Here is a 72,089-nt window from a genome sequence, read left to right as displayed (position 1 = left end):
CCCAGGACGAGACCTATCAGGGCAAGAACCCCCGGGACCATGCCAGGATGGGGTTGTTCCCAGATATCTGTCCACAGGAGCTGAGTGCCAGGAAGGAGAATGCCTGTCAGAGTCTGGGAACCAGAAGGTAGGCGCGGAGCCTGGAAAGTAGGTCACACCATGAGTCAGGCTGGAGAAGCTGAGCAGGAAATCAGCCATGGAATGAGCAAAGGTGGGTGACCAGGGAGTCAAGGAAGAAACAAGGGATTGATAGACTGGCAAGAGGACAGCACAGGAACTCAACGCCATGATTCCCGGCTGCCACAAGTCCTCAGTGTTGCTGCTGTTCTACCAGCCAGGGCCTAAGCAGGTAACAGATGCTCAGTTGGATGCATTTTATGTGATTTCACCAAATGAGCCACATGGACAAAATTATCTAATTGGTTTCATATGCTGTGTTCATTATTCACTGAACAAATAGGCATTGAGTTCCCATGATGTGCCAAGCACTGTGCTGCATGCAGGGGCCACAAACACGGGGAAAACCTGGCTGGATTCACCCAGTCATGGCTGTGTATGTAAATCATTCTGGAACCAACAGGCTATGGAGAAAACCATGTTATACATATTTTTAAAGGGTGCCTTTTTTTAATTGCTCAAAAATATACTCAGAGAAGTAAAGAGACAAGTTTGGCAGCAAAACTGTCAGCTTCTACGTAGCAGAGCTCATTGAAATGTACAACATCACATGGTCTGTGGACACCAGGGGGTGAGAAGCAGTGGGAGTAAGATCATTCCTGCCCCCCGCCCCCCAATCCAATTATTTGAGGAGTAAAAAAAGAACCAATCTCAGGGAGCAGAAGCTGGAAAATGGCATTTTCTCCACTGAGTCATTTAAATAAAGGCATACGTGGAGTGAAGAACGGTTCGGGTGTTACCATTCATCCAGAAAGACATTCATTTGTTTATTCAAATAAAAAAAATGTAAGCATCACTTAGAGCTGAGGGGAGCCTCAAGTCTCATTGTTATTGGTTTATCCATTATCTTGAAGGCAGAACAACCAACAGTCAAGAGCACAGACTCAGGAGAGAGGCTGCCCAGATCCACATCCCAAATTCACAGCTCCACTAGCTTGGGGGACTTGGGCAAGTTCCTTCAACTTTTTGTAATTCCCTCAGGCATAACAGGTGAATTATAATATAGTCAACCTCTTATGGTTGTTGGAAGGATTAAATGAGTTAATATATGTAACGTGCTTAGGATATACTTTGTCATGTATTCAGTGCTCCAAGGTGCTAGCTACTCCTATTTACCGAGTACCACGTGTGCCGGGAACAGAACTATGAACAAGGGAGACATAGTCCCTGTCAAGAAACTTTCTAGTGAGAGAGGTAGACAAATAAATGGATAAATTAAACAGTTAGAAGGGATAGAGGAGAGCAGGAGAGGACTCTATAGTTATCTAGGGTAGTTAGGGAAGATCTCTAAGGTGATATTTATGTTAAGACCTGAAGGATGAGAAGACCAGGGTGAGGACAAAAGGGTAGAGTGTATGGTCCAAAAGGAACCAGTTTGGTGGGTTCCAGGAACTGACGAAGGTCAAAGTGACTAGACCACATGAGTGAAGGGAAGAGAGGGCTGTGTTGCCAAGGTCCTACCAGAGCTGGGTGACACGTTTGGAAACTTTGAAGTCATGTGTGTTCTAAGGAGAGTCACACTAGATTTCCAATCCAACAACTGGTTTTAAAACCCTCTATCCAGTCAGTCAGTCAGTCTGGCTGCTACTACCACCTGAGCCCAAGATCATCTCTTGCCTAGAAGACTTTCAAAATGACCCCCTTTCTTGTGCTCTTGTTCCCCTACAAGGAGATAAATCTCCATTCAACAGCAAGAAAGACTTCGTAAAATATGAGCAACCTCAGTTTAAAACCCTCCAGTGGTTTCCCTTTGCACTTAAAATGAAACGCATACTCCTTTCCAAGGTCTCTGAGGCCCCACAGGATCTGGCCCTTGCTTTCCTCACCTAAATCTTCCCTCACGTGCTTCCCTTTGTTTACTAAAGCTCAATCACATTCTGTTACTTGAAAAACGCAAACTTACTCTCACCTCAATCTGTTGTTCTTCCTGTACTCGCTGCCTGGAATATTCTTTCGCCAGATACTCCTCATGGCATGCTCTTTCTCATTCACGTAGATGCCCCGGTGGAATCACCTGACCGCTGAGCCACACATGGCCTCCCACCCCCACCTCCAATCACTCTCTACATTGTACTCTGATTTTTTTTCCTTCACTGAATTTAGAACTAGCTGAGATAATCTTGTTTAGGTAATTTTTCATCTGTCTACAGCCACTAGAATGTCAGCTTCAAGGAGACAGTATTTTGTATGTCATGTTGGCATACAGATTGTATTATCACTTTGAAGATCCCTAATGCAAATATGTCTAGGCATCCCCAAATCCTACACATTTAGGTCTAGTGCTACCAAAAAGCTAACATGAACGTCTAACGGTGATTTACCCAGGGTATAGACTCATGGTCCCTGGTGTCTAGAGATAATCCCAGTAGCTATACCAATTAGTCTGTCAATGAGTCGTGAAGCCCTCCATTAACCACCTCCAATGAGAAATATACTTTTTATTGATATAAAAATGTAAGACACTTCCCAGTCTTAGAAACTCATAGTCATGGTAAAGACATAAAACAGAAGCTTACGAATGTGATGTATTAAAAGCATAAATCTAGAGATGCATCTGACAATAGCAAACTGACAGTTTGAGCCAATTCTTACCATCGAAAGTATCTTTCTCTGTACAGAATTCTAGGCCAAAGATTACTTGGTGTCAGGACTTTTGAAGATATTATTTCACAATATTATTAATACTACAGTTGTTGTGTAGACGGCTCCTATAAATCTATTGCCCTTTTGTACAAAACTGACATTTCTCTTACTGCTTTAAGATCTTTTCATCTTCGTTATTCTGTGTTTTTCCACAATGTGAAATATTATCGTGAACATCTTTTTATCATTTGCTATTAATTGTGACTCTTTTATATGAAAATTAGTGCTTTTATTAGAGCAGAAAAATCATATCATTGTCTCTTTATAATCATCTCTTTTCTATTACCTTCTCTTGGGGCTCTGATTAGAGTTACGTTAAATCTCATTCCATTTTTCCTATCTCTTAATTTTTCTTTTTTTCCACTCTACATCTCCCTGAGTTTAATTCTATATAATTATTTTTATATCTCTTCTTTAATTTACTTACTTTTCTCTTATGCTGGCCTTATCTGCCATCTAACCCATCCATGAAGTCTCCTGTGTCAATAGTTTTCATTTCTAAAAGTTATATTTGGTTCTTATTTGGATTTATCTGATAATTTTATTATAATCTTTTATTTCATGCTAATTTTTGTGAGTCCAAATTTTATTTCCATAAGCAATCTATACAAAATTATTTTAGGGGTGCTTGCGCGGCTCAGTTAACCATCCGTCTCTTTGTTTTGGCTCAGGTCATGATCTCACAGCTCATGGGATCGAGCCCCACATTGGGCTCTGTACTGATAGCCTGGATCCTGCTTGGGATTCTCTCTCTCCCTCTCTCTTTCTGCCCCTTCTCTGCTCACTCTCTATCCCTCTCTCTCTCTCTCTCAAAATAAATAAATAAACACTTTAAAAAATTATTTTATATTCTGCATCTGAAATCTTCAATGTCTGAATTGCTTTGGGTCTAAAAAATTGTCCTTTCTAATAACTCTTACTCATGGTGGCTTGTTTCCCTATGTGTTTGGTGATTCTGAAACATATGTTCTTTACTTGGTCTTATTATATGGTAATTAAGAGCACTTACTCTTAATGATTTCGTTTTCACAGCATTTTGTTGTTATTTTTGCTGTTGTTCAGAACCATTTGCTTATGCTGAGAATCAGTCAGTGTTACTGACCTGGAACCCTTTCCCTCCATTTGGAGTCCAAAGCATTCTGTCTTAACTCTCCCATCATTCTGCTGGCCCAAAGCTTAGTATTCCAATGTTGGCATTTGCCCTTTGAGTAAGCCCACATGACATTTTCTTACCATTCATTGTCCACCTTTAACTGGTTTTTTGGTCGGTTTGTTTGTTTATTAGGTTATTTTTGGAGGGTGTTGGGAGAAATTAAGCCATGAGTCTGTCTCATTTTGTGTGTTCCCTGTGTAGACCATTGACAGGTTTTGTTCTAAACTATCTTTTCAAGGACTTTTGCAAAGCAAACAGCCTTGGAAGCTATAGGTGCTCTCTCCATCTAAGGCAGAGAGAAGATTTATCCAGAATATTAAACCTAATTTCTCCCTCCAGGGCGAAAGCCAAGCAAGTTTGCTAATAGCCCTTTTAAAAGATTGGGTTTTCCTAATCTGTGCATTCCTCAACTATGATATAACCCCACTGCACACTGAGCATCCACCTGGGCTTCTCCACCACACCATGAGGCTTGCAGGATGAGGGAACTTAGCAGAACACGAGGCTCATACTGCCTGCTGTGTTGTAAGTAGTAATGTCCATTGTCTCTGATCCAGGTATCTCATGTCTTCTACCAGCGTCCATGAAACTGTGACAGGCAACTTGTCAGCTTGAAAGCAGGGTAAAGTCTCAGACTCTTCACAATTCTTGACAGTGTGAAAGACATGGTGAAGTTTCCTCTTTTTCCTGTGAAGCTAGCCATTTATTAAAAGGTATGACTAGATTGTAGCGAAGGCCCCTTTAATATTTCATCTAGCAGCTTGCCAGAAGTAAAAATGGGATATCTTATTTATATTCATGACTTCCATGGCCAACAATAAAATTGTGTTCAATGAAATACTCCATGAATGAAGGCAAACCCTAAAATCATAAAATGATAGCAAAACCATAGCATGACAGATTTAATTAAACAACTCATTAATTATGGAACATTCACTCTTGTCAGCATTTGTTTTACAGGAAAACAGCATTATGCTTACATTTAATTTATGATATTCAACTATATGTGTCTGGTCAAAGAGAAAATTCAACTTAGGCAATGTGAGTAATTTTACTAACTGTTCAAGTTCAGAGTCCCTACTCCAGAGTGAGCTTGAGAAGGGAGACATTTCAATCTTTAGCTCCTCAATTGGTCCCATTCACAAAGGCCAACTCTCTACCATGAGTGGGATATTTATAGATCAAGGGACAAATTTTTCATAAAACAACAGGCCTTCACCTAACATTCGAGGCCCAGGGGAAGACTACAAATGGAGACCTGTAAACCATATGTCTAACACTTAAGAGTTACAAATCAAGTTAAGAAAGAGTTAAGTAAAAAAAATTTCTAACCTCCGAACTTTGCAAATTATACCTTCATATTGACAAAAGTTAAAACATAAACGTGAATAAAGCTATGGCTTTTATGACTGAAAGTTGGCAAAACATCAAAGACAACAGAACTTAATTATTATTATGCACGTAGGGGTATCCTGTTTATGGGCTGGTGATGTCTGGATGAGTAATAAAGCAAAGGCATACACAACTCATAAAGTATTATGTATTTATCCCATAAAAATTTATTATTCTTTCCTTTGTTTCAGTGAAATCACTAATTATATTGTTACAAACAAGATTTTCAAAAAAATGTTTTGTTTTAGTATATATTGTTCTAGTACAAAGTAAAATATAAATATATACAAAGTAAAATAAATAAATAAATATATACAAAGTATATAAAAATATAAATTAAAGTATGCAAAAAAGGTCAAAGTTATTTGTGTCTACCTTTATAAAAATTATCCTATTATTTTCAAAGTTACCCATTAAAATTAAAAGGCAAAATATAAATTATAATTCATCTTTATGTAAACTCTGCACCAAAATATTTAAATGGAGCTGAAAAGATTTGAACACTTAATTAAATCATTACTTTTTTAAATAGAAAGACTACTCACATTTCAAGCATTCAGTGTTACCTAGCTGCCTATGTAAATCTCATTTGATGCACATTATATCTACGCCTACATTTTACAATGTTAAGATCAAAAGAAATGCTTCAGAATGCCAACATGTTTCTCAGCTACTATGCCCAATTGGTGCAAATACCACACTAATTCTGAAATATCTCCAGAACCATAACTTGGGACAGGAAGGGAAGCAATACTGTGGACACGCAGCACTACTGAGAAACAATACTTCTTTGTTCAAGATTCCCTTGCATCCCTGCATAATCCCAACCAGTATGTCCCTTACCAAGCACTCCCTTAGCTGACTCCAAGCCTGGGGGTGAAGGATTGGGAGGGGGTGGAATCTTCTCTTCCTTCTCCTAACCGCTCTGAGTCTGGCTTGTGTTCTCACTTTCCTGGCCAGCTCCAGGGGTTGAACCACAAAATGCAGATTGTGTAATTTCAGTAATTCTGCATATAAGCTAAATGCTCCAGTGTTTACATTGACGACTGGCCTTGCACAATATAAAGATGAACCGTAAGATGCATACTAATAATTTCACATTTTAAATGTATTTACTCGGGGCAACATTAAAGGGCAAACTAAAAACACCACTGCAGGTCAAGAGAGAGGGACACACCGGCGGAAGGAAACAATATCTTCATATGTATCTTTCACAGCCCTTCTTCCTGCTTTTTTGTAAAGGGGGCATTTTTACTTTGCTCTTGGCCCTGCAAATTATGCAGCCAGCCCTGGTTATGGATCATGCTGGACCCACACTGAGCTTTGGATCCCAAGTGATAGAAGCTGTCATGCATTTGTAATGTCTTTATTTACCTTATTTGTTCTTTACTCTGTGATTTTTAGGGAGGTGGTCTAAAATACATGCCTCAGATCAGGTTCTTCCTCATGCCCAGGACCAAGGGCAGGGCTAAGTAAGGCCCCTAAACCCAGACCAATTTTTACTGCTGGACACAGCAAGCAACTTTTTCCAAGGCTGGAGGAAAATCGGCCTGTGGTGGTGATACTATGAGAAAGTAAAAGGATGCACAACTCGAGACAAAATGAGATTTTACTATTTTCATTTTTCCTCTGCCTTAGAATCTAATCTCTCATAAGATGGGCTCCACCTACAGAAACTGTTTTGACTCCATTGAACTCTGGTAGAAGTTTTGGAACAAGTATGTGTGTATAAACACAACCACTGAAGTTTCCTATAAAATGTTTTTTCTGCTTCTTTTTTTAAACTCTGTTTTGGACATTAGTAAGACTGGCTCTTCTCGAAGGATGTATATAATGTCTGTATTCATATCCCTCATGGCACATAGCACAGTGACTTATATGAAGCATAATATAAACTCAATGAATCAACTTTAAGTTTATTTATCTGCTGATTAGAATATTAATATATTCAATCATGAGAGTTTTAAGTTTTAGAACACATTACCTCTAACAAGACTAGCTCAAATATTTCTGAAGAATTGAAGAAGGTACATATCGCACGCGTTTGTGAATTTTATCTTTACCTGCACCCCATATCACCCTCCCACCCGCAAAACTTCCCTGAAAAAAGTTACAAGTAGAAAAACAGCCCACTAAAAAGGCAATTGAGTCTTCAGGTTACAAGGCTCCACAGGCAATTATTGAGGCCTGGAAATTAAATTTGACACCCCTAGCTCTCAATGTGTCCTTCACACCTAAGGCATCGCTGAAGTTAAATAACAGTCCAATAGGGATATATTGTTGGTTGCATTTTTTAAAATATGCCATTGTTCTTTTCTTAATTTCTCTGGCAATATTTTTTTTAAAAAGCCATCTATCATTTCCTTTTCAAATTACTTGAAAACATACTCTCTCGCTTCCCCTACGTACGTTTCAGGCACGCTGGCCCATAGGATTAAATTTGCGTGTACCTTTTTAGGATTCCAAGGGAATGTGTGAAAGGACCTGGCCCTATTCTTCTGGACATCTGTTCAAATTCCAGGCAGCAGGGACAAAGGGGCTCCTTTTTTGAATGGTTGCTTGGCAACACCTTATTTCCAAATACGCCAATCCCTGGGTAGATACAGAGCTGTGTCCTACATCCAAACATCATTCAATACCCTACCCACCAGAGGAGTGTTCCACTAGTTCAAAGTCAAGTTCCTGATTCAGCCTGCCTCAAGACCCTGTTGTGCACTGGCCATTGTTGTCAAAAGGACCTGACTTCCCCCTCTGAATTCCCATCAGAGAAATAATGGAAGGCGTTTGACTGTTTGGCTATTTGCACTCCAACGTCTCACGAGCTCTTAAGGGAAATGGGAGCAAATGATGGATGACATATTAAAGGAGACGGATGATGAGTAAATGAGAATGTCAGCTAGGTTTTCATACTCTACAGGGCATGGTAAATGTAGTGTTTTGTTTGCATTTTTTTAAAGCATATCCATCTGTTGAGGTTCAGAAATTGATGCATGAACCTCTAGGCACTATGTTCATGTTTTTGAGGTCAGGTTGATGAAATTGAACGGGACTTCAGATTTAGTGTTAAGAGCCATGAGGGCCAAACTTACACTCTTTAAATCTGTCACGTTTAGCAACTATCAGCAGAAAAATGAACTTTCAGTTGTCTCATTGAGACAATTAACTTGTTTTCACTGCCCTTCCTCCAACCCGCCAAATCCTATCTACTCTTCAGTCTTCTCCCCAAAATCTTCCCAGAATGCTGCAGAGCAATCTTCCCCCTTCTACACTTCCATCATTTGTTTTCTACAACGCTTAATAGAAATTCATCTTTGATGTCTTGCTTCGACTCTTATTTTACTTAGATTGCTTGACACTTTTAACCATTTAACCTTTTATATATTCGTGCTTTGTTTCTTCGATCAAATTCTTAGCTCTTCAAGTTCTACCACAATACTTCAGTAACTTACCATTATCTGACATTAACATATTTTATATTTATTTGTTCATAACCTTTCTCGCTAGAATGCCAGTTCTAAATTGGCAATGACTTTATCTTTTTCTCTGTATCTTCAGAAACATCAAAAACAGTGCCTAGCAAACAAAGGAGACCCAATGGATGTGTTTAAAATGGGAGAATGAATAAACGAATGGATGGATAATTTATTTTAACCTTTACTTTAAAATCTAACATTTTTAGCATTTGCTTTAACAAAGTTAATCAAAACCTTCTTGGTGGCTCAAAGTCTGGGCTTTGTAGTCAGACAGGTATGGATTCAAAACCACCCTTCTTCTTTAAAATAGGGTTAATATCAACTTCATAAAGCATTAAATAGGACATAGTCAATAGAATTCCTGACATGCCATAGCTGTTCGACAGTCCATTGTACAAACCTATATTGATCACTTCCAGTGTTGAGAACACAACATTGGGGGGGGGGGAAAAAACACTAGTGTTCTATTAATGCTGCTATTATAATTAGCTACTGTCTGGAGACCAGTTTATTCTTGAATTTCTGACTGTGATTTTCAGGTAGGTCATTCCGACATGGGTCTAAAATCCCATGTTAGAATTAGCAGAAAGACCAGGACTAGAAGAGATGCATTTCGTGACACCGATTAGATGAACTGGAACACTGGCGGGAGATTACAATATTAAGGAAAAAATCTGGACCAGATGGCATATTGGAAGGACAGGACAGGTAGATGAAGCAGCAGCGATGTGTCCAGTTCAGAATAACAGAATGCCCACGTTCCTGAGCAGATCTGGTGGTAGAATTAAGTAAGAAATATGGGGAATGAATATGTTAAGGGAAAGTATCAGGAAAAGCAGAAGACCAATAGAGGAAGAAAAATAAAGATCATGAGACAGAAGAATTTAAACGCTCGTGACCTCAGATTGATACATACGTACATACATACATACCTGTAACCTGAGAATACCAATATGATCCCCTCAACAGGTGACTCTGACACAGACAGGAACTTCCTCATCTGATACAATTGGTATTTCTCAATCAAAAAAAAAAAAAAGAGGAAATCAAAGTAAAAAAAATTACTTTAATTTTATTTTAGAATTTTACTATAACTAAAAGATATAAATGCACTGGTCTTTGAAATAGGATTAAGAGCTTTTATTTGAGTATGAATCTATTGTTATTGCCCAGCTTCTTTCTTGTATAGACCACATAACACATTTATAATATATGGGCTATAATTTCAAGTTTGGCTTTCTTCAAAGTGGAACAAGAATTTAAGACAATTGTAAGTTAAGGCATAAAAATTTTTCAAGTTTTTTTAAAACTTTCTCTCTGGGGCACTGGGGTGGCGTGGTCGGTTAAGCATCTGATTCTTGGTTCTGGTTCAGGTCATGATCTCGCAGTTTTGTGGGTTCAGGCCCTGCATCCAGTTCTGCACTGGCAGCATGGAGATCCCTTAGGATTCTCTGTCTCCTCTCTCTCTGCCCCTCACCAAGCACACTGTCTCTGTCACTCTCAAAATAAATAAATTTTTAAAAATTAAAAAAAACAAAAATAGAAACAAAGTTTCTTTCCAAAACCGTATTTCACATACATCAACTGGATAGAGATATTTTGGCCCCCGTTTTCATCAAGTCTTTCTGAAATATTCAATCCAAATTTTACAGAAGCAATAATCTCAATCTTTTGCATTGTACTTCATTGGGTTGCATAAAAGTTCATTAAATTGCATAATCACCATAACAAGTGTAACTTGTATAAAATCATTTTTGAAAAGAAACAAGACTAAGCTCTGGTCACTATTTGGCAGGAGTGGTGGGAGCTCCTTGAGGTTGGTTGTGTGCTCGTGAGTAGCCTACTAGCTGTGAGCTTGGTCTATTGTTGACATTAGTCATCTTGCTTAGCAGAAAGAGAAAGAGCGTCAGTTTATCTAATAAGTTAGTTAAAGGGAGGTTTATTAACAAGTCCTCTATTCCACCTGGTGTCATGTAAATTGGTCCTACACCAACTCAAATTGAATAAAAAGAAACAGCAAACAAGAAAGTGTATCAAATTTAAGAGCTACTAATTATCACCTTGCCTCAGGTGTGCCCAAATGTCTTAGCTCAGCCCTATATGAAGCTAAGCGCCAGGGGAAAGACTAAGGTCAAATGCACCATGGAAGGACATTGAGAGCTGAAGTAACATCTTTATTCTGGGCTCAGGGCTTAACATATTTATTCTGAAGAAAGATCTAGTTTCAGGAAGGCTGTGTGAAGTAGATAATGAATAATACTCTGCCAACAGGAGCAAATGTAGACAGGGGTAAGAAATTATGAGTAGGACCGCAAACCGACCTATGGCTTTCATTGAGTTTTGTGGGTTTATGTGGCATATTCTCCCTGAGAGTCTCATTGTTTGTCACTTGCTTGGAAATAACACAACGGACGCGCCATTAGGCAAAACAAATACAACTGTGATGAATTGTGTATGAATTGTAATGAGTTGTGAATGCAATGAAAAATTACTAAAAAATGTTTGGCTACCTCTATACCTGAAAAACAAATTATAGTTTGGAGAGACTGAGTCTTTTAATAGATAACTGTCTCAATATTCTTGGAGATAGTTGAATTGGTGACTACCCCACTTCCCTCCCTAGGACTATCGATTTCTCTCACCAACAGTAATTCTAGTGAAATTAGCTAAACACTTGCATTGTTACACTCAGCAACAAACTCCAGCTCTCTAACCAATCAGGTGATGAGCATGGATGAGACAAAATGAAAGGAATTTACAAAATGGAAAAATCAATGTTCTCAATTCTCCCTCTTTCAGTGAAAACATACTGGTCCATCCTAAAAACCTAAGTAGGGTATTGTTTTCTTCATTTCCCTTCTCTTAGGAATTGTAGCTTGCTTGGTATTCATCATCAGGGGATATAATATATATTATTCCTTCTAAGTAAATGGATAGGTGGGTGAAAAGCAAGATTTGAGAATCTAAAACCTCAACAAACCTCAGGACAAATTCATCCTTTTATAGCCTTGGACAAATAATCATCTGAACCAGATTTTCACGTGTTCCATCCATCAAGAACTCACCTCAGGGAACACAGTTTTCAAGTCAAGCACCCAGTGTCAGTAATTCACTTCTGAAAGTCAGACAAAATCAAGGGCAGACTCACTCCAATAAACACACTCTGAGTGCCAACAAGTCAGCAATAGTCTCACCCAAATAAGCATGCTTCCATAGGCAATGTCAATCCACTTAGGTCTCTGGAAGTCCAACAAATTCTGAACCCCATGTTTCTCAGAAACCTATATGAGATAAGCAGTCTGCTGAGTGGTGCTCTCATTGTCCTGTGACCCAGTGGTGACATAAGCATAATAATAACAATAACCCTTTTGACATACATTATTATTTCACTTGAAGCTAACAACCTATGTAGTAAGTATTATTCCTTTGGGATTTACTGATGCACGTAAGTAATTTTTTCTTTCACTTAAGCCTTACAAATGCATTGTTAAGTAAGTACAGTCTTTCGTTTTACAGTTAAATATATAAAGCTCAGAAAGATTAGAGGCAGGACTGAAACCTAGGCCTTCTAACAGTCAAGTCACGATCTTTTCTCTCCAGCAGGGTAATGGTGAGAGAAACTCCCATCAAAAGAACCAGGTAAGCAAGAGCTGGAAATTTGGCCTTCTGTATTTCTCTGGGTTTTCTCACACAAAGCTTGCTAAAAATTTCAATATCCATCCACACCCAAGAAAATAACAAATTCGCTTTCGTTACACTTGTAACATTGAAGATGATTTTCAACAATTAATACAAGGGGTGCCTGGGTGGCTCAGTTGGTTGAGCGTCTCTTGGTTGACCGACTCTTGGTTTCATCTCAGGTCATGATCTCACAGTTCATGGGTTCGAGCCTCTCATCGGGCTCCACGCTGACAGTGCAGGGACTAGTTGGGATTCTCTTTCTCTCCCTCTCCCTCTGCCTTCCTCTGCTCACACACACACACACACACACACTCTCTCTCAAAATAAATAAATAAATAAATATGTTCTTAGACTTCTGTGCTCTTATAGTCTGAAATAAAGTAAAATAATGAACCCTGATGGAGAGCATTAGAGAAAAGTACTTGCTTTTGCAATTTTTCGAATTTATGCTGGGCTTACCAGCAATGAATTTCTGTGGAGACCATCTTCTGTGGTATTGAAGGAAGCAATACATCTTCTTTCATTTAAAATTTTTCAGTTCTGATTTGGTTGATCTTTTTCATCTTTTACCCTGAAAAATTTTAACTTTATAGCAAAGGAGAGAAAATGAAATAATGGATGGCATGGAGCCATCACCCAGCTGCAGCAGTTACCAAATCACGGCCAGCTTTCTCCTGCATTTCACCCAGTTCCCTGCCCCCGCAGCGTTCTGAGACAAATAAGCATCATGCTATTTCTTTTATAAATATTTTAGCAAGTCCTCCCAGAAAGTAATGACTCTTTTCACACATACACATGATCACATCTTAAAAAAAACTAATGGTTCTTTAATATCAAATATACAACCATTGGCTCAACAAGAATGCGAATAGTAAGATCAAAACTATGATTGATCGTCCAAAATATGAAATAGGCTTAACTTTTCGGCAGCTCTGTTCCTCTTCAAACTGTATCTCACTTGGAACGTCCAGTAAACCTGTGCTCGAAAGCCATTTAGACAGCTCTTCTCCTGCTTGTGCCAGAGGCTCTGGGCATGGTTCGGTTCTTATGTTTCCTTTTCCTTTCAGTTTCTAGGGGTGGCTTTTTTAATTTAATTTTATTGCGAAACTATGTGAGATATTATATGGTTTCAGTATCAGATCTACAAAACAAGGTAGATGGTGAGAAGTTGAGTTTCTGTCCCTGTGACTTCACCTTATTTTCCACCTCCCCCTTCACTAATCATTTTTAAAAGGTTTACATTTCCCTTTGTGTTTTTATTTTTTTTTATTTATTTTTATTTTTATTTTTTTTAGCAGTTTTTTTTTTTTTAACATTTATTTATTTTTGAGACAGAGAGAGACAGAGCATGAACGGGGGAGGGGCAGAGAGAGAGGGAGACACAGAATCGGAAGCAGGCTCCAGGCTCTAAGCCATCAGCCCAGAGCCTGACGCGGGGCTCGAACTCACGGACCGAGAGATCGTGACCTGAGCCGAAGTCGGAAGCTCAACCGACTGAGCCACCCAGGCGCCCCTCCCTTTGTGTTTTTAAATGTAAGAGCATTGACCCATTTGCCTCCATTTTTTCTAAATGGTGTATACTTTATGTACTTTTCTCTATTCTGCATATTTTACTTAGTAATATTTCTTAGTGATCCCCAACAGTAATATATTGAGGTATGGCCTATCCAGCTTACAGCACAATACTCTTCATGTGGATGTCCCATTATTTTTCAAGATGTCTCCTGTTGCTATAGTGCCTAGGGTTTTACTTTTTAACTAAAAATTTGTTTTGAAAATCAAATTCAAAAAACAAATTCTACAACTTTAGCATGTTTTTTCAAAGTTCTCAATAAGGCATATTTTCTCTGCAATCATCCAAAATGTATATACATAAAACAACATATAAATAAATAATAAATAAATGTAAATATATATATATATATAATAGAAATTAAAGAGGCATATATAAACATTTATATTACCATTGCTGAAAAGACATAGAAAGACTTCAAAATTTGCTATCAATTTATTGGAAAGAGTAAGAGCATCTCAACATTTCCTTCCCAAGCTGCTTTTCTTTCTCCAAAAACCTTCTGATTTGGGGTCTAAGTGAATTCCAACATGGAAAAATTTTTAAATATGATTAAAGCCTTTTGGGAAACCAACACGTTTACTGCTGTTTGCACACTTCGGATTGTTCTTACTGTCATCTCCGGGCTTAAATCTAGAAGAAACTATTACTGTAACAACTGTAGGACTTTGAGCCCAGGATGTCTGGCTTTGCCATATGTTTTCCTAACATTTACCTCTGCTCTCCTTCTCACTCTTATATAATTATATTCATAAACAATAAGTAAGCAAACGTAGTACCTAGCAAACATGCCTATTGTACATGAATTTCTAAATGAATATCCAATGAATTGTAATGAGAGCCCTATCCATGTTCCTAGCTTCTTATATGTATTGTTTTGGCACTAACTACTTCTATTCCTTGCTCTTAACAGAAATAAATATATCATTATTGACAATACAGGGATAGAATTTAAAATTGAGTCCAACGTAGGACTTTTTTTAACTGTTTATTTTGAAACGATGATATATTCACAGAAAGTTACGAGAACATTTTACAGGGAGTTCTCACGTACCCTTCAACCTGGTTTCCTTCAATAGTAACTTCTTACCAAATTAGCACAGTATCACAACCAAGAAAATGACAATGACACAATCTAAGGAGCTTATTCAAATTTTACAAGTTTTATACGCCTTCACGCACTAATTTGTGGGTGTGGGTGCACAGTAGCTGTGCATTTATTTATTCTGTGCAGTTTTATCAGTGTATAGAATCATGTAACCATCACCACAAATCAAGACACAGTACAGTTCTATCTCCAGAGATCCCTCATCTTAACCCTTTGCAGCCAACCTCCAGACCCTTCTCCCATTCCTGACCTCTGTCAACCATTTAATCTCTTTTCTGGCTCTACAATTCTTGTTATTTCAGGAGTGCTGTGTAAATGGGACCATACGATACAACGTTTTGAACTTAGCTTTTTAAACTCACCCTAGTTTCCTTAGGATGGATCCCAGTTTTTGCCTGTATTAATAATTTTATTGCTACATAGCCTTCCTGATATAGAGGCATCATCGCTTAACTACCTACCTGTGAAGGAATTGGGGTTGTTTTCAGTTTGGGGCTATTACCAGTAGAGCTTCTGTGAACATTCATGCACAAGTTTTTGCATTAACATTAGTTTTCAGTTCTCTGGGATAAATGCCCAAGGCTGTAATGGCTGAACTGTATGGCAAGTGCATACAGAGTTTCTAAAGAAATTGCCAAACTATTTTCCAGAGCTGTGCCATTTTCATTTCCATCGGCAATGTGTGAGCAACCCACTCACCCATGCATTCTTATGAACATTTGGTGTGGTCACTATTTTTATTTTAACCACTGACAGGTATGTAAGGATATCTCATGGTTTTAATTTTCATTTCCCTAGTAGCTAAATGATGCTGAATATCTTTTCATGTACTTATCTACCACCTGTATGTCCTTTTTTGTGTGAAGTGTCTGTTCATGTCCTTTGCTCATTCTCCGATGGAATGTTTATGCTATTACTGAGTTTTGAGAGCTCTTTACATAATCTAGATACAATACCTTTGTTGGATATGTGGTTTACAAAGATTTTCCCCCAAATGTGTAGCTTGTTTTTCTCATCCTCTTCACTGGGTCTTTTACAGAGTTAAAGTTTTAATTTTGATGAGATCCAATTTCCCAGTTTTTTCTTTTTATGGATTGTGCTTTTAGTCAAGTCTAAAAACCCTTCACTTAACCCTAGATCCCAAAGATTCTCTACTATGTTTTTTTTTTCCTAAAAGTTGCATAGTTTCAAATTTTACAACTAAAGTCTCCACGACTTTTTATTTAACCCTTATAGAAGATATCAGTAAAAACTCAGAAATATATGCCTGGAGCTAGAAAGTGGGAATTGAAGTGATATATTCTCCAGAGATTTGGTGCTTTTTCTAATAACCAGAAATGAAGGTGTCATATCATAAACTTTTTTATGAACTAACCAAACTTTCACCTTGTTAACTATTTGCTAGTCACAGTTCTAATAGCAACTAGACATAAAGAAAAATACTTAAAAGGATTACTAGTCAAATAGTTAAGCTTGCCACAATCTTGTCTAACCTGATGATTGAAAATACTAATGGTTAAAAAAAAAAGAAAATACTTCTTCAAAAATTGTTTTTCAATTCCTTATTTTTGATGTCATATCAAGCAGCTCTCATTCCAAATCACAACTCTATGTATGCCATCTTGATTCTGGAGACTAACACCAAAGTTTAATTATAATCTTGTTATATACAGGAGATATTCACAACAGGCAAAGGTCAATGACATGGACCTTCTGTGAAGTCTCTTTGACTTCTCTTGTTTAAACAATAATTCATATATATGAACTGCCCCCTTGAGAAAACACTAATGATCCCTCACAAGGCAGGATCCCACCGGGGAAAGGGGTGAGGCACTCAGGGAAAGTGTACAAACTCAAGTTTTACCCTGATGACAAGTTTAGACAATTGGGAAGCATTGAGAGGAGAAATCTGGGTCAGCCCCAAGTGCCTTGTGAAACCGGGGTGAATGCCAGTTAACCACATGCATTTGTAGCTGATGTTTCTCTGGTGACATTTCATCCTGAAAGAATGGAAAACAAGGCAAAGAAGCCCAAAGCAGAGATAAGATAATATTTCTCTTGAAAAACAAAGAGCACCAGCAAATGAAGAGAAATCCTATTTTTCATTTAGGTGGGAGAATGGCGCTTAGTAAGATCTTTTCTGACTCATGTTTGAGAACACTTAGGAGATTTGCCCTTTCTTAGGAAAGGACATAAATATTTTTGGAACATGAAGCTTCATGTTTAAAATAATAACAATAACAACAACAATAAGAAAAAGGCCATTTTGTTTCAGAAGTGTATTTAACCCTTCGCTATGTTTTAAAATGCATGAGGCCACATCTCAGGAATGCAGGTTACGATTTTGATTGCTCAGTCTCATTAGCAAAAGACATCTCTCCAGCGATTAAATCCAGCCTAAAGGAAACTACTATGAAATACCACCAGGTTGGGCTTTGATCCAAATAAAGGAAAAATAAGAAAACAAAATGTTAAAACCCTGTGAAGTGCTTTGAAGATGGCTTTTCATTTCTATTATTTCTATTATTTCATTTCTATTATGAATAAGGCCAATCTCAAAATGTTGTATTATTTTTATGGACCTGTAGCCCTGAATTAGGGATAGGAGATGGTTTACTTGGGTCACTAGTATATGTGTGATTAGATCAGCATAGAAATGAATGCTACCCACTCTTTTGAATGCATGTTATCTATACATTTCAGCCAATAAGCATCACATGTTCAAGTGTTTTTCTACCACTTTCTTACTCCTCGAGGACAGTGCTTATTCCAACAAAATGCCCCAAATGATCTTTGTGGTAGATTCCATTTTCCAAAGTGGGCAAAACAGTATCTTCTATCCCATATCCTTTTCTGACAACTGAATATTGATATCAAGAGATGGAGTCTATGCTCCCTCCTTTTGAAACTGGATGCAGTGTGCTATGGGGTGCCTGGGTGGCTCAGGCGGTTAAGCGACTGACTTTGGCTCAGGTCATCATCTCATGGTTCATGATTTTGAGTCCTGTGTCAGACTCTGTGCAGACAGCTCAGAGACTGGAGCCTGCTTCAGATGCTGTGTCTCCCTCTCTCTCTGCTCCTCTCCCACTCATGCTCTGTCTCTCTCTCTCTCTCTCAAAAATAAACACTTAAAAAAATAATAATTCTCCCTCTTTCAGCAGCCATGCTTATCATCTGGCTGTCCTGAGGCTACCATGATGTGAGGCAATCCAAACTAACTTGTCTGGGCATACCATGTGGAGAAGCTCTAAGAATCCATGAAAAGAGATCAAGCCACTGTCCCCCCCGCCCCCCACCCCGCCAGCTTCTTAGCATCCCTTTCCCCCACTTTCTGGCTGTAGTCAATATCTGCCTGTGATCATGTGAGATACCCTGAGCCAGAACCACCCCATCAAGCCATCAAGCCCTTCCCAAATTTCTGGCCCATAGAAACCACCAGATATATATATATAGATATATATATATAGATATATATATATATATTTAAGCTAAATACTAAGTTTTGGGGTGTTTGCTGACTTGTTAATTTAATCGAATAGCTTGTTAACTTGGTTAATGAGAAATATTGAGCCAGCATATAGATAGAAAAAGATTATGAGGGGCACCTGGGTGGCTCAGTCAGCTAAGCGTCTAACTTTGGCTCAGTTCTGATCTCACCATTCAGGAGTTCAAGCCCTGCATCAGGCCCTGTGTTGACAGCTTGGAGCCTGGAGCCTGCTTGCTTCAGATTCTGTGTCTCCCTCTCTCTCTGACCCTGTCCCGCTCACACTCTGTGTCTCTTTCTCTCTCAGAAACTAAATAAACATTAAAAGGAAAAGAAAAAGATTATGAGTAATGAGGATTTAATCAAAGATGTCAGGTCACTTCTCAGATCTTTTATTAGTCTTGTCTTTCTTTACTTTCCTAATGTGGCTATACTATTTCTCTGTGAGAGGAAAAAGAATTCATTTTATAATTTTGCCTCATAGGATTTTCTTCTCCCTCTTCAACTACATGAAGTGTTTCATTCTTGAAGCCTATCTCCAGCCCCTGGTCATCTTAGCCCTCTGGGGTTCATTCCACACTTCTCTACATGTCTCACTACAGCATTTACTTATCATCTAGAGTCTATCTTGTGTGTGTACATGTACATCCACATCTCCTCATCAAGTACATTATAAATTTTTCAGTGTCAAGAACCACATTTCACAGTTTTTAGACCTTCGTATCCATTGAAATGTACATTGCGTTTTACAAAATTCCATGATTTATTTATCAGATACACTATTTTGATAGCTGTGATATTGTGACTTATAAAAAGAATTCTCTATTTGATCTTCCTTCCCATTCCTGGCACAAAGCTCCTAAAACCTTGGAATTTCCTACGCTGAGAGACAGAAAGGTGTCTTTTGTTATGTTAATGAGGTGACTTTTGGAAAGTACCTAAGGACGGATGCTGGTTGCCCCTGGATACAACCCTGTGTTTGGAAGATTGGAATTTTCAGTCCCACCCACTGGGCTCCCTGAAAGAGAGAAGAGCGGGAGATTGAGTTCAATCACCCATGGTCAAGCCTATGTAATGAGACCTACATAAAAACCCAAAAGTACAGGAACCCAGAGGGCTTCTGTGTTGATGAACGTGTGGAGGTTTTGAAAGAGTTGAGCACTTTGGAGAAGGTATAGAAGCTCTGCCCGCTTCCCACACAACTCGTCCTCTACATTTCTTCCATCTGGCTGTTCTTGAGTTTTATCCTTTTATAATAAAAGTATATAAATAAAGTAGAATAATAATAGGTAAAATTTTCCCTAGGTTCTGTTGAAATTTCTACCAAATTAATCGAACCGCCAAAGAAGGGGCATGGGAACCTCTGGTCTACAGCTGATGGGTCAAGTGACAACCTGGACTTATACTTGGCATCTAACAGGGAGAGGGGAGGGGGGCAGTCCTGTAGACTGAGCCTCCAACCTGTGAGATCTGACGCTATCTCCAGGTATACAGTGGCAGAATTTAGTTGAGTTGTAGGATACCCCATTGCTGTTGGAGATTTGGTTAGTGGTATGGAAAAACACACACACATGAGAATTGGTGTTAGAATCATAATCACTGATCACTTTTTCCAGGCATCATAATGGGTGATCACCAGTCAACTTGACCTAGTCATTTGAAGAGACAGATTTCTATACATAAACCTATGTATTTATAAAGGCAAAATAACTTATTGAAAAGTTACAATTAAAAAAAACCTGACAATGTAAGTGATGTCATTTTGGAGAAAAAATAGTATTTAAATAAGCTAATGCCTATTTTTTCTCTGATATGCAAATAATTATAAGCAAAATAATCAATATAATTGGCATGTACAATCACAGTCTACTGTACAACTGATTAAGAAACTTAGTCTTTAATTATAAAAGACCTGTTGAGGTTATAAAGGCTCTCACTAGTAAAATAGGTCTTATCTTCAAAGACTTTATCTCACTTAGGTTATGGATGACATAAAAATTAAGATTCAGCTCAAATCAATCGGATAAAAAATGAAGTTATTTTAACTTGAATCAATACAAAAAATTCACACATTTTTTTTTCATGTAACTTTTTTGACCATTCAAGCTAATCAAAGAAAACATGCCGGGGTTTGCTGTGTAAGATTTAGCTTCAGCTCAATGTAATTAAGTTTGAAAAAACAAGTACCCAAACCGGTTATTTACTAATCTTTAGGAAAAGAGTACCAGCTGATTGCCTGAATGTTTCACTTTCAACTAGCTGATTTTGGATGGTTTGCTCCAGTCTAAGACTAAGCCTCATAAAAGCACATTCGAGAAAGTCCTCAGCTGACATGCTCAGACATTGTTTTGATGTGCAGTAAGCAGCAGCAGCCACCAGGCAGGGAAATGATTTTCATGAATGGGGTCTCTCCCCTCAGGACCCCTCACAGCACTGTGAGCCAGGAGTAAGCCAAAGGGGGTGTGAGGACCCCAGCTCCCAGATGGAAAGTAAAAGTCAGTGACTGGGATAATGGAAGGTCCTCAGGGCAAAGGCTTAGTCACTCTCAATGTCAACAGTCTGGGAGCCAAAAACAAAGTCATATGAGAGAATAAAAAAGGAAGTGAGTAGTAATAGAAAGTTATAACAGCCCCACCAGTATGATCTTTTCTTCCACTGGAATCCGTGTGATATTTAACTAGGCTGGTTAATATAACTATTTATAGAGTCTGTATAAAGAATTGTGTGAGTTTACATACACACATATAAATAAATACACAGTCACAATCACTTAGAATAAATAGAAATTCAAAACAAGAACCAGAAGATTCATACTTTCATCTCGTGTTTGTATAGTCTTTCATTAATTGGAGTGTTGGCAATTGATGTTGAAAAAGTCATATGACCACCCAAGACTAGAAATAAAATGTAAATGATCTTTTTCCTCTCAGTGCATTTATCAAGTATCAGCTTGTAATCACCAATCCCATCTGCTACTTACTAAAGACCTCGAGAGTTGCGTCAAAGGTCAAAACAGTGGCAAGTCATTGATTTTTATCAATGCTCAACAAATGGGCCTCAGAGATGTGTAGATTGCCATACACAATCTGAAAGGGTGGCTCATACTTTCCAAACCCCTGTAAGTGGAAGAACTGAAATATGCCCTGAAATAGGATGTCTAAATGGTCTACTGCTTACCTTCTAGAAAAGGACCTCGTGGAGCTCCTAGTCCACATTCATTAAAAGGAACTAACTTGAAGTGGATCGAATTGAATGATATTGAACACATCAACAAGAAAGGGTGAAAAACACATCCACCTGTCTACCAGCAAATTACTGCAGGTTGCAATGTCAACACAGAATTAGTACTGAAAACCAGCAGCAAAGCAACATTCTTAAGACAGATGAGAGTCAACAGGAATATTGTCTGCCCAAAAATGCTTTACTCAAAATTGTATCAGTCAGGATCCTTTCAATTCCAAATACCAAGAAAAAAAAAAAAACAACTTGAATCAACCTAACTTAAGACCCAATCCCTATTCTCGCAAAATGTGGGATGGACATCGGTGGTTTACGATTCACCGTAACTGGAAAGCCCAGCCCTCCTGATTCACAGAGCCATATCCCTGGCATCAAGGGGGAAAAGCATAATGCCACAAAAGGAAGGGATCGTGTGGCTAACATATACATCAAACACATACATGTACACCCCTTGAGCAGTACAGTTGAATCTAATTTCAAATATAGCTGGATTGACTTGAAAGTACTCACAATGGCAGAGCAGTCTCTCCATGTCTTTGTTCTTCTTTCTGTTGCTGACTTTCTTCTTTCCCACTGCCTAAGAGCTTCTTCCATGGGGCCAAAAATGATTTCCCAAGCACCTCATTCTTCCGCATACCTGATTTAGCAACCCCAACAGAAAGAACAGTTCTCTCTCTCCATCTTATATTGATTCTAAGAAGGAACTTGGAACTTAATGTCTCAAGCACAGAAGCTCTGACCTAATCACTATGGATTGCCAGGGAGATGAAGCCCCATTACGTGATGATTTGGCCACATGCCCATCCCTGGCATCAAGTGGGAGAAGCATGGCTTCCCAAAAAGGGGGCAGGGGTGTGGATTTAAACACAAACACACACACACACACACACACACACACAGACGCACACGCACACGCACACTCACGCACACACACGGTGCGCCTGGGTGATTCAGTCGGTGAAGCATCTGACTTCAGCTCAGGACATGATCTCAGTTTGTGGGTTTGAGCCCCGCATCGGGCTCTGTCCTGACAGCTCAGAGCCTGGAGCCTGCTTCAGATTTGTGTCTCCCTCACTGTCTGCCCCTCCTCCCCCCCCCCCTTCTTTCTTAAAAATAAGTAAACATTAAAAAATAATAAATAAACACACACACAGCATTTGTTCACTACAATTCGTCCTTTACATCTTTAAAATAATTATTATCCTCAGGTTTTTCTGGTAAGATTAAAAAGGAAATCAAACTGCTAGGAAGTATATTATTAATTTAAGGATCCTTTAGTATGAACTAATGTATTAAATATTTTATCCTTGACAGGAGATGGGGAAATAGGACAGCACTGGGCACAGGTAATAGAAAACAATTAAGGCCAAGAATGGGAGCAGGAGGTGAGTAAGGCAGATTACAGTGGTACCAAGGATAAACTTGACCTTTTTATGGTTTTGCCCCTAGCAAAGTTTCAACTAAGGGAAGACAATTCAACCATCTTAGCAGTATAAGCAATGAGTTGCAAACTTTTTCTGCAGCAAAATAAACAAAAAAGTGTTGGGACATGTAGATTAATAATCAAAAGAAAAAGGCCAAAACTGAATGGCTTACAGGCTATGCATGTCCTGAACTTCTAAAATCCTATCCAGATGTGGAAACATCCCGATTCGTCAAAAACAGCATAACTAATTATTTTTTTGCCTTCTCCTCAAGACTCCTTGAAAATCACCTTTAGAATCTTAGGGCAATTATTTTGTCCAGCAAATAAAGCATACAGTAGTGCCCGCTTTTAACTGGGTTCTCAAGGCCTCCTGCTTAGCAAGCAATTTACAAATGAATGGATGCCAAGTTTACAGGTGGTTCCTGGAATGAAGGGCTCTCGGGCAGCTTCTAAGCAGGACTGCATTCAAGCTGCTCTTCCAAATTAGCTTTTATTTAAAAGCAAACAACTACAAACCTTGAAGAAAAGATTCTGCAGCCTCTTCTACACTCATAACCACAAAGTCAATAGAAGAGACACAGTGAAGGGAAAGAATAAGGAAACTACCTGTGCCACTAGGGTGACTGCAAGGGACGAGTGTGGGCAAATGTGGACAGTATACAGTAGAACACTGGACTTTGGAGGGAAGCAGGCCTAATTTAAACCTCACTTTCACTGAGTATTAGTTGTGCCCTCTTAAGCAATATACAGTAGTGCCCCCTTATCCGAAGGGGACATGTTCCAAGACCCCAGTGGATCCAAGAACTTCGGATATATGGTACCAAACCATATATACTATGTTTTTGCTTCTACATACATACCTATGCTAAGGTCTAATTTCTAAGTTGGGTACAGTAAGAAAGTCACACTAACTAATAATACAATAGAACAATTATAATAATATACTGTAATAAATGTTATCATAGATCTCAGCAACCTCAACATACAATTTTTCTTGTTCCCGTATGAAGTCAAGAACTTTCATCTTTCACTTAAAGGAAGCAATTTATGGACTTCTCTTTAGATCTTCAAATTGCCAGCCTGACTCCTTTTGCACTTTGGGTCCATAATTAAGTCAAATAAAGGGTACTTGAACACAAGCACTGTGATAGCGTGCTAATCAATCTGATAACTCCAAGACGGCTACTAAGGGACTACTGGGTATAGGTAGTCTATATTACGAGGCTATGCTAGACAGAGGGATGATTCACATCCTGGAAGAGACAGAGTGGGATTGCGTAAGGTTTCATCACACTACTCAGAACAGCAAGCAATTTAAAACCAATGTATTGTTTATTTCTGGAATTTTCCATTTAATATATTTGGACCACAGTTGACCTCGAATAACTGAAACCATGGAGAAGGGGCAACTGCTGTACTTAATTTTTTTTCAGTCCTAATTGGTAAATGGGGCTAAAACCTTCCTCATAAGATTTGCAAGATAAGGAATTAAATTTGATAACATGTAAAACAGTTCCTGACATGTAGTAGATACTCATGAAAAGGACATGCACCATTACTGATAAAATTGTCCCCAAGGTCTCCCTGGGACTTTGGTGGGCTGTAGGGCAAGCCAGAAACTGGGGGGAAACCATCATCACATATAGTCCAACGAGCAGAGACCCAAAAAGCAGGTTTATAATTCCTTATTAATGAATGCCAGGCCCAAACCAGTTCGAGTAAATGGGACTTTCTTGTGAATTTCATTCGCCACCATCGCCTCCTCACAACCAGCAGCTTTTCTGTTGGCCTCTGTCTGTGCTTTAAGAAAGCCAACTTCAGTGTGTGTGTTGTACTGACAAGACTTATCTCCCTCCCCACAAAAGCATTATCTAGATATTATAAATAACAAACTACTTGCAGTCTAACAGAGTGGCAAGGAAGCATTTAAAACTAGTTACTGGTGCTATTTACGTTGAAGAGGACTTAAAACCTTCTATTTTTTTTAATGCATTCAGAATTGTGGGCTTACAGCTCAGACAATCTTTCATTTCTGTTCCACAAGCCTATTACCTAAGCCTAATATTTTCAGGGCAGGAAAAAAAAAACACAGAAAACAAACAAACAAACAAAACCCACCCCCCCCAACCCCCCCCCCCTCCACACACACACACAAGCAGACACCTACAATTAAGCAATCATCATCTTTTAATTTTGTCAACTCTGGGGTTCTAATCCATTTATCTCTGTTTTTTTTTTTTTTCCCACTATCCTCCAAAACCTTTCTTAAAAAGTATTTGTTTGATTGAATATGCGAAAGCTAACAGGGCCTCTGGCACCCACAGTTTCAATAGTGTAATTATGTGAGGTGTAGATGTTAACTAGGTTAGTGAAGAAAGATCATTAAACTTCCGGTTTCATCTCCTCAATGTTTTAGAATCCAAGAAAACAATGCCTAGGCAAATCAGCTTCTCCCCACCCCCATCCCCAAGTACAAGGTCAGTTTGACACTCTGAATGGTTAAATCATCCTTGGCAAAGAGTCTGAACTTGGCAGAAGCTCCATAATGAGAAATCCAGATGACTGGTATCATTTGTAATGTGAGTGCCCAGAACTTAATCCAGCGCTAGTTTGTTTTTGTAAGGAATAGCAATGACTTAAAAGAAGTCATTAGGGATGTTTAAGATTTTAACTACTTGACACTAGCTGTGGTCTTCACCTTTGATGGCAGCTTTTTAGCATTAAATAAGCAGTGTATGCCTTCTCCAGTCAGTTTACTTCTAATCCTCAGCACAGAAAGGATTCCATCAGCTTCTTGCTCTGGTTGGGAAAACTGCAGAACTTTCCCTAAAGTGTAGGCTGACATTCATTGAGGAAAGCAGGCAAGCAAACAATTGAGGCTCACTCTACTCTTATCTCTTTTGGATTTTCAACAATCACTTAAATGAAGCTGCAGAAATATTACCGTTTTTCAAAAGACTAAGATAAACACCTGATTGAAATTTCAGTCTCCCAAGCAATTTGTCTGCTGGGTCAATATACGCTAAAATTAATATTGTCAGAGCTCTCCTAACCAGCCTTTATGTAATAACTCACTGTGTGACCCCGTTCCAGGGATAAAGCTTGAGCTTTTATACAACATCCTATACTCGTTTGCATAAACACTTGCCATTTGCGGGGAAAGGGGACGGTCAAACCAGCATTTTTTTCTGACATGATCATTATATGAAAATTGTCTGGTGAATTCAAAGAAAATAGTGCCCTGAGGTGCCTGGGTGGCTCAGTCAGTTAAGTATCCAACTCTTGATTTCAGCTCAGGTCGTGATCTCACTGGTCCTGAGTTTCAGCCCCATGTTGGGCCCTGCACTGATAGTGCAGAGTCTGCTTGGAATTCTCTCTCTCTCTCTCTCTGTCTCTCTCTCTCTGCCCCTCCCCTGCTTGCTTTCTCTCTCTCCCTCAAAAATAAATAAATATGGGGCACCTGAGTGGCTCAGTCGGTTAAGCGTCCGACTTCGGCTCAGGTCATGATCTCGCGGTCCGTGAGTTCCAGCCCCGCGTCGGGCTCTGGGCTGATGGCTCAGAGCCTGGAGCCTGCTTCCGATTCTGTGTCTCCCTCTCTCTCTGCCCCTCCCCCGTTCATGCTCTGTCTCTCTCTGTCTCAAAAAAAAAATAAAACATTTAAAAAATGTTAAAAATATAAATAAATAAATAAACTTAAAAAAATCTTATCAAAGAAAATGGTGCCCTCAATAATTTCAAGTGGACCTAATTTTCCTAAATGCCTTTTTTTTTTAATTTTTAAGAAGGCTGCACACCCAATATGGGACTTGAACTCACAACCCTGTGATCGAGAGTTGCATGCTCTACCCACTGATCCAGTCATGCACCCCTCAAGTAGACCCAATTTTAATTAAATTTCTTCACTGTCTTTACTTTCCAAACTTTCTCAACAAGAAACAGAGAAATATAAAATTATACAAAGTGATAAATTTTGTAGCATATTAAGAATCTTTCATAAATAGAATATGACTTTGCTTTTTATTTTCTTTTGGGTACCAAACAGAGTATCGAAAGACCAAGGAATCCTGGTCTTAATCTGGCCACTGTAAGGGAAGATGAAACTTTTCCTCTATCCTGTTAGATTCAGTCCCTGAGGCCTATGAATTAAACTCGCAAGAGACAGATGAACAGGAAAAAAGACATATCTTTCTTTATTAATGTTAATATTTGCACATGTCTTAACTTCACAGAAAAGATGTGAAAACCCACAGAAGTGATTAGACTTAGAAGTTTGCATACCATTTTAATAAAGGGGCAACAAGTGGAGAAGTGACCAGACAAAAGAAAGCAGGCCTTTGGGGTTCCAGCGGCAGTAAATTGTGAAAAGGTAAATGTATGGGGAGACTCATGAAAAATAAGAGTTATTTTAGTGACATTTATTTGTGCAGATTCATTTCAGTGCTGACTTTCCATCTTCATGGCCATAAAACTCCTCTGGAAAGGGGATTCATGGCAGTTCTCACTTCTCATGAGTTTCTGCTTTTAGTCAGATAAGGGAAACTCCAAGAAGCCTTTTTTATAGATCAGATGCTCAGTTGCCTTTGGTTCAAAATAATCCATATGCCAAAGTGACACATTTCAGGGTGGCATATCTTGAGAGCCTTCACTGCTAATTCCCTCAGAGGTATTTGTTAGTCAAGCCATTTCTCTGGGACTCAGTTTCTGCACAAGTGAAGTAAAGTTTGGACTAGATTTCTAAATTTCGTTCACTCTCTGAGATTCCATGGTTCTTTTATTTCTGTATACTCATTGTGGGTTTCATTGCAAAGGCTGCATACTTAAGTTACAAGCTGTGTAACTTACAGTCACTTGTCTCAAAAAAAAAAAAAAAAGAAGGGAGAAAGAAAAAAAGACATCTGACACCAAATAGCATGGAATACTTTCCCTAAATTTACTTGTGTATTCAAGAATGTATTGGGCACATGATATTGATAAAGGCTGTGAGGTAGATAAGAAAAATGCAGTCAGTTTGGGAGAAGAGACAACTTCATATGTTTTTTCATGGCAGTGATCTAGGAAGGGTAAATAGAACACTGCCTGAAAACAAATGAAAAGATCCAAGGGTTTCTCAGGATCTAATGTGTTGATTCTATTACCCTGATATGCTGCTTTGTCCCACTGTATGCTGACCTTCTGGGGAGGGTGGTGAGTTAAACTGAGTCACACTTTCTATCCACACCCAAGAACCGCATCCTATGATCAATTCCTGCACAATACCTCAGCTAGTTTGATCTTGAACTACCTAATAATCGCAAGTGGACCCAAGAGAGTCCCTTGAAAGAATGGGTCTGTGGTGACTCTCCAGTCTCTTGTAGGCAAGATTATGGGAGAGAAAATTGCAAGACTTAGCTTCAGGAGAGATATACAGATCTAAAAAGCAGAGACGTGGGTCCTTGGTGGATTACTTTGGTTTTCCTAATCAGGGGCAATGAATTTGTAAGATGAGGACCAGTGTGATTCTTCAACCAAAATTTCAACTGAATCGAGGATGCTCTTTCATGAAAGAGCAAGGAAACTTATTTTCAAAGTCCTGGCAACCCATCAGAGAGGGAAAATTAGCTGTAATGTCCTGTTGTACAGGCATTCCCGGCTCTATTTATACTCCACAATGACAGAAAACGCATCTGTCTAGTGTTGGAAAGACACTAGAAAACTTAATTATCTGAATCCCCTCTCCGGTGGTTGAAGAAGGGCGTATCCTCAAATTACTACTCCCTGAACTCCAACCAAGACCTGGTCAGAAGGCAGTAGGTCTGTTCAGGGAGCCAACAGGAAGCTCTCCCCGACTTGAGCCAGTTGGATAGGGATGAAGCTTGCTTCAGCTGGAAGTCATTTGTACTTTTCCTCAGACTAATCAGAATCGGTGGCTTATGAGAGCACACCGAAGGTGATCTTACTCTGATCTGCTGTAGGTGCAGAAGCCCAGCTGCTCAAATATTTAAGGGAAGTACCTGGAGTTGTCTGCTTTGCTTTGATGGAGAACAGGGTCAAAAAGAAAGAACTGCCCACAGAACGGAAAAATGAGAATTTGAGGTGTGGTACATTTACAAAAGGTCATCAGTGCTTTCCAAAATTCCACTAGGAAATGTGGGTAAGGATGGGTGGGGGCTCTAACCACATCCGAAAATTTCCTTTGGGCTACCTAGTCAAACAGGTCTCACCCAAGTTGTGTCTACACAGCAAATAAATTCAGAGGAAGGGGAAAAAAGCAGACTCATTCAGACAACAGTTATCCAAGTACAAGCAGTAATGCTGGATCATCAAAAGTCTAGAAATTACCAGATATTCAAAATAAGTATTCATTTGACAAAACACATTTCTGAAAGGAGGGGGCCTGTTTTGCTAAATGTCTCTCAGGGAGGGGTATTCTTGCTAGTTTTTATAATTTTCCAGAAGTTAGAAGTTTGCTGACTAGGGATGATCCATCCCTGGAAATTCTATCTCTAATGGTTCTGTTTAACAGTCCAACACCCAAGAAATTCTATACTCTCTCATGCCAACTCAATACAATGTTTTTGCTACTTTAGTAATTTTTTTTTAATTATAGGGTTTCAGGGTTGTGCGAGGTATATGTGTTAGGTAAAATATACCTGCCGTTGATGAATTTGAGTTACTCCCTAATCGTGAAGAATTCTGTAACAGGCACAGAGGACGACAGCGGTAAAAGAAGGTAGCCAGAAAAATTATCTGGAAGAAACGAAGCTTTGCCTCTGTTGTCTTTAAAACAAAGTGCTCCAAATATTCCTCCGCGCTGCTCATTGAAAAAGAAAAAATCAGTGTAAACCAGTCTTTGTCAGGCTTTTGAGTATATTCAGTCAGGCCATGACAGACCCCCTCTGACCTGTGCCTGTGCCTCCCTGGGTCTGTCCACTCACACGTGTTCCAGGCCAGCTTGCGTCCCGGCAGAGAAGCCGGAGTCCCTCACGCAGCACAGTTTAAACAGTGCAGCGTCCACCTAAGAGTTCAGCAAGAAGGGATCGCCTTAGCCAACAGTCAGGACTGTTGCTGTGACTAGAAGGAACGAGAGGAAAGGATGAGGAGCAAGGTGGAAGAGGAAGAGAAGGAGACACAGGAAAAGAAGAGAAGGAAGAGGGAGAGGAAGAGGGTGGTGACAGCGGAGAAGAGGAAAGGAGGGAAGGAAGGAGGAGAAAGGACAAGAAAAATTATGGAGGAGGAGGACAGGGGAGAGAAGAGAGAGGAAGGGGCTAAAGGTGGAGGAAGAGAAAAAGTTGGACTGGCCGGGAGGGAAGAGGGAGAAGAATCCAGAATTAAACACACACACATACACACACACACACACACACACACACACACACAACTCTGGATGAAACCCTGCTTTGTCTTTATATGCTTATTTGTTTTAACCTTGGTGATACAAAAGCAGGAAAAAAAGAAAAAGGGTATTCCTTCAGGGGAAAAAAAGATAGAAAATAGTTTCTGTCTTCTGAAACGTGAGTGAATTTACCTTCAGGACAGCTAATTCTATCACTTTCTATGGGAAGGCTGGGCTACTTCGTGCGCAGGGAAAACACAGACACGTTGGGGGCAAAACCCAAGTACTTGGATGGGACCTGGATCCAGAAGTTTCAGCCCAGGAAGCCTGTTATCTTTTGTCATGCAAACTGACTGCTGTTTTGGTAGAGATTTCTTCCCAGATCCTGTTTCTTCTTAAGGAGAAACTCCTTCCTTCCCCATGTAACAGATGAACATATAGATTACTTGCTGCCTGTACTTTAAGGCCAGTTTTTGTGATCTTGGATGTGCTTGTGTTACTGTGTAGCAAATATTAAGTACCACTATGCTGTAGTTGTAGATTTGTGTTTATGGGGCCATGACATTAGGGCCGCACCGGTAATCCTAATAATTCTAGTAATGCTTTCTTCACCGTAACACGAATGAGGGCTCATTTCCGGGACACTTTTGAGCCTGGTCTTACATGATGTCCTGCTTTTATTGGCCTATTCCACTGTGGGTACGTAAAAGTTTAAAATGTCATGAAAACATATACGGGGTTTGTATCGCTATTTTTTTGACTTTTGACCTTCTAATAACCGTATCAGGCCTCATTACCCTGTTGTTTTGGAGAACACAGACAAAGACGCTAATGGGGAGCTTACACACAAGTTAGTTCAGTTTTTTTCACAAGACCGGCCTCTTTGAGCAACGTTACGCTCAAAAGCATTTGGTTGAACTTTCAATTCTCAATACATTGGTTTGTCTTGTCTGTGTGCCACTAAAAATGTATCAAAAACAAACGTGGTCCAAACAAGTGGTCCATTTTCCCCCATTCCCCTCAGAAGACCAGTTTTGTTTCTGTTGAATGTTTCATTTTTTTAAATTAACTACGCAGGCTTTTGCGACATGTGGACCTGGTTGGCGTGCACTGGGGGCAAGAGCAGAGTCTGGTGGAAATGCTCTTGTGCAACGATACATAGTTGCGTGTGTTTATGTGTAAATGCCTGTTTATGTATACATGAAATGTATAAAACACTGAGGCACAAACTAATTCTTGGCCCCTATGATTTAGAGCAATTTTCCAGCTGAAAACTTTCCAATTCCTTGGTTTCATTTGTCTATTCCCTTCAAGCCAGAACTTACTCTCCGCAGGGGATCATAATTCATGATCTGTGATTTGTGTCTCAAGAATTCCTTGGGCACTTCACCGAAATAATTTTGTTTGACCTTGATGCCATTCAAGGCTTAAAAGCGAAAATGGAGTTGAATTTATTAATTTTCAATGAATGAAATGCCGGAGAGCAACTTAGTTTGCTAAGGCAGGAGGTCTCTTTCCATGCATGGAGAAGTGAGAATCCCCTCTACCGGTCTCTTATTTGAACATATTCTTTTCCTTGAATAAATGGACCACAAGCTGGCTTCCCCAGTTAGCTGTACCTCACTGTGGGGTAACAGCCAGCAGTAAAATTTAGTACACAAGTATATACTATGCCAGGAAAACCCACTCTTAACACTGCAGAAGTTAAGACCATTCTCAGAGGAAAGTATAAATTCTTAATTCCTACAACTCTGTGCCCTTTCCCTCTTCGGCAGACCTACAATTAAGGTATGGAGAAATTAGATAGATAGATAGATAGATAGATAGATAGATACAGAGATGTGGCATTTAGAGATATGGACATATAGAGATATGAATATCTATATCAATAATGGATTTATAAACCACTAATGATATATAAATATATATCTCCCACTCCTCCAGCATTCCACTGTCTTGAGTATGCTGTAAGGATGCCCCAAGATTTTGCCCTGCTTCTTTTTTCTTCTTCTTCTTTGTTTGTTTATTTATTTTGAGAAGGGGTGGGCAGAGAGAATAGGAGGGAATCCCAAGCAGGCTCCACACTGTCAGCCTGGAGCTTGATGCAGGGCTCGAACCCACGAACTGTGAGATCATGACCTGAACCGAAATCAAGAGTCGGACGCTCAACTGACTGAGCCACCCAGGCGCCCCCTTTTCTCTTCTCATTCTGCACATTTTCCTTGGGCATTCTCGTGGCTTCAGCCACCACCTACAGGCTAATGGATCCCCAAATTTCTAAGTATTGTCCATATGTCTAAATGACCTCATTACCTCCTTCCCTCTGGGAATGCCATTACCACCACCTCTCACAAACTCACTCAAGAATTTCTCAGGCACTTCAAGGGAATAGTTTTGTCTGATCTTGATGCTATTAAAGACTTAATAATGGAATATTATCACACAGCCTCTCATTAATATTATCAGCATTAGAAAACTCAGGACCATCCTAGGTCCTACCCCTCCTTGCCCCTTACATCAAATGTGTTTCCAAATCCTGTTGATTTAATGTCTCTCACATCTGGCTTCTTTTTTCATTGCAGTTCTTACTCTCAGAATTAAGCCTTGATCCCCCACATGAAGAGTTACTCAGGGACTAGGGAGGCAGGATATTGTATGTGGTGCCGAAGTATCTGAGTCAAGGTTTGAATCCTAACTTGGCTGCTTACTAACTGGGTAACTTAATCTATCTACACCTATACCTTCTTGTAGGGTTATTTTGAACATATTAGTTCAGTGCTGATGCTCTTGGGGCTTTGCCTCGTTTACACAGTGAGCCTTCAATAAATGATCACACCTTGGGGTTGTTGGAGGGGGGGTGGGCTAAATGGGTCAGGGGCATTAAGGAATCTACTCCTAAGACCATTGTTGAACTAGACGTAATTAACTTGGATGTAAATTTAAAAAATAAAATTAAAAAAAAAATTAATAGATAAATGAGTGCTCCTTACTAGAAGGTTGCCCTGTCTTGGGTACCCACTAGATACCAGGAATACCTCCTCTGTTATAACAATTCAAAATGTCTCCAGACATTGCTAATATCCCCTAGGTGAACAAAAGTCACCCCCGGATAAGAACCACTGTCCTGACGACAAAGTCCAAACTGTTTTCTTGACTCACAAGGCTGTTCACAAGCTGAAGCAAGGTTCTCTCTTCTCTGCTTCCTGCCACCCCATCCCATGCTTCTATGTGCTAGTCGCATCCTGCCTTTTTGGCAAAGCCAGGTCCTTGCCCAGAGCTTTGCCTCCCCTTGAACACGGTGTCCCTCTGCTGTGATGCCCTCCTCCAACCTCCCCCCTAACAACCTTTTCCTTTCCATCATACATCCAGCTCCCATGTCCTCTCTTCCCTGGGTCACCTGATCACAGATCCTTTCACACAACACTTACTGTTTTTATTTTATACTTTTTTAATCTTGCTTAGTACATTCTGTGTTTGTCCATCTGCCTACTCTACTTACCCTTAGTGTAAATTAACTTCTAGAAAACACATATCGTAATCTATTTATCTCTGTCCCTCCATAGTTGATAATATGGCATCTAACCCATCATAGGTATTTCGATAAGTATTTTCAAACAAATTGGACTGCCCTATGTCCTCCTGTTTACTGAGCCCCCTCTAAGTGGTAACTAGTGTATACTTTAAATTTCCCTTTACCTACTGAAATATTCTCCTCTTAATTGTCATTTGGTTAGACCCCTTTGTGACAGTCAAACTAACAACCTAATCCACTCTTGGGCAGTAAGTGTTAATGACATGGGGCATTCCCCATCCCAGAAGCCGGTTGCCAGGGCAAGGGACTGTGGGTAAGCACACAAACTCCACAGGCAGCTTTCCTGGGTTCAGATCAGTCTTGGTTTTGTTCTTTGTCTTAATTGGTAAAACGAGGGTGTTGATGGTATTAACTTCAGAGTGTGATTTTGAAATTAAATGAGGTAATGAATCTAAAGCACAAATAGATATTGCATAAAACTTGGCTCTGATTGTTAGATTTATACGTCTATGTAAGAACCTATTGAAATAATGCCTTTATTGCCGTGCTAAGACACGTAGGGAAGTCTGGTGACAGGCAGGGATTTTAGAATGTGTAAAATCATGCCATGTAAGCAATCTCATGTTTTAGTCCTTAGGGCAATCATATGTCTACCATATAACAAATGCCCCCCCATAAAAATGATGTCTTCTTCCTCCCACAACTTCTTCATTGATCTTTAAATGCTTCTTCACTATGCTTCTTGAAATGCTGACTTACCCTCACATTTTATATATATATCTTATATATATATAAGATATATGTGCACCCAAGTATGTGTATATAGGTGTTGTTTTTTAAGGACTACCCTTACTCACACATGCTATACACATCTTTCCCTTCACCTAAATGTTAGGAAGAAATTGGCCTCTGGCAGTAGTTACTAGGCAAGTTCAAGAGCCAGTCATCCCAGTGTGTAGAGCTGTGCTCCCTATGTGTTCTGCAAGAGCAGTGGGTGTCTGTATCGGCTCAGCTCTACAAGCAACTCATTCGACGTGAACCTACAAACTCTGAGGAGAATATGGGGGTAGGGTATATACGGGTAGAAAAGTGTCAGACTGACTTATATGTGTCCTATTTCTACCATTTCTGGCCTTCTTCAAGGAGGAAAAAATCCTATTAACAGACATATTTGGTGTACAACTTATTCCAATGCACAGCCTCTTGTGAATCTATTGTCCCTGAAAGTATTGTCCCCTGCAACGTCTTTACTCCATACATGTCCTTTACCTCATCCATCTTGGGAGCACTTGAGTCTTTGCATAGACAACCAAAAAAGTAGTTTGGATGGGCTTCAGTACATCTAGAACCTTCAGCGGTCTCAGTGGCTGCATTAGAAAATCACGTGATCATCGATACCAGTAAATGACATCATTTGACAGCTGTCAGAAGCACATCGGTCCAAGTGGGATTGCTGAACTGGGATTCTCCACTGTGAGCCTGATTCAGTTTATAAATATCCGTATCACCATGTGCATGTTACTTTTCTTCTCTGGCCCAACGTCATCATTTTTCAAGTGGGAATAATAACATACGGGGAGGTTGTTTTAACAGTCAAACAAGATACCGTATTAAAGACTCTTGCTGTTTTAAAGGTTTACATATTAGTGTTGAACGTTAAAATATTAAAGCTTAAATGTCAAAAATTTTGTATGACCTTATTTTCATACTGCAGAAGTTTCGAGACCATGACTTCACTTCTTGACATAGCACATTTGCCATATGTAGAGTGCCTCTGTGGGACAGAGACTATGCCACCCTCTGGAGTCACAAAGAAGAAAGACACAAATTGCCTGGAGGAACTTAGAGTTGGTAAAAGACGTGCACAACAGTGCATTGAGCTATAGTAGGAACTATAATACAGACGATGTAGAACGAGCAACAGAAACGCCAAGGAAGGAGGACTGAACACCCTGAGTTAAGCCATCCTGGGCAGTACATGTTAACGTGTGTGCTTAGAACTCCAGAAAGCCAAGTTTTACCAACTTGTATGCTGTCTTCATGGAGCTGGATGAGAATATACAGACGTGGAGGTCCGTGTTGTGGTGGGCAGCATTCAGAAGCTACTAATAGCCAATATTGATCGCAGCAGGGTTCATAGAGCAGCTTTTTAAAAAACATTTACCCCTCTAAAATCAATTTGGGTAAGTTTATCTAGACTTGAAAGATTTCAGGTTTTACATTTATTTACCGAACATTTACTATGTTCCAGGCACGGAACTGGATGTTTTTACTGCATTATCACATTTAAAAGCTAAATAAAGATGGAGGTAGCTTTAATTTAATCCCATTATAAGCTTCTGCTCTCCATCATGAGGCCATTGCTATATCCTGGCTCACAGCCCATACTCACACTACTTTGCTGGAATTCTGTTGAAGAAGAAATCTGTTCTAACCAAAATATTCTAAATAATTTAGCTGCCAGCCTGGGAATAAAAATAATATCTCTTTGGTAATGGATTTTTTTTTTTAAGGAACTGGCCTTGAATACCTACATAATATCACTTTTCTTAATAAACATTTACATGCTCTTCAAAGTTTTCTGGTAATTTGTTCAGCAAATGTGTAAATAAGAGAAGGGGATTTGTTGATGTATCCGCTTGCTTGGGGTGGCCTCAACAAAGTATCACAAACTGGGTGGCTTAACAGCAGACATTTATTGTCTCACAGTTCTAAACGCTGGAAGTCAGAGATCAAAGCGACCGCAAGGCTGGTTCCTTCTGAGGACTGTGAGAGAGAATCTGTCTCATGCCTCTCTCCAGCCTTTGGGTGGTTTGGTTTTCCTTGGCTTATAAAATCATTACCCTAGTCCCTGCCTTCATCTTCAGATGGCATTCTACCTGTGTACATGTCTGTCTACGTATTTCCATTTTTTTAAATAAGGACACCCACCATATTGGATTCCAATCCACCCTAACGATTTCATCTTCACTGGATTACCTCTGTACAAAACAAACCCTACTTCCAAATGAGGCCACATTCTGAGCTACTGGGAATTAGGACTTTGGCATATAAATTTTAGAGGGACACAATTGAACACGTGAGAGGTGGTAAAACACCTCTCTAAATACTGATCCTGGAGAGGATTATAAAATTAATTCACGATAGAGGTATATTAAAGAGCTAGAGGGTGCTTCATGGAAAGATCTGAGGTATTACTGATTGTAAACTCCCTGAAGAAAACGTAAATCATTGCTAACAACTTCTTGAACTTCAATTTACTGATTTCATTGAGGTTAGTGATAATCATTCAATTACTTTTGCATTTCACCACTGATTACTAACAGCAAGAGGTTGTCAGTAGTAGGAACAGTATCTGTGCGGTCACAGCGGTTGCGGGGGGGGGGGGGGGGGCGGGGCAAACACACATGCATGTGCATGCGTACGTGACAAAATAAACTTTGAAAGTGCTTTCAACCCTTCAAACTTTGAAAGTTAACTTTTTAAAGAATACATATTACCTTCAAATGAGGCTTTGCCAGATGGGTCAACCCAGTATTTATTTTTTCATTAACACCTTTCTTGTATGATTTTAAGGAAGTCTTTTGCAAATGTATTATGTGCCCCAAATAAGATTTAACTAACATTTATAAACGTATTTCATTGTCATTTCACATTTATTATCTTTTTGATGCTAGAACTAGGAGGGCCATAGAGTACTGAAATCTCTACTTAACTGAAGAAAAAAGAAGGCCAAGGAAAATGAATAACATATCTACCATCACACAGAATCTGTTGGGGAAGAAACTAGGTTGAGAAGCCAGGTTTCTTGCCACTTAAAGCAAACAAAATACAGCCAAAAGCTTCCCGGGAGATACAAATGTACCCAAACACATGTTTTGTCACATTGTGAAACTGCACAATTCTTAACACTAAAATTGTTGAGTTACCCATTTGGTTTTACCTTTACCTCTTCCTTACTCTGATCTGGGTAATCAGGAGTTAGAACCAACCTGACCCAGAAATTGTGCCAAAGATGTTGATGAAAGGAATTTCTCCTACACCAGCATGAATTGGTTTCACAATAATGCAGCTCCATGAGATTTAGTGGATTTTGCTTTCTTATGGTTTAAAAAGCCTTTCTTATATGAAGCTAATTCCCAGGATATAAATAGCCCATCAGAGGTCAGGTTGTAAATGTCCATAGCCAAAGTCAGGGGTTTTAACCACCCGAGAAGAAGAAACTCTAGGAATCGGATGGCATTTGTGAAACGGAAGTCACGAATCTATGATCTATGCCTCTCTTGGCCACAAGTGACACGAGCGTTTCATTCATAGTCAGTCACACGGTCTCAATGAGTGAAGCGCTCTCCACAGACTTTACAAGTGCATGTTCTGCACCCAATCCTAAACTCTCTTCTGGGTTCTCATTCACCTACTGGACATTGTACTCACTGAACCATCTTGTCATTTTGTTCGCAGACTATATCAAAAGCTAAATTCACAATCTTCCATCAAAACCAACTTCAACTCGTAACCACATTTCTGGCAGGTGTTCTTGGCACACCCTGGCTCAGAAATCCAGTCATTTTTAAACTGCCCTCAAGCAACCCCCAAGTACTAAAAATTCTTTCTTTAAGTGTTTCTTTCTTTCCACTGCTCTGGACAGGACCTTAGTTTAGGCTTTAGTGCTTAATTCCTACAAGAGAATAATGGCCTCCTACCTGCCTCCCATGTGGGTTTGGGCCTATAGAAACAAGTCTTGGCTTGCTTAGGACCCATCCAAAAATGTACCTCCTCCAACCCCTATAAACTCATCCCCATGAAGAGCAGGCCACATTCAGTTCTCTGTGACTCATTAAGCCCACAGATCCGCTTTCTCTTACATGGAAAGATGGGGTGGCCGTCTCATCAGACACCTTTTCCGTCAGCCTCCTTCAGCTCCCTTAGAAGTTATTGATCCTGTCATGAGCTTTTCAGATGGTTAGAGCACACGAGTCTTAACTGACGTCACAGAATAGCCACCTTCTGCCTGTTTCCAAATAACATCACCTCAAATTGTTAACAAAATCTCAACTCCTCAAAACTATATTGACAGACTATTTTGTTATTCTAGACTATGTTGGTTTAAAACAAAAGATTTCTCTGGCTATTTCTACTTATGCAATCAATACCTTTTTGTAGAGACTTGGAAAATAAAGAAAAACAAAGAGAAAGGTTTCTTAAATCATCCTATAACCACTTAAAACACTATGAAATTGTTCTCTTTCCCCCACCAGTACATTTTAATTTTTTTTACGTTACTTCATCTTCATTCTCGTCCAATGTCATTAAACTATCTATACAGCCTTCAAGTATATAAAATGTATTGTAACTTAATCAATTACTTCAATTATTAGATATTTGGTTTGTTTATAAAATTTTGCCATTGGTTAAAAAATCCTCGATGGATATCCTTATGAATTTTGTGCACACTTCTGAGAATACCTACTCATCACAACCTCACTAACACAGAAAGTGACATCTACTTCTCAAATATCTTAACAAGTATTCAACTACCAAAGTGGATGCTTTCATATTAATGAAAGACTGTATTTCTTTTCTGAATTATAAGATTACATAAATTGCCCTTTTGATATGGCTATTACTTCTTTCTTACTGAGGTATAAAGGCTCCTTACAGATTAAAGATGTTATATTGTGATGGAATTTTAAGCTTCAAAATGCTCATGGTATTTAGCAATCGGGAGTCATTTATGACTACAAAAGTAATCTCAGTGGAGAGGCTGATATGGGATCCACTTTGCCAAAATTGAAATATGAAGGAAAATAAGGAATTAGAAATCTGGTATTGAAGTAAAGAGAGAAAAGAAAGAGAATATTATGTAGAGACAGAAACAGGATGTAATGTAAGGAATTGTTTGTGTATGTTTCTTAGTTTGCATTACTGGGTATGGGAAGAAGATAGAATGATCAAATCATGAGATGAGATTCCAGAAGAATAAGAAATATATGAGATTGAGAATCCAGATAGAGAAAAACAGATTTGGGAAGGATGAGAGAGACTCTTTCTCAAGAGTTAAAGGTGCCTGAAAATGCAGACATCTGGAGCTGTGGAAAGACCAATGAAGGAGACCAATTTACCATTTTCATCTCTAGGATATTTGTCTCCTTTTCACTAGCTGAGACACTGATAAAAAAGAAAAATGACATGAGAAATGGCAAAACAATGTCTTCACTTGAGCAGCATAAAATCACTTTTCCTCCAGAGAGATGGATAGAAGATTTGTTTTTTATAAATTCTTTCTGAGTCATAAGGGCTTTGACTCTAAGGTAGAGGCTCAAAATTAGTTGAAAGAGGCATTAGAAATATGCCTAAGGAGGTAATCAGAGAAAAGACAAAGCTGATTAAAATAGGACTTTTAAAGAGAGGCTTTTTAAATTATTATTTTGAAAGAGGATAGAGGGTAGAAAGGTGTACCTACATCTCCTCCTTAGCATTTTCTACAGAAAAAGCAATTAAAACCACAAGGTGTAAAACTTCATTTTCCAATAGGGTGACAGAATCTACAAAAAAAAAATACGTAAGAGAAAAAAATTTCACTGAGTGCCAGACAGGGGAAAAAAAATGTAGTTCTTCAAGTAACATAGCAGTGCTATGAATCCATGTTCTATCACTGCTATAACAAATCATCACAAACTTGGTGACTTCAAACAACTCAAGCTCATTATCTTACAGTTCTAGAGGTCAGGAGTCCAACACAGGTCTCACTGGACTGAACTCAAAGTGTTGGTGAGGTGGTGTTCTTTCTGGAGGCTCTGTAGAGGAATCCATTGCCTTGCGTTTTCCAAAAGCCAGGGCCACCTGCATTCCTTGACTTGTGGCCCCCTCCCTCTTCAAGGGGAGCAATATAGCATCTTCAACTCTCTAGACTCACTCTCCTGTCTCTCTCACTTATACCCTCATGAGTATATTGGGCCCACCTAAATAATCCAAAATAATCTCCCCGTCTCAAGATCCTTCAGTTATTCATGCCTACCAAGTCCTTGTGCCATGTAGCACATTCACAGGTTCTGGGGATTAGGACCTCGACATCTTCGGAGAGCCATTATTCACCTACCACAGTAGACTATGTAGTGTCGTTGGTAACTAAAATGCTCTTTGAAATCCTCATTTGGTGATAAGCCAAAGCTAGGCAAGGATCTCCTTCTCTGGTTTAAGAACACACACAAAAGTAAACGGTATTTGATGTATAATTTACATGCTGAACTTTCTTTATCCACAGGGCCTGTATGCTGAGGTAGGGAACAGCAAAGACAGGGGGAGCACTCTGCAGCAGGATTGAGTTTGAAACCCTTGAAGAAAGGATTTAAGGAGGCTCTGAATTCAAAATTGTGTCCAGCCCTGAAGTTTGAAACTGCTAAACCAAATTTGTCTCATCATCAGCCCTGACTCAGTATGAGGTTTCAGTGTTTCTGCCTTGTTTCTAGATCACTTCCTTATGATTACTTTTACCTCTTCTCAACTTACCTTTGATGTTTACCACCTTGCCCCATTCACTTTCCCCCATTTCGAACTTGCCCTTTTGTGTAGGGGCCTGATATGGTCCTTCTTACCTCAGTCCCCTAGTTGAGTTTTCCCCAGGCCTTAGAAAGTTGTCCATTTCTGACCTTCTCTGGGTACTGAGCTAGTAAAGCCCTTCCTTAAAGTTCGCCCATCTGCCCACCGTTCCTTCCAAGTTTACCACGGCCTCTATGAGAGGTAATTAGAAAGTCCTGGAGTTCTAAGTTTTAGTTGAAAATTGATTCACATTTTCCTAATGATAGTAATCAGTTTAGGAGAATTCCAGATACAAAATCAACTTCAACTAATCATTTGACAAAAGGCCCAGGGAAATGCTTTTATCACTATTCAAAGAAAAAAAAAAGTTTATTTATTTTGAGAGAGAGAGAGAGAAAGTGCAAGTTGGGGGAAGGGGTTGGAAAGGGAGAGAGAGAGAATCCCAGGCAGGGTCCACATTGCCAGCAAGTATTTTGTGAGTTCAAAATAAAAGTAAATTCCTTTAAGGAATAATAATCAAGATAGATACCTAGATATTTCTAGCATGTGTTCCTAGAAGGAAACTAAGACTATCCATCACTAGGCTGAAGGACTCAGATTAGCAACCATGTTCTATTTGGTTTACGTTGCCAACGGCTCCCACTGGTAGGTGTTGGTTAAATATGAAGAAAGGAAAGAGGAAAGCCTGAAGAGCAAAAATCTTGAGGACATGGGGCATACTTCTATTCAAGGAATAAGATTATCACTTTGGGATGGGGTTAGGGATGGGGACATGGTTATAGACCTCGAAGGAAGTGATGGATATGTGTTCATGGGGAAGAATGCAGGACATGTCCGGTTGGAGAGAAAATGGCCAAAATTACAAGGGCAAAAATTAAAGAATCTCAAGGAGCTTGTTGTGAGATCAGCTTTGCTGGAACAAAGAAACAGTCCAAAGCTGCAGGAGGTGCCAACTCTTGAGAAATGATGGATGCTGGGCTGTGGGGTTTAGGCTGACCCCCTATAGGTCCTGATCTGCAGGCTGGTACATTGAAAACTGAGAGAGAGAGAGAGAGAGAGAGAGAGAGAGAGGCCAAGTGTAATGAACTTCAGTCCCAGGAGTGTCGGTGCCATTGTTTGGAGGAAGGGAAGTTTGTGTGTGTTGGGAAGAGGAGATGATTTGTTACCTCATGGGCTTCGAGGTGCATCGTGGTATGCATCATGATAGAGATCAGAGTCTGAGCGGTGTCCTTTTTGCACAAAGGACTGCTCCCTTATCTGAGATCCATCCACACGACCACATGGCCTGTCCTGCCAGATGGAGGACATTTTTCACATAATGCACTTGGCAGCGAAAGCAAATCTATTTTAAGCTGACTGTTCATTTTTCATGATGTGCATTACAAAAGCCCTGGTATAGCCCAATTCATTTATAAGTGGACTTAAAACACTTTATAATACAATGAAGCTATTTGGCTAAATGCGGACTCCCGGGAGTTGGGTTCCTGTAAGGGGGAGTGAGATTTAGTCTCTCTTAAAAATGTACCTATCTTAAAAATGTATAAAACAGGCAGGATTCAGGTTGAAGTATAACAGACTTAGTGGGGTCCTAACCCACGGAATGGAAAGACCACACAACAGAAGGATTGGAACTTATTAGTGGGGATGGATGAACCACTCTGTGGTTTAGGCTGAAACGCCTGGGATTGCTTTTCAAATGTTTTAAATTTGATAATATATATACATATATAGACACACACACATATATTAAAAAAGCAAATGCGTTTGCCAAAATCTTTCCCCTGTCTTCATTCTTCAGCCCATATGGATTTTAAATGTTTGTAATCCATGCATCTCTGATGTGTTCGCACAAGGCCCTTGGAGGACTGGCTCATAAAAGATTGCCCCCTGAGGAAATTGTACAAACCTTTTCTCTAAGAGTTGCCATGTTTTGCTCAAGCCTGGACCCTAACCCTTTGCCCCACTTTTCTCTGAGTGATATGGAGCAAGCAAAAAAGTGTGGACGTTCAATCCATAATTCACTCCTAATTCTCTAAGCTGTGTGGCTCTTTAGATTTCTCTTTTTCTCACTCAAGAAGAGGGGTGGGCTAGGAGAGTGGGGACCTGAAGGCTCTCTGGTCCCCTGGCTCCAAGTCTAGGATGCTGATGCCCCCATCCAGTTGGCCTTCAGTGACTTCCAGCTTTGCTGACTGGCTTTCTAACTTGCTCCTAATGCAAAAGTTCCTTCTTTTGTTTGATTTTTTCTTTTTTCTTTTTTTTAATGTTTATTTATTTTGGAGAGAGAGACAGACAGAGAGACAGAGTGTGAACAGGGGCGGGACAGAAGGAGGGGAAGATACAGAATCTGAAGCAGGGCCCAGGTTCTGAGCTGTCAGCACAGAGCCCGATGCAGGGCTTGAACTCACAAACCGTGAGATCATGACCTGAGCCGAAGTCAGACACTTAATTGACTGAGCCATCCAGGTACCCCAAAACATCCTTCTTTTGAATGTAGGAAATTAATTACTGAAGGAACCAGAATAAGTAAGGTAGGTTCTAGTTAAGGGCAGCACTTAGCTCTGGCAAATGGGAGGGTCAATAAAAAGAAAAAAGGCTAACAAGCGGCCCTCAAAATTTCTGGAAACTTACCCTTCGAACCCCTCCCTTTCCACTCAGCATGCTTGGAGTGTGAACACCAATGAAGAAATGCCAAAGGAAGAAGGTGGGAAATAAAAATGAGCCCTTCAAGGTCCTTTACCCGGCTTTACCAAAGAACCCTACGGAGAAACACAGAATTGAGAACTCCCACTGCCATGCATGCCTCTAATTAAGTGAGAGCAAGTGCAATGCAGGAAGTTAGGATATCAGATAGGCTTGGGTTCAAATCCATTTATTTCTTCCCCTACTAGCCAAAAGACTTAGGATTTAGCTAAGGATGCTTAAAAAAAAAAAAAAAGAAACAAAACAACAACAACAAAAAACATGAGATGAAAGATTGACACACAGAAGCCGGTTGCAGTTGAAGAGATTGATCTAACACCTCCCTGGGGGAAGCAGTGGACGCCACGGGAGCATCCTAAGGCTGCGGGGCTGGGACTGGTCTCGGCACGTGTTCCTCCAGGCTTCCTCGCCAGCCTAGCGGAACCAGGGCTGCCATATTTATTTAGGGCAGACTTGAAGTTCAAAGAGCAGCATGCAAGAGAGGAAAAGGCAGAAGCGGGAGCAGGTGACTCTGGCATTTCTCCACCAGGGCAGAGAAAACAGTGGGTGAGGGCTGGCGTAACCAATATGACACATGAGTCCTCCTTGGCCAAGGGTCCTTCCTTCCCTGCCGTCTTCTCCAGTTGCCCTCAGCAGCGTGGGAGATTGGGGCCTGGGGAGAGGGGGAAGAGAGGATCCATCAGGAAGACCGAGAGCAGATGCCTTGTCCCCCTCTCCACCCCAGCCCCCCTCCCCGCAACCCCCAGCTCTGCAAGGCAACGGTTTCATCTGCCTTTCGTGGATTCAATGGACTATAAAACGGCAAGAAAGCACATGGAAGGACCCAGAGAAGTGGTTTTGAATCTGTGCCGGAGAGTGGCCTCTAGACATTCCTCTCTGTAGGCTCAGGAAAGAGGGATGAGGCAGGGCAGGGGCCAGAAGGAAAGTTCTTGGAGGGTCTTGTCCCCCACCCCCGCCCACACACACAACCTTGTTGAAACCAAAGAAGTTCTGCTTTTATCAGTTTTAGGGTTCTACTAAGGTTGTATGTGAAGAAAGGCAGCTGCTAATAATGACAATAATGTTTCAGCTCTGGGACTTGTGTCGGGGTCCCTGGCAAGGGTAAGTGAGGAGGGGGCTCACACCCACTGAGGCCCCTGGCGGGGAGTGACTGCTTCTGGAAGGCCACAGCCAGCCTGCAGCAGCGGCAGGAGGCGGGGCCCAGCCGAGCCTGAGAGGCGGCGGCACAGACAGCAAGGGCAGTGGAAAGATTTCTGTCTGTCTGCAAAGAGTTGAGGGTGAGCCTCCCAGAGGGCAAGGGAAAGAACCCAATTACTCACCACCCTCCGCTCCTGTGACTGATTTCTGCCTTCATTTTTGATATTTAATTGATTATAAACTAACCAGAAACCCCAAAGGAGCCCCCAGCCTCCGCTGAGGTAGCCGTTCAGCTGGGGCACAGTCAGAATCTGAGGATTTTGTGGCTGAAATGTATAGCGAATGACCCGGGTCTGGCCGTCTGTGTGACACACAACAGCATACCTTGCATGACTCATGGAAGTCAGGGATGGAAAAGACCTATTAGGTCATTTTTTCCATCTTGCAGCCATTGCAGGTTTACTCTCTGCCAAGGTGGGATTATATTCAAATATTTGGTCCAGTCTCGTTTAAACCGATTCAAGTAATAGGGCTCCCACAAGCTCCCCTGGGATCTTAATTCCACAGGATCATTGATCTCAATCTTCGGAAAATGTTCCTGATGTTCACTTTAAATTTTCCTTTGCTCAATTTCATCCCATTAATCCTGCTTATTACCCCTCAGGCCACCCTAAATAATATCCCTTGTTCTTTCATGTTGACATTCCTCCAGCACTGGTAGGGAGGAGACCGGGGAATACAAAAATGTCTTCTTGGCTTGCCTTACAGTCCTAACTATAAAATGAAGAATAGAAATGTTCTGAATAATAGCTTAAGATATTGAGGCGACTGTGTGTATCAGATGAGAAAGGGTTTTCCAGATTGCCCAGGAATAGTTGAGACAATCAATGGCAGGTGTTTCTGAGTTAAAACTTTACATTCTGAATATTCTGAGTCAGAGAGTAGCAAAGATGAAATGTCACATAATCCGCCAGACTGCCACCTAACATGGATAATGGGCTATGTCCTCATAGCCTTTGGGGGAGATAATTCTCTATAATCCTCTGATTATTTTTCCCCAGAGGGCAGGGATCACTTCAAATAGCCATAAACCACATTAGTTAAACTCTCAATGAGTAACGTCCCTTTCCAGGGCACAAGGCAGAGCAGACTTGGGGGCCAGTAAAGGCAGCCACCCCGAGACCTTGAGGCCCCCAGAGTGGGAGCCAGAGCGGGCTATCCCGCGTACTCCTCCAAGTGTTTTCCAGGTGCTGGGGTGCTTACTAAAATTCAAATTGTTGGGGGTCCCTCTCGGACCGAGTGTGATTCGGAATTGGTGGCCAAAGCCGAGAAACCGACATTTTTAATATGCTTCATAACATTTGAAAAGCTGAGACCATGGGGTGACTCTAATCCATCACCATTTGGGAACACCTTGGACTAGAGTCCAAAGAGAAGGGTTTGGCTGGGAATAGGACCGATCAGGAGCCAGAGACGAAGGAGGCTCAAGACTGAGAGCAGGAAAAGGCCAGTGAGCAGTCGTTGGTGGGTGCAAAGGTACAGTGGCCGTAGCCTGCACTTACTGGTTGTCAGAGCACAGTGAATGGATGTGCAGGTAGACTAAATAGGTAAAGGTCTGGCTGGACGTTGGTCCATGCGAACAAGGGCTGAGATCAAATTGGCAACTTTTTAACTTGTTCTTTGCCAGCTGCACACATTACTCATGTCAGGGAAACCTGACTGCGAAGAGAAGGAGGAAGGAGAAAAGTGCCAGATTTCAAATTTGTCAGCCTGCACACACACGTGTGATGTCAAGGAGTCTCACGCCTGACTCTGGCCTCTGGTTTCCCGTGAAGTAGTCTTAGCACACAAACTAGTGTTTCAGCCAAGAACGTGGACGTGAGTGTTCACATGTTTATTTTGATACAAATAAAAACTGGAGAGAAACCAAATGTCCAAGAACCAAGTGGAGACCACAAATTGCGGTATATTCCGACAATGGAATTCTACACCACATGGAAAAGAGATGGATTATTGATACCTGCCACAATAGAGACGAGGCTCAAAAATACTATGCTGTGAAAAAGTCAGACATAAAAGAGTATATGCTCTAGGATTCCACTTATACAAAGTTCTAGAAGAGGAAAATCTAATCTTAAATTAGGATCTAAATAGGATTGATGGTTGCTTCGGGACAGGGACCCTCAGTGTTAACTGAGAATACCCAAGAGGAAACTTTGTAAAGACACGAAAATACTCAATATCCTGATTGGGTTGGTGGTTACAGTCGGGCGTAAGCGTCAATACGCATCAAACTGTTCAGTTTAGAGGGCTGCATTTTATTCTACCTAAATTCTACCCGAATAAAGATGATTAAAAAGAAAAACCCAATTACATTTCAGATTTTTTTCCCTAACCTAAATTTGCCTTCTGTCAAAAATGTGTCTTTTTTTTAATTCTCCCCTAGCCTGCTAATGACCAAGACCTTATTAATAATTCAACAAATATTTCCTCAGCATCTATATTCCAGGTTCTATTCTAGGCACTGGATCAATTTACTGAGCAAAACGTATGAAACTTCCTACCTGGTGCAGCTTACAATCAATTCCCAGGAAAGAGAAGATTCCAGAGTAGCCAGTCCCAGAAGATAGTATGTCTTTTCATTACAAGCTTATGATTTCGTTTTTTTGCAGATATCTTTATGTGGCGTGACGTCGTGAGGCTCCTCTGTGTGAAAGGTGTAGATTTATCACAATAAGATACTGATTATAAACAATTGTGATGGAAGCTCAAGAGGAATTCTTTTTTTTTTAATTTTTTTAACGTTTCTTATTGAGAGACAGAGAGACACAGAGCGTGAGCAGGGGAGGGGTAGAGGGAGGGGGAGACACAGAATCGGAAGCAGGCTCCAGGCTCTGAGCTGTCAGCACAGAGCCCGATGTGGGGCTTGAACTCACGAACCGTGAGCCAAAGTAGGTCACCCAAACAACTGAGCCACCCAGGCACCCCTCGAGAGGAGTTCTTAACACCTCATTTTCCCAGTGTGACGGAGCCAGACTGATTTAAAATGGAAGTGATCCCGCCACCTTTCTCTGTGATCTTGTACAAGCCCCCAGCTCCTCACTCCCGGAGACACTCTAGGTGCTCAAAGAGATGATATTGTTCTGTAATAAATCGCCCTCTATTCAAGTAGGGTGTTATGACAATTGAGAAAGGGGTTTCTGATCCTTCTAGTAACCTTCACATCCTCGAAGTGTCCACAGTTTGAATGGCACAGGTCTTGTTTGCTGTTCCCAGTCAGAGCTTCGTTGTTCCTGGTGCCAGAGGGACCCTCTCCGTTCTCACGAACACCCTTGTGCCCAATGCCAGACTGCAGTGCTCCCTTGCTTTTCAGCTTAGTCGTCCACCCTAGGCCCTCTGCCCAGAGTCCCTTCCCACTGCCTTATGTCTTCCCTGGAAAACACACCCTCTAGTTAATACTCTTAGCAAAAGCTGTCTTCTATGCCCCTTGTTGGACGTGTCTGGATGTCTTTTGTTCCTTGACCAGGTCCTGGAGGGGGGGGGGGCGGGAGGAGGGGTACTCTGTGTCAGGTCTAACCACCTAGACATTTACCTTGGAAGTGTCTACTTGTAGAGCCATGCAGCTGTGAGTATCTCTCGGAGGTATGTATCTTTTTAGGCTGAACTGGGAAAGGCTCCTGCAAAACAAGGATTCCTGGGGAGCCTGGGTGGCTCAGTACGTTAAGCATCGGACTATTGATTTGGGCTCCATCATGATCTCACGGTTCCTGAGATCAAGCCCTCTGTCTGGCTCTGCACTGTTAGTGCAGAGATATCTCTCTCTCTCTCTTGTTATCTCTCTCTCTCTCTCTCTCTCTCTCTCCGTTGTGTTGACAGCTCAGAGCCTGGAACCTGCTTCAGATTCTGTGTCCCTCTTTCTCCCTGCCCCTCCCCCACTCACGCTCTGTCTCTCTCTCTCAAAAATGAATAAATGTTTAAAAACATTAAAAACAGGGGCGCCTGGGTGGCTCAGTCGTTTGAGCGTCCGACTTCAGCTCAGGTCACGATCTCACGGTTCGTGAGTTCGAGCCCCGCGTCGGGCTCTGGGCTGATGGCTCAGAGCCTGGAGCCTGCTTCCAATTCTGTGTCTCCCTCTCTCCCTGCCCCTCCCCCGTTCATGCTCTGTCTCTCTCTGTCCCAAAAATAAATAAACGTTAAAAAAAATTTGTTTAAAAAAACATTAAAAACAAAACAAAACAAAACAGGGATTCCTGGATGGCTCAGTTGGTTAAGCATCCAACTTCGGCTCAGGTCATGATCTCACGGTTTGTGGGTTCGAGCCCCACATACGGCTCTGTGCTGACAGCTCAGAGCCTGGAGCCTGCTTTGGATTCTATGTCTCTGCCTCTCTGCCCCTCCCTCATTTGCATTCTCTCTCTCTCTCTCTCTCTCTCTCTCTCTGTCTCTCTATCTTTTGCTCTCTCTCTCTCAAAAATAAACATTTAAAAAATTTTTTTCAAACAAACAAACAAACAAACAAACAAACAAAAAACACAAAGAAGTGTTCCTATCTCTCAGAGCCTTTCCAATACATGGTTATAGGACAGGATGGGATAAAAACAAAGATGTGATGCTTACTGGAAATAAACAATGTCCAAGAAGGAAAAAAAAAAATATATCAAGACGTATGGTTGGATTTTTGTCTTTTCTCTTATTCCCCATCCTTACACACACACACACACACACACACACACACACAACACAAACAAGATACAGAGTAGAGCAAATAGAGTAGAGTTAATGCACCATCTTGAACAGAACAAAAGAAACCATTTTTAAAATACAAGTTGGTAACACAAGTTCGTCAGAGTCAGTGTTTATTTTTAGGCAGTGTTATGTTCCAGGAATTAGACTAGGTGCTTTCCCACACATCATCTCGTAACAATCCATTGAGGTAGGCATGACCTTCCTCGTCATAAAGATGAGGAAACTGAGACTCACAGAGAGTGAAAGACTTGCCCAGAGTCACCTAATTCAGTAAAGGATGCAACCAGACCCGAGAGTCTGCCCTTCTCTCTGACTCTTAGAGAGAAAAGATGGTTATGGTCTTTTAGGGAACAAAAGCATTTTATAATTAATAGCACATTAGTTTTTAGCCTCTGCTTACAGAATACCAAAACCCAGCGTGTGCGTTTGTTGAAGAGGAAACACCAAATCTAGCGCACTGAGGAGGCTCTTAAGGTAGGGGTCTCATTTATCACAAGTGGAGTTATCAATCCCTTGTGAGTATGCCCTCCACCTCCCCTCTGCTTCAGTTTCTTGGCTCAAGCCCCACCCTCTGACAAATAGTAGTTAGAAACCCTCCTTGAGCAGGTCATCTGTGCCCCAAAGGGCTAAATCTTCACTGAAACTTCTCACTGGTGGTCGGAACGTGGGAGACGGGGGTGTACAGGCGAAACACGGTTCAACTTGCAGTCGTGACTTCTTCCATGAGGGTGGGGACTCATGGGTGCTTGGATTGACTTCCCAGACCCAGAGGAACACCAGGACCTGTGTAGAGAAGCCCCTTCCCACCAGAAAAATTTCTCATCAACCTAGAGACGGCCTGTGCCTAGGGAGGTAGTGCTTAAAGCACACCAGTGATTTCATAATGTTTTTATTTCTCTGGGAACACAACCTACTAATAATATGTCAGTTATTGTTTTGTTTGGTTTTGTCTGTCAGACATTTGAATTTCAATCATATTTTTTAGGAACGACTTGTTTCAAGCCCTTTATGGCTGTCTCCATAAAGAATGCTTACTAGTAATTGATCCATCATAGATGTATTCCTGAAGACTTTTCTGGAAATCAGATTCGGAGGAGTTGGAATCATAACACTTAAACATTAAAAGGGTATACTATGAAGGGAACCATCAGATACTGTACTAATCAAACAAAAACTTTTCTTCAAGGAAGAAAGTTGTATCACACCTAATTCATCTCATTTGCTCATACAAATTTCTTTTAGATCCTAAACCACCTTAACGTGAGGATGTCACAGATCATGAGTTGGTACCAAAGCGAAACCTATACTGAAATTCCTTTGGGGGGGCCTTTGTCACAGCCCGTTGTGAAGAAATAGCATGGCTGACTCTGCTTTGGCTAACAACACAGAGACAGAAAACATGCCCGAGACCAGAGCTGAACATTCATTCACATGGGATAGGAGAAGGTACAAGTGTTGAACACATATACTAAGACCTGCCAACATTTTTCACTTACAAGTTTCTGAAAGGATGGGATTTCATCCTGGACTGGCTAAAGAGGAAAAGGCTAAGCCAAATTTTTTTCTCTGATGTAAATATGTGGCTTCCAGGAATTCCAACAGGAGCCGCCCCTATGACTCCAAGGTCAAAATCCACAACTCAGGGGATTTCTGTTCATGCAAAGCCAGCTGAGAGAGGGTGGTTTCTAGGGGGCCAAGTCCACTTCCTGGAAGCTGTTAAGTTTTGGAAGTAAATACACCTACAGACAATATTGGGGATACTGAGACTCTCAAGAAGACAAGTCAAGCTTCCCAATGTCAATCTTCATTCAATTATATCATTTGAAATGGATCCAAAAGGTGCATTTTCTCCTCACCACTTTCTGCTAAAACATCTAAAGATTCCAGAAGGTTCAAGAATTTCAGCCACGAATGAAGATTATTCCAGCCTCCGTCTTCTCTGGACTGTAACCTGAAAGATAATTCCTTGTCCCATGCCCCAACTGCCTACTTCTTACATATGCCTGCAGGATGTTGATTTCACCCTGATTAGTTAAGCAAATATGGCGGTTACCTAGTCCATTCAGTTTGACGCTATCATCTACAAATGGCTTGCATTAAGATCCAAATCAGCCATCTGAAATCTGAAACATGCTCTCCTATAGAGCCTTTTCTTGTATGCCAGATCCAGCCAAAAAATGACAAAAAAGGTAACTGTGTGAGTGCTATTTCTGCTCAGATTTTCCTCTTCTCTGGAAAATTCAGAGAATTGGAGGCACCATCCCTTATTGACCCAATGCAGAAAATTGTGACTGTCAGTGATGGAGTGAACTTACTGACTGTCTGACTTGGGACTAAAACATTAATGTGTGGTGGGCAAGATAGGTCCAAATTTAATAGCTGCAATTTATGAAAAGAAAGAGCCATCGGGGAGGGGAAAGGCAGAGGTCTAGGCATCTGAGCAGCGTTTGAACTTTTTCCTTTAACACAGATCTCTGCTTTTCTAAAAACCCAACTCTCTCAAATTAGTTGGGTCATTGTTCCTCGGGAGTTTTATTTCTCTACAGGGAGAATTTCCAACACACAGCATTACTTCTTTTCATCCCTAATTGTGATGCCTCCTGCTAATTGAGAGCTGGGCCTTGTGGTTTCCAGAACACTAATTTGTGATGGTAAAACCTTTACCCATCATAAATTATTTCATTGTTCAACAAGGATGTAAAATAATTAATTGGCTCTTTGGCAGATAAGTTCAGCATTTGCAGGATCTGTTTTATAAGAAATTTTATTGATGAAAATGTGTCTAAAGCTTTAGCAATGCACTTGGCTTTAGCATTTGGCAGCAAAGAGACAAAATCTTAAAGCCAAAAACCTCCCTAGGGCATGAAGCAAAGTACAACTTTGCATCTATATTCCTGCTGTAGGTCATTGGGGGTCTCCTTTTACAGACAATTGGCAAAAGACTTCAGTGGCTGTTTTATGATCCGTTTTGATTTTGTATATGAGCAAATCTCACATTTCAGCCATGAGACATACCCATGTTTTACCACATTGCCTTTAAACGATTTTTCAAGAAGTTGCATTAACTCTTAAAATTGACAAGAATAAATAGAGGCACCGTAAATTTTTAAAGTTGAAGTCATAGGCATCACACGCTAACTTACTTATTGTTAGGCTGTTGGGAATGGGGAGGGGGGTGTTTGGGTTATGTTTTTTTAAGACACAGAAATGTCTAAAATTCATCATCAGCAAATATGCTTGGCTGTCCTGACACGATGATTTTTAGGAAACTAAACTGGGTCTATATGACACCGATGCAATCAGCTCAGTCCAACAAATGTCTCAGAAGAAAATCCCTGAAGCTGATTGTTTAGTGATGAATGGACAAAAGAACCAGCCTGATATTTAAGTTGATACCAGATGAACGGCTTCCTCGTTTGTAAGCCTATCTGTATCTTGTACAAAGCTGGCTCAAAGGCACCATGGAAATGCTAGTGGACTGAATTTGTGCTTTCAATAAGCACTCCATTCTGTTTCAAACAGAACATCAAGAGAGGCAAAAGTGATGCAGACAGTAGTTTCTCCTTGAATGGGGGCCATTTGCTGTACCAACGTGCGTTTATAATAAACACTTTCAGATTAACATGTCTATTCCCACATTCAACTGTACTCTTCAAAATTAGCCTAATTGGGGGGAAAAAATGCTGGGGAAAAGTAACACATTCAAAAACTGCAAACAAGGAGGTTACACATTTGTGTGAATAATTTCCATTGTATTGTAACTAAGACCAGAAGAACAACCAAGAAAAATGGACTATCAAGCATAGTGTTGACGTCTCTTTCTTGCTAACACAACAGAGTTCTGAACACATTTCCATATAATCTCTTCTTTTCAAGAATTCATTATTTGGCTCCACAAAGTTTTCTTGAGACCAAAGCAATTTACTTAGACATTTTGAAAAGTGGTGACTCTTTTAAAAAATTTAAAGAAGTAAAACTCCACAAGGAAAAGTACCAGGGTGGGGTCGGGGAGCTGAGGTAGTCCTCTGGGAGGGGCGAAGGGAGCCCAGTGCTACCCTGGATGTAGCCTCCTCACGGCCCCGCTGGTGCTCAGGGCCCTCAGGTTGGACAGGGGCCCAGGGAGCACCTTGAGGTCCTGCAAGTGGGGAACTGCTGGTGTTCCAGGAGACAAGTTTCCTGTCTTCCATCTCCTTGGTGCTGGCTCCTGGGGTATTGTGGGCATGGTTGTGAGCAGTCATGTTCCTTGGTGGGGCTCTGAGCTGTAAATGGTGACCACAACCTCCAGAAGAAGCAGCAGGAGGAAGAGGAGGAGGAGAAAGAGGAAGAGAAAGACAATGGGGGGGAAAAAGCCTTCAATGAATTACATCAGATGGCCTTCTCCAGAGAAACAGAACCAACAGGAGATGGTGGGGGGGGGCGGTGGAGAGTGGGGAGGAGGAGAGAGAGAGATGGAGAAATGGTATATATACACATGTCTGTCATCTATCTATCTGTCATCTATCTGTCATCTATCTATTGTCTATCTATCTATCTATCTATCTATCCATCCATCTATCCATCTATCCATCTATCCATCTATCTATCTATCCATAAATAGATACTTATGTTAAGGAAAAGGATTTATTTTGAGGAATTGGCTTACGTGTTTATGCGGCCTGGGAAATCCGAAATCCACAAGGGCAGACAGAAAGCTGGAAATGTAGGCAAGATTTTATCTTACAGTGTTGAGGCAGAATTTTTTTTTTTTTCCTCATGGAAACCTGCCTTTGCTTTTACAGCCTCCATCTGATTGGATGAGGCCAACTCCATTATAGAGCACACTCTTTTTGTTTAAGGTCAACTGACTATAAATGTTCATCATATCTACAAAATACCTCCACAGCAACATCTAGACTGGCGTTTGACCAAACAGCTGAGCACCATCGCTTAGCCCGACCATCACAGAAGTCTCATGTGGGCTTTATACAGGAACCCAGTGAGGAGGAAAGAATGTGAACAGAACACGGGAAATCTCCTGCCCTTCTTTTACCACCGAAGGGTGACAAGACCCAGAGAAGTTAGTCACCTCTACAGTAACCTTTCCAGCCACCCTGGTTTGGGACATCAAAGGGAATGGATCTGACTTATAATTATGGTTTCGCTCCAGCAAACACACCGCCAAGTAGTGTGGGTTCAGGAAATCACTCTTATTTTCATCAATCTCAAAGAAAGGGGCTCTTTCTGGACTTGGTGTCACCGAGAGAATTCTCTGAGGAGCATTGACTGCTTCTGCCCAAGGCTTCCCCTGCTGCATCGGAGGGACGGGAACAGCAGTGCCATGGCTGTGCTGGGACCCACACACATTAATCATCTTAAGTGGAGCCAGTCATCTTTGTCACATCATTAGCCAATCAACTTCAAAATATCAGAATGAGGCGTTGGGTAGAGTTGATCCTATTTGGGTGAGTAAACTGACTTGACTTGTTCATTTAGGGGAAAAGTTTGAAATGTGCTCAGTCTTAGTCATGGGTTGCTTAGGGTGTTTTTCTTTCAAACTACTCCTCATAGAGGACAACCTCTTTCCAAAAATGCAGGAGACATGTGGGCACAGTGACACCAGTCCCCGAATAAACTGCTGCACTGCTTTCTCTGTGAGTAAAATATTATAAATTCAAATGACCTCTTCAGAGCATTTAAGGTACAGGAAGTGAGTCATAGAAAGAACCCCCTACGGTCTCTGAATTCTGGCAAAAAAAAAAACCCAAAATGAAACAAAACAAAACAAAACAGCTTTAATTAGTGAGAAGGTAAATTTGAAAAATCTGAGTTAATATTATTTTGAAAAGAAATACCATTTATGACTTTAAAGTTCTTTCAAGTATAATAACTTCAAAGTATTTTTTAATCCACTTCTTTTGTGAATGTGTTTTTTTTAATATGTGAGAATAAGATGAAAACATGCTCATGGAGAGGAAAGCTGTTAGGGCAAAGCAATATATTATAATTAAGTACTTCATGTTCGGTTAATGTTTGCTGGTTATCAGAAGGATGAATAGGAAATTTCTACGAAAGCAAATATAGACATTTTAAATGGATGTTTGTTGTGTTGTGTTGTATTCTCTTTCCTCTGTGCCTGTTAGATTATACTTCATAATTTAAAATTAAGTTAAAATTTGAAATTTATTTTCTTCCTGAGGAAAATAGTTCAGTATTCCAGAGCTCTGAGAATTTATCCTCAACGGGTACTTGATAGACTTTTTTAATTTAATGGGATAGAACCCATCCTGTAAACATGTCCTATCAGTGTGAGTTCTCCAGGACCAATAGAATGTGTGTATATGTAGAGAAAGGAATGTATCGTAAGGAATTCGCTCACATTGTTATGGAGGCCTGTTATGGGGGCTGTAATTTTTGTAATTGATAAGCTGGAGACTCAGGAAAGCCATGGTTTAAGTTTTAGTCCAAGTGCAGGAAAAAGCTGCTGTCCCAACTCCCAAGACACTCAGACAGAGAGAGCGAATATTCTCGTACTCCAACTTCTGTTCTAGTCAGGCCTCCCATGGACTGGATAAGGTTCATCCGCCTCAGGGAGGGTAACCTGATTTCTTCAGTTTATCAATTCAAATGTAATCTCACCCAGAAACACCCGCGTAGACACTCCAGAACAGTGTTTAATGAAACTTCTGAGGACCGGATGGTCCAGTCAAGTTGACACATAAAATTAGCCAGCACATCCCCCCAACCACCAGCGCACACACACACACACACACACACACACACACCCTGGCTAGAGATCTACTAAGAGGGCAAGTTGGAGGCTATGCTGGAGGCAAGTAGCCCTGCCCTATGGGGATCTTTCCTAAGAGGAGATGACTTACCAGAGAACAGGGGGGAAGACGAGGCCTTTGCTTGCTGCACAGTTTATATCCTCACTTGTACCCACAGACCCAGACGCGAGCAGGCCATCCGATGACAATGTCGCTGAGTCCCGTGGAGCTGGCGAGGAAGGATTTCTGCACTCAGAACGGCAGCAAACATATTCTAACCAAGCCTCAGAGGTGAGCACTGCTCCAAGCCCCCAGACCTGACCAAATCTGGGGAATCCACACACTCCGGGAGGAATGTGTGGTGGGCAAAAGGACCCGTAGTTGGTCCATACAAACTGGAGAACCTGAACTGCATAAGCCCTGGGTTCTAACAGAGGTCAAAGGAGAGAAAAATAAAGAAGATCATTGTTAGACTTCCCAGCACTTTGGCAAGAGGCCGGCACCTTGAAGGATTTGTTTCAACTTAGAAAAAAATGGGTAGACATTTCAACACCTTGAATATTATGTTTCATTTCATGCTTCTTACAATTTTAATGTGTTTGCAAATAGTTGCTCTCTCCCACAATAAACTGGTTGCTAGGACAACCCTTTTTTCCCCTCCACTATTAACCTACCTACAGGCTTGATTTGAACTCTGCGTCCCATTCTTTTTGTCTGTTCCAGATCCCAACACAAGATACAGAATTACATTTAGTTGTCTTGTCTCCTTAGTCTCCTTTCGGGCTGGGTCTCTCCCCTAGGCTTTCCTTGTCTTTTATGATCTTGACACTTCTGAAAACTTGTTGTATAGAACGTCCCTCAGTTTGAGTTTGATATTTTCTCATGGTCAGAGTGACGTGATGCATTTTTGACAAAAATACCACACAGGTATGTTTTGTGCTCTTCAGTGCATGCTATCTGGGGGTACATCACGTCCACATATCTTTTTTTTTAATGTGTATTTTTGAGAGAGAAAGAGAGAGTTGGGGAGGGGCAGAGAGAGAGAAGGGAGAGAGAGAATCTCAAACAGATGCCACACTGTCAGCACAGAGCCCGACACAGGGCTTGAACTCACAAGCCATGAGATCATGACCTGAGCCAAAGTCAAGAGTTGGACACTCAACCGACTGAGCCACCCAAGCTCCCCTACAGGATGTTCACTTATCTTACTGGTCATGTTAAGCTTGATCGTTTGGTTGAGAAGGTGTCGGCCAGGTTTCTCAACTACACAGTCGCTACTTTTTCCTTTGTAATGAATAAACGTCTTGGGGAAGATATTGTGAACCTGTCCCTCCCAAAACATCTGCCCATTGATTCTAGGATGGACTGATGGCTGTCGCCTGCAACAATTATTACTGCAGTGTTTACCTAACGGTGATTTCTATTTCCCTCATTTCTTCTGCATTTACTAATTGAAAGTTTTCTGTAGGAAGTCTTCTGTAAGGTATCTTTTCCCCATGCGTTTATTGATTCAGGTAATTTATATCAGTATGGGTTTGTGGGTATTTATTTTACTTCGGGGGGGGGGGGCTACAATTTAATACTATTTATTTTGTTGCTCAGATTGGTCCAGCTTTGGCCAATGGGATCACCTTCAGTTAGCCCCTGTGTCTTTTCGACATGATCTCTCTCTCTCTCTCTCTTTTTCTTTTCTTTTCTTTCTTCCTTTCTTTCTTTTTTTTTTAACACTTGCTTCCAATTCAGGCTTCACAGGATAATCCAAGCTCATCTCACATTTTCCTGTCCCAAACCTGGAACCGACCACTTCTCCAAGGAATCCTGGTTTCTTCTGTTGAGAGATGATATTTAGGAACTAAAAACTGGACACGCGTATTATCTTTTTAATGGAAAGTTACTCCTCAGCCTTTAAATATCATCTTGAGATATGAACCCCTAAAGCTGGGATCACACAGCTGATGCCATCTAGAACATTCACTACTATTTTGTAAAATGCCCCTTCTTCTCCCACTGCGTATTGTCCATTCATTCAATCAAAACTCTATGCCCCGGATACTGTTTGGGGCCCTGGGTAATAAAACAGTGAAAGAGATCGGTTCAGTCCCTGCCCTGTGAGGTTTACAAACAAATAGAGGAGTTAGACTGTATAGAAGAAATTACAAAGCAATATGCTAAGTACTGAAATTGAAACAGCGTGAGGTATTTCAGATCACACGGAAGAAACACGGAAGATGTGGGGGGAAGGGGGGCGGAGTTGAGCATGGTGCGGTAAAGGAAAGCTTCTCAGAATAAATCCTACCGAGGCCAGAAGTATGAAAAGGGCTTAGTCTCAAAGAGAGGGCACTGGGGTAGGAAGCAGAGAAAGAGAAAACATTTTAGACATGGGTAAAAGCCTGCACAAAACAGAACATATCTCAGCCTGAAAATTAAGGGAAGTGGCGAACAGAGAGTGTGGTGTTGGCTCGAGGAGTATCGAAGGGATACAGCGAGAGGGCAAAGCAGGAGCCAAATCAAGGCGGGCTTTGTTAAACAGATTTAAGGGTCTGCATTTATTCTAATAGCCACTGAAAGCCACAGAAACCTTTTTAGCAGGAAAGTGGCACGATCAGATTTATACCGTAGACACATCACTCAGGCTAACCTGTGAAGCATGGATTTGAGGGGCACATGGCCAGCAACTGTTTTAGCAATTAGGTGACATGATGTAACTGAGAGAAGGGAGAGAAGTGAATGAATTCTAGTGATATTTAGGAGGTAAAGTCAGCAGAACAAGATGATTTATTGAACGGGGGAGATGAGAAGGAAGCAGAATTCACGGGAGACCACAGTCTAATTGTGTTGTTGAATGTCCCTCAATTTGCCTTTGTCTGGTTGTTTCCCCTTGGTTGGTTTCAAGTTATGCATTTTCGGCAGGAGTATGACATAAGAGATCTCTGTCCTTCATCAGGAGGCACATGATTTCAATGGGTCCCATTTTTAGCAATGTTAACTCTGCTCACCTAGTTAAGGCGGTGTTTGCCAAATCTCTCCGGTCTGAAGGTATCTTTTATAACATTCTCACTAATAAATAACCTGTGGGAAGATGCTCTGAGACTAAGTACCTGACTACCCAACAAACTTTCACTCAACAGCTTTAGTATCCATTGATGATTGTTGCCAAAATCAGTTATTCTTGCCAGGCTTGCAAAACGGTGATTTTCGAATTCTCTCCTTTCCTCTTTATTAGTTATCCGACAGTTAATAGAATACAGATAAATGAACAAAAAAGTAAATAAAGATTCTTCTTCACTTTATTTATTTGTATTTTTCAGTATCACCATGGATGCCTGGTTATCATATTCAGTGTATTATAGTTCACTATTGTGGGCAATTTTGACGCCCAAATTTTTCCTGATTTAATTGGTAGAAGCCCCTTTAGGCTGGCTTCAGTGACCTTTTCATCTTTCTCACACAAAAAGATGTTTCAGACCAATGTTTACTTTCTTTGCTCCAGGCCTGGGACCAGCTATCCGCCCCCCTTCCCCCACTAATTCCTGTTTCTTTTCAAAAAGAAACAAATTTACAAACCCAGATCTGAGCACTAGGTGTGCTTAGTCATTTTTGATTGCGAGATGACCAATTTCTTTGAAAAATTACTTTTGAGACTCTACTGGGGTCTAGGGAAAAGGTGCACACTTCCAGACAGAATTTGCACTGGTTTTTGTGAAGAGTCTAGAGAGATTACCAATCAATAAGACTTCAGATCAAATTCACGGTGGAAGTATTTGGGGGCCACCCAACTAGTTGGAGTCAGGGCCTGTCTCTTCCCGTGATCCCTTTGTTTAGCTGTCTCCTGAAGGAGGCCTAAAGGAGACCAGGCCTTAGGCCTCACTAATTGCTGTCTGATCACTCTGTTTGAGTAAGGGAAGCTTTGCTGCCAGTCTTTGAGATTTCATCTGAGCCCACGAAGGCTCTGCTCTGCTGTCTCCCTCCCCGATTGTCTGATGAACTAACTGACCTATGGTTTTTGCGCACGGCTCTTCATTAGGAGTGCCTATAGTCTTGAACTTTCCAACACTGTTTTAAATAAAATGCCCCCCAATTCCTTTGGGGAAAAGCTTCAGAGATCTCTGTGCACTGCCTCTTTTGGCGAAATTTCTGAGCCATTGTTCTGGGCACTGGGTCGAATGCTAGCCTCTGGTCTTGATAACCCTCTCCCCTGCCGTGGACCCTGACAATTCCAAGCGAGCTTGGCGGAGGGTTGTTGGGGCCCCAGTGTTCCCCACGTGCCACGTCTGAGTTACAGACTCAATCCGGTGAGAGGGGCTGGGTGGAGGAAGACAGCTCCCGACCTAAATTCCTGGTATATTTACCGCAAATTTCACACCTTCACCTCGGGTTGAAGGGAATGAGAAATGCTAGCAACTTGCTACTCTTCTTGGTAAGGTGCCATGCTTCTTGGTTGAGCACTGAGTGGAGTGGGAGTCATGTATTTTTGGCTCCTCTGCCCGGAGTGAAGCTTCCAGCAAGGTGAGCTGGGAAAGGGGAGACAGAGCAGGTCAGGGATCAACCACCACAGACTCTCACCGTTCTTACCGAGATTAGATTTTCTTGAATAAATATTTCCTCATTTGCCCTATGTTTTTAGGCCAATTGCCAGAGACTTTAAATGGTTGGGGTTTTTTTTTAATACGTGTCATTTTCTCCAGTTACACTTATTTCACTGGAGAGTGGGTCCGCAGGGCTCAGGCTGCTGTCCCAGCATCGGAACTCCCACTTTTCCTTTTAATTTTATATTGTTTGTTTGACATAGAATAGCCATGCATTTTTATAGAGTCAGATCTATTCATGTTTTCTTGCCTAATTTGTTTTACTTCTTTTATGCTTGGAAATTCATCTTCACCCCAAAACTTGACATTAATAGTCACCTATTTTTATGTTTTCCTAATTTGACACCTAATTGTTAGTACATCAGAATTTATCTTAATATAAGATGCACGATTGCTATCAAAATTAACTTTTCTCCAAATAGAAAATATCCTAACACCACTTGTTGACTATTCTGTTAGTCTCTCGATTTTTTTTCATTACCCTTTGTCATTATTGAATTGTTACATAAAATGTTGGTCCATCTATATTTTTACAGACATCTCATTGCATGAATACTTTTATTTTTATATTTTAAAATCTAAAGGCTTCATTATCGTGAATGTTCAACATTACCTTAGCTGTTTTCATGAATTTATTCTGCCACGTGAACTTAAGACTTATTTTGCTAACTCACAAAACTCTAATACAAGTTTGATCAGAATGAATAATCTGTTAATCAATTTGGAAAAGCCAACACTTTTGCTATATTAAGTTATTCCATATGAGACATGGAAACCAAAAACCTGCTTTTTGCTCCCTTCCTGCTTCTATTCTCTCTAGGACCTGCACCACAGCCCTACACATGCTTTAATGTATGTCCTCCTTGTAAGGGACGAAGAGTTAATGATTTGTCTGGAGCCTTCCAGCACAACAGATAACATCTGAGGAATGACCAGGCAAAGCCATCACGTGCATATTCCAGACCACTGGTGCTAGACATCTTGACGCCAAGATCCCCTGGGTCCGGGGAATAAGTGACTTATGATGGACACCTGGACCCTGTCCTTATTCTGAACAGTTCCTGGATGCCCAGGAGGACACGTGTATCAGGCCACAAACATCAATAAACACCCGAGACCCCAAGCAAAACCAAGACTCCGTTCTTTACTTTCTGAGTCTCCCAGACACTCTGGCTGTCCCTGCACTGTCTCCATGCCTTCAATAAACTCCTCTTTAACCTCTTGCTGGCTCGCCTTTGATTTCCATCTTGCACACAGCCAAGGACCCTCTTGGCTAGTCCTGCAGGACCTCTGTGGGACCTCAGACCCGGCCTGCTGGCATCCATAGAGGAGTGTAATATGCTTTTTCATTAATTTTTACCATCCCTTAAAGCTCTCAGAAAGTTTGAAATTTTCTTCCTAAAAGTCCAGTATATGTATTGTTCAGGTTACTCTTAAGGGCTTTTTTTTTTCATTGCTTTGTTTTGTTTTGTTTTTGACAGCGCACATGACTAAGATTTTTCCAGTATGTTACATAATTATGTGTGTTATACAGGATACTACCAATATTTGTGACTGTATCACATCTGTCCACCTTACGAACTCTAATGAATTTAACAGCTTTCAATTTAATTCTCTGGGGACGTTAAGCAGCAAATTCAGATTATCGACAAATGAGGATTATTTTCTATCCTCCCCACCGCCTCCATCTTCAAGGACAAAGTATAGTTCCTTACCATCTCATTTGCAATGTTGGGTTCAGAGTTGAGGTACTTTGCAGACAAATGATATCCAACATCCATTTATTTAAAATAGCCAAGAAATATGGAGTGGTTTTATTGCTCGAACTACACAGGCAGGCGACGTCTAGGGCCCCCAGCAATACTGCCTTCATGTGCAGATATAGACCCCACAATGTCACAGAGCAAGTGCTTCAGGCATGGCTCCCTTCATGCAAATGAAGAAGGCAGATGGAAACCATTGTGATGAAAATCTAATTTTTCAAGAGCTTCGGTGTGCATTATCCACATTGTCCAAGCATTTGCCACAAAAATTTAAGGTCAAGCTGGCCTTCCCAAGACCCTTCCTGCTGCCAAAAACCGTGTGCATGTGCTCAGGGTATAGAACTCAATTTAATATCAGCCAGAGTCAAATGTAATTAGAAAGACAGACTAACTGGAAACAAAATATCGACTGTATTCCAGGATCAAGTATACCTATTTTAAATATCTAGTATTATAGAGCGATGGGCCTAATTCCAGGGTTAGTATAGTGCAAAGACAATGTCTGTGCCTGACTAGTCCGGGAAACCAGGGTCAGAACCCCAGCTTTCTTTCACTAGCTGTGTGACCTCGGGCGCTATACCCACGTTAGTAAAGGTTGGGTTTGATTCTAGCCCAAAATATCTATGGCATAAACTTAGCTTTATTTCCCTCTCCTCTAAAAGTCTGGACTTAGTTATTAAGGGAATAACATAGAGGCTCAGCCTCGCAGTGACCTCACAGATTGCACTGACGTTCCCAACCTGTGGGCGTGGCCCCTCCTCCTCATGGTTCAAGAAGGCACCTAGGGTCTCAGTCATCATATCTGCATTTCCAGTAGGGAAATAGGGAAACTTGAAGGACTCCATAAAAGTCTGCTTTTTGCTTCTTTTCCTGCTTCTATTCTCACTAGGACCTACAACCCCATTTCACACATGCCTCGTAATGCAAATATTGTAAGGGACAGGAGTTAATGATTTCTTTAGAATAGATAACACTCAGAAGGACCAAGTGAGAGTGACCAGATGAAGCCATCATACATGTATTCCAGACTCCCAGCACTACACATCTAGACGCCAACATCCCCTAGTTCCAAGAAATAAACCTGGACCCTCACCTTTGTTCTGACTGGTTCTGAATGCCTGAGAGGACCATACGGTCCTCAATAAAAACCCGGAACCTGAGCAAAGATGACGCTCTCCTTTCCTTCCTGAGTCTCTCAGGCACTCTGTCTGTACCTGCACTCACTCTATACCTTTAATAAATTCCGCTTTCACCTCCTGCTGGCTCCCGTTTGATTTCCATCCTGCGCTTGGCCTGGGACTCTCTTGGCTGGTCCTGAGGGATCCCCCCTGGGTCCTCAGACCTGGCCTGCCTGTATCAGCAGGATAGGCAGCACAAACAATAAAAAAAAAAAAAAAAAAAAAAAAAAAAAAAAAAAAAAGAAAAAAGACACAGGGTGAACATGACTATCTTTTAAGAAAGATTCCCTGAAGCAGCCACACAACACTTTTCATTTATAGCCCATGGACAGGAATGTAAGCACAAGACAACCCTCACCTGCAAGGGACATTGGGAAGAGTTGTCTTTATGTCAGGTGGCCAACTAAAACTCAGATTCCACTTGGAAATAAGGAATCTGTGGGTATTGGTAGACAACTATTTGTGTTTGCCATTATATTTCACTCTTAGCTGTTTTAATTTCCTTGTCTATAAAACGAGCATAGTAATAATAATCTCATAGACTGTTGTAAGGATTAATGTAATGGAGGTCATAAGTGTAAGATGCTTAACCTAATATCCTACATAGGAAGCATTCGATAAATTTGGCTATAATTGCAAAAAAAAAAAAATCACATCAGTAGTACATTCTTTATTGGTCTCTGCTACAAATACCATGTTTTCTATAATAGGTATAAGTTATCTGAGGAAGCACTGTGAATATCAAAACTTTACAGCCACGAGTCTTGGCCTGCGTGGCCCAAACGCACAACTGCGTCGAGTAAGCAGTTAAAATCTAGGCAAGTAGAGCCGTTGGCCTTTGTCGCACAGATCTGACAAATGAGTGGCAACCCGGATCCAGAGCCTCCTAACGCACATTCCAAGCCTCTTTGTCGTTGATCCCTTGCCTTTCACTGTGGCAGACACTTGACTGCTGGCCAGAGAACTGGAACACGGAGACATATAAAATTTCCCCACTGAAACACTAAGTGCAACAAGGGGCCGGAGCAATTGTGCACGTACAGTAAGCAACTTTAAATGGTTGATTAAAACAGTTCCAACCGTTACATTAAAACCTAAGAAGAGGCAGTAATTGAATTGAACAGGTCTGAGTTGTAAACTCTGTTGCTATCTCTCTAGGTTATGTATTCAATCCCCACCCTATTTTAATACAGACTATAAGAATAAAGCCAGCGTCAAATGTGTGCGTATCCATTTGCCGATCGTACTGGAGGGGGAAAAATGTTCTGCTGTCCAAGAGAAAAAGGTTTTCAGATATAACAATTTTTATTGAACCGAAAGCATATGAGTAAGGCCTTAGAATTTGAGGTTCTGTAAGAAACGCAACCCTTGTGGGGAGAATCACAAGGCTAAATTCTCCTGAAAGAGGACCAAACTTCCTTTGCCATGCGGGCCACAGTTTGAATGAGAGTGTCAAGTTTGATCTGATAGCAACTATTCACCCCTGGGACCCCTCCAGCAGGGAGGGTCAAGGGCTCTCAGAATAGCCAGATACGCTAAGTTCCCGGGGATGTTCAGGAGGGGCAGCATGAGGAAGGAGGCACCGAGGGAAAAGATTCTGCATCCTGATGATCCTAAGACTGAGGATTGGTTTACAGATCTTCTGTCAGGTGGAAACTGCGTCCTAGGTTTTACCATCTCATTCTTTTTACCCACCTAGATCTCTCTTCCTCCCTCTGGCCGAATTGCATTTGAGATGCAATTTGATTTGCATTTTCTCTAGATTTTGTTGTCAAACGGAATCATAACAATAGTGGTAGCCGCAGTAGCTACCGTTTCCCGAAAGCTATTCTATTCCGGATATTCAGAGACGTACTTTTTGTACATTAATGTATTCATTTAATCCTCAGAAGAACTCTATGCGATCAATCTTGTTATGATGTCCATTTAACAGATATGCAAAGCGAGGCACAAAAGAATAGATGAATTGTCTAATGTCAAACAGCAGGTCAGTGGCAGGATGGGGATTTAAATCTGGTTGATTCTAGATGATCTTGGTCACTACCTTGCATTAACTTCCATATATCACTTATTTTTTTCTCCATTATACCAACTAAATATACCGTTCTCATATAATAATGATTTTCACTTGCTGGTATTTTGCTCTGGTGTTAACAGCATATGTTCTTCCCGGTGCTGATGATCTCTTCATGATTTTTGATTCCAGGGAAAAGACTATAGGAGAACCTAGTGTTAGTACATTGTTTTGCACATAGCAGATATTCAAAGTATTTGGTTGAATGCTTTGAAGCATCTGAAACACAGTATTTTCCCTTTGACTTTTCTGCCTAAGGAGTAATAGAATAGAAATCTGCCTCATTTGGGGCACCTGGGTGGCTCAGACGGTTAAGCATCCGACTCTTGGTTTTGGCTGAGGTCATGATCTCGCGGTTGGTGAGTTCCAGCCCCGTGTTGGGCTCTGCACTGACCGTGTGGAGCCTGCTTGGGATTTTTTCTCTCTTACTCTCTCTCTGCCCCTTCCCCACTTGCATGCTTTCTCTCTCTCTCAAAATAAATAAAGCAACTTTAAAGAAATGACTGGAAAGAAAAAAGAAATCTGTGTCATTCATATGAGGACATTTGGGGAATTTTCTTTGGTTGACCTGCACTGCTTAGATTTCAGTGGCCCTAGAACTAATCTTCACATTTAACAGCTAATGCTTTGGTTATTTCTCTTTTTTCTCCAGATATCTTCAAGTGATGAAACAGTTTCTACCCAGGAAATCAGTTCTTTGTTAATTTTGCACCTCTGTATACATACATATACATATAAAACTTATTTCTAAACGACAAATTGATCTGGTCAGATAGTAGCTTTAAAACATTAAGGATAAAATGACTATAGAAGTGTGTATTTTATTCCATTGTTTGTTATAAGACCAAAAAGAGATTTCACAGATGTATGTTTTGCCAGAATGCTGCCCCCGATTACTCATGGATTCAGTGTCAAAAACCCAGCTCCCTTATTCCCTTCAGCTCAGGCCCAGAGGAAATAATCCAAAGTGATGTCAATTGGCTGTGAGCCAACGTGTGACCGAAGCCCATGCACACTCAGAGACGACCCAGACTTAGATCCATATGAGTCTCCTGTGATCTCTTGACTATGACCCTGTCCTGCCCTGTCAGCAGCGGTCAGCCCCTCGGGTCTGTCCTTGGTGCCGTTCGTCTCCTCTTTCGCGGAGCACTGCCCACAGGAACGTTCTTACTTCACCATCTGGGACTGCTGTCCACAAACGCTTCTGTATATATAGTAAGTGATTACAAGCAAAGGCACGGGTCTCAGTCCCATAGGCAGCCGAGCAGTGCTGACAAAACCTTAACGCTGCATTTCATGGAGCTAACGCAAAAGAATATTTTTATCTCTTGCCTCCTTGTAGCCTTACAGATGCCAAGTGCTGGACATCTGAAGACTTGCAGAGACTCCACAGCAAGCAAAGAAGGAAATCCAACTGTTGTAGAAGCACAGGACACAGCCTGCCTTGAACAGAGTTTTCCAAATCACAGAGCTCCAGAGAGACCTGCATGAGCCGCACGGCAAAAAGCCTAAGACATAGAAGCACAGTTACTAAATTAGCTCTGCTTTTGGTAACACCCCTTTCGATTAAAAATCATCACATACAATGGAAGTAGATGTTGCCTTTAAAAAAATGATCAGGTATAGCATGTAAGCTATTCAAAATTATTTCCATGTCTATGGCACGCAATAAATGAAAGTGCTAAGCAAATAAATGTTTGGTGATGATGATTTTCTAGCAAACACGTATTTGTCCCACATATACAGAAAACATGCACGTAAAGAATGGTTCCGGGGCGCCTGGGTGGCTCGGTCCGTTGAGTGTCTGACTCTTGTTTTCCGCTCAGGTCATGGCCTCGCAGTCATGAGACGACACTGGCCGTGGAGCCTGCTTAAGATTCTCCCTCTCCTGCTCCCTCTGCCCCTCCCCTGCTCACATGTGTGCACAGACATGCCCATGCTCGCTCTCTCTCTCTCTCTCTCTCTCTCTGAAAAAAATAAAAAGAGAATTGTTCCATAATGCATTTAAAAATCCTTCCTGTGTCTTTAGCTCTAAGCATCAGTTCCTTGGCACCAAATAAAACTGGCCCAGAAAGCCATATCAACACAAGACCATTTTTCTCATGGAAGGGTGATCACCTTGATGGCTCTATCCCTGAAAGCTAGTTATTTTTTTCAAATCAGTAGAATTCCTGATGGAAAAACAAACATTTGCTCACGTTCTAAAGTTAGTCACCTAACCTGAGTGCTCTGTAACTACCCCTTGTACCAGCATGTGGTTTCCAGGGAAGGTTTTCAAAGCCATGTCCGAAGATACAGCATGGTCCACTGGGAAAGAAGAAACATAAATTAGACCCAAAGATGGAGGAAAGCAGCAAAAATAAAATCAAGTGTGCAGAGTAGAAGAGCGAAAACCAAAAGCAGAAAATCACACTGCTGTTAAATGGTCAGACTACATGAAAAATAAACGTAGTTTCTGGTTTGCTCAAATAGTGATGACATACTTTTTCTTTTAGTGTTTATTTATTTATTTTGGGAGAGAGAGTGAGCAGGGGAGGGGCAGAGAGAGGCGGGGAGAGAGAATCCCAAGCAGGCTCCACACTGTCAGTGCCGAGTCCAACGGGCTCGATCCCACGACCCTGGGATCATGACCTGAGCCGAAATCAAGAGTTGGATGTTTAACCCACTAAGCCACCCAGGCGCCCCGTGATGACATACTTTTTAAAAATCTCCCTATTTTAAGAAAAAGCAACCACAGGAAGGAAAAATAGGCAAGATGACTCACTGAAAAGGAGGATGTAGTAAACAGAAGATAAAGAAAATGGGACAGTGAAATAGGTAGTTGATCAGAGTTGCAGTGAGGGCAGCAAAGCTCCATGAAAAGAGCTTTCTAATGGATACTGAAGCCTCCTGAGGAAACGGAAAGCCCCATACAACACCCACAAACTGAAGAGTAGATGAGACAAAGAGGGAAAAAGGAAAAGGCAAGGAAAAAAACACAGACTGTGGAGACAATGAATAACTTCCTGACCGAAAAAGCATATATAAGCATCAGTGAATCGGCTGATCTGTTAGGTGGTCAGTCAGCGAGGCACTGACCTGGCCGGGTCTAAGTGCAGAGCCGTTACCCGCTTCCCATATGGTCAGCAACTGGCAGTCAAGGCTAAACCCACACTTGGGGAGAGGGCTTGTAGTTAATTATTGTATTTCTTTTATCTGCCCCGTTCACATTTAGGTATTAGTTTGTGCATTCTGTGCGACTACGCTTTTCTTTTTTTTTAAGCATTTTCGTTTGCAGGCAGTAAGAGATTTACTGTTGGCTGTATAACAATAAGCGGGCAAACCAAAAACAAGACAAAAGCAGATTTAGAGATGTCACGGGCACCGCAGTCCAACTGTAGTGGGTTTAAGAGAGAGTGGGGAAAGAGCAGTTGGAAACCATAGCATGGAGACATGTTTTGAGGAGTTTGCCTTGAACTGAGGAGAGACCCGGGACTAAAGGAGATGAGGTTTTTATTGCTTAAGATGGAAGAAAAAGCATGTTCTCTGCTGCTGCACTGGTTTCTCCCCCTAAAGAGGGGGAAACGCTACAGGAAAGGAGGAGAAATGCTACGTCAGTGGCCTCAAACAGATCAGGGGGATAGAGGTCTAGGGAGGGATAGTGGGTGTATGTGAGGATAGGAGCCTGCCAAAGGTGTCTTCTGGTTATTCTTGTTTTCCCCCATGAAACAGTAAGTGAGGCCCAAGAGTGAGGAGTAGGGAAGGGGCACTGGCGATCTGAAGACAGAGAAGGCACAAAATTGTTATCGAGAAGAGTGCAAGAGGCAAAATAGAACAGGGAAGTATAATATGACTGCCAAATGGCGGTCCAGTTTGACCGAAGATTAACAGATTTAGCGTGAGCTGCGCCATTTTACTCAGGCCTACCTAATGGCGTTGTCAGTGCAAGTGCGCAAGAGGCAGAGCATTGTAATGAGCCAGACTTGAGGTTTTTACTGAATGTGATGAAGAGAGAGTGGGGCAAGGAAGCTGATCATGTATGCAAGAAAGTGATTGGCCTCAACTTCCATGGAATCTAAGCTGGGGAAGGAGGAAAGTATGAACACGAGCAGAATGAGAGACAATGGAAAAGGAGTAGAAAACAATGGGTTTGAGAGCATCCATAAAGTTTGAGAATTGCTTGTGTTTGGGGATCGGAGGAAGCAGGCAGCAGACATAAGAGGTGACCGTCTGAGAACCTGGTGCTGAAAATCGAGATGGGGGAAGTGTGGCCAGCTTCAGAGGGAGTAGCTGAGATAGGGACAACATTGTTAGAAGAGAGGTTAATAATCTCAAAAAAAAAAAAGCGTGTTGGAAGGATCATCTGTGTGGTGACTGAAATCCTCCAAAAGGAAGATAATGGTACCGTACATTGGAGAGAGCGATAGTCATCTAAGACTTCACTACTCAAAGGGTAGCCTGGAAGCAACCACATCACCTGGGTTCTTGTTGGTCATTCAGAAGCTCAGGCTCCATCTCAGAAATCCAGAATCAGAATCCACAATTTAGCAATATCCTCCTAGACATGCATGTGTCCATGGAAGCTTGAGAAGCATTCAGTCAGGAACAAAACATCTTGGTGAAATGAGGAGAAACCCGGGTGTTGAATAACTGTTAACAAGAAGGGCAGAGTGTGGTGTGGGGGGTCTGATGACAGACTTGAAGTTGTAAGATTTTAGGGAAGAGAAACAGTGAGTGGTCTGGAAACCAAAATGAGAAACAAAGAGGACAACCACCCCACTTCCGGGATGAGTGGGAAGAATAGCCACCATTTGAAAGGATGCCCAGGGAGGCAGTGTCCCCAGGGAGAGCCTAGATCTCATTGGAACAGAAAGATAAAATAAAAATCTGAAGAAAAGGTTGAGTATGTTTGAAAACTCAGGAAAATACAGGGGTTGCCAAATTACGGGCAGTGGGTTGCAGAGGGCACGGTAAAAGAGGCTCAGGGTTGAGGAGGTGCAGGAGATGGCCTTATGGTAGTTATTGTATAGAATTGGAGGGACACCTGGAGTCTGGGTCTTACCCTGGTGACTGACTGACATAAACAGACATGAAGGAGGAATGACTTGTTCCTGGCAGAATTCAGGCAGATAGTGAAGCTGAAATTGTCAGTGTGGTGGGATAGACAAATGTGGGTGCTCATGGGGGGCCCTCTTCAGTTCCAATTATGGAGGCTGGGAGGCAAAAACAAGCAAACAAAAGTGGAACCAGTTCCACTTTTTTCAACAGAGGAATAAATAAATGCAGTTAGATGAATGCATACAATGAAACACTACAGTAACGTGAATTAAATTAACTGGGACTATGTGTTTTAACATGGCTTAAACCCAACATAATGTTCAGTGAAATATGCTTCGTAAAAGTTCTGATAGCAAACATTCAGCTTGATAACATTTATGTAAAAAGTG

Source organism: Panthera tigris, chromosome F3, assembly GCF_018350195.1.
Source record: "Panthera tigris isolate Pti1 chromosome F3, P.tigris_Pti1_mat1.1, whole genome shotgun sequence".
Classification (NCBI taxonomy): domain Eukaryota; kingdom Metazoa; phylum Chordata; class Mammalia; order Carnivora; family Felidae; genus Panthera; species Panthera tigris.
Note: the sequence above shows the minus strand (reverse complement) of the source record.